Source organism: Papio anubis, chromosome 2 (genome assembly GCF_008728515.1).
Source record: "Papio anubis isolate 15944 chromosome 2, Panubis1.0, whole genome shotgun sequence".
Classification (NCBI taxonomy): domain Eukaryota; kingdom Metazoa; phylum Chordata; class Mammalia; order Primates; family Cercopithecidae; genus Papio; species Papio anubis.
Window position 1 is genome coordinate 150913082 of NC_044977.1, and position 72089 is coordinate 150985170.

The 72089-nt window shown below is 37.6% G+C and overlaps 1 protein-coding gene across 2 annotated transcripts; it reads right to left on the reverse strand.

Moving 5' to 3' along the window:
* Positions 1 to 13225: 13225 nt before the first annotated feature.
* Positions 13226 to 51708, reverse strand: SLC25A36 (solute carrier family 25 member 36). Of its 2 annotated transcripts, XR_001900070.2 has the most exons (8): positions 51448 to 51689; positions 36684 to 36848; positions 33820 to 33897; positions 30124 to 30224; positions 26029 to 26065; positions 22065 to 22131; positions 19163 to 19452; positions 16656 to 16870 (listed from the first exon to the last, which is right to left on the reverse strand). XR_001900070.2 is itself a non-coding variant. In XM_003895027.5 (7 exons), exons 1-7 carry the CDS (start codon positions 51486 to 51488, stop codon positions 16677 to 16679), a joined length of 936 nt encoding a protein of 311 aa, XP_003895076.1. In that variant the 5' UTR covers positions 51489 to 51708; the 3' UTR covers positions 13226 to 16676. The 2 variants fall into 2 exon arrangements, 1 of the variants encoding a protein (XP_003895076.1); XM_003895027.5 differs by lacking the exon at positions 26029 to 26065 and having other exon boundaries at positions 13226 to 16870; positions 51448 to 51708.
* Positions 51709 to 72089: the final 20381 nt, after the last annotated feature.

Sequence of the window (72089 nt, forward strand, 5' to 3'; positions counted from 1 at the left end):
TCATCATATGAACCACTAAGACCAGCATAAGCACGACCTGAGAGTGGGGGAAATCTAAAATAACCTGGGGAAGAGGGAAGCAATGAGTATAGTTGTAGCTTCAAGATCAGCTGCAGTTTTCCTCTTAAGTTTCCTTCAGGAAGAGTTTTCCACTGGAATACCAGTTGATAGTGTTGTTCAGATCTTCCAAAATACACTGGAGAGGTGGATCTGGACTACAGTGGACAGGGAAAGGCATCAGATCACCGTTTCAAGAAATCTGTTCTTTTCCTCTAAGTTGTTGCATGTATTGGCATAAAGATCTTCATGTTTGCTTATTATCTTATTATTTCAGTATTTGTAGCATTGGTAGTATTTGTCTCTATTTTATTTTTGATATTGTTAACTTGTGTCTTAGTCTTTTTTTTTTTTTTTTAGACAGGGTCTCAGTCTGTCTGAAATGCAGTGGTACAATGTCAGCTCACTGCAGCCTCAACTTTCTTGGACTCAAGTGATCCCTCTACCTCAGCTTCCCAAGTAGCTGGGACTACAGGCACATGCCACCATGCCCAGCTAGCTTTTAAATTTTTTGTAGAAATGAGGTTTCACTATATGCTTAGGATGGTCTCAAACTCCTGGGCTCAAGTGATCCTCCCGCCTTGGCCCCCAAAGTGTTGGCATTACAGTTGTGAGCCGCCATGCCCAGCCTGTCTTACTCTTTTTATCAGTCTAGCTAGGGTTGTATCAACTTTATTAATCTTTCAAAAAATCAGCTTTTAGTGTCATGAATGTTTTATACTTTTCATTTTATTGATTTCTTTATTATTACCTTTATTATTTCCTTTTTTGTACTTAGGGATAAATTAGCTCTTCTTTTTCTAGTGTTTTAAGGTGGGAGCTTAGATCTTTGATTTTATACTTTTCTATTTTAACCATTAAAATCATTTATTTCCCTTTAAGCACAACATTAAATACATCCCACAAATTTTGATATGATGTTTTCGTGATCATTCAGTTCAAAGTATTTTCTAAATAATCTTGTGATTTCTTCTTTGACCCATGGATTATTTAGAAGTATGCTGTTTAACTTCAGAATATTAGGAAGGATATTTCAGGTATTTTTCTGCTATTAATTTCTGATTTAATTCTACTTTAAATAATAGTCTGTATTATTTAAATCCTTTTACATTTACTGAGACTTCTTTTATGACCCAGTATATAGTCTATGTTGGTGAACGTACCATATGCATTGAAAAGAAAGCTTTTTGCTTTATTAGATGGAGTATTCTATAAATGCCAATTAGATCAAGTTGGTTGATACTATTGTTCAAATCTTCTATATCTTTACTGACTTTTTGTCTATTTGTTCTACCACTTATTAAGACAGGAGTGTTGATATTTCCAACAATAGTTACAGATTTATCTATTTTTACTTTCAGATGTAAGCTTTTGCTAGGAGTATGTCTATTTTATGTGATATTAATATAGCCACTTAGCTTCTTATGCTTAGTGTTTGCATGGTATATCTCTTTTCATCCTTTTATTTAATTCTAATCTCTCTGTGTATCTGTATTTAAAATGGGTGCTTCTGCATGTTCTCACTTATAAGTGGGAGCTGAATGATGAGAACACATGGACACATGGCAGGGAACAACACACACTGGGGCTGGTCGGAGAGGCAGGGAGACAGAGCATCAGGAAGAATAGCTAATGAATGCTGGGCTTAATAGCTTAATACTTAGGGGATGGGTTGATCTGTGCAGCAAACCACCATGGCACATATTTACCTATGTAACAAACCTGCATACCCTGCTCATGTATCCCTGAACTTAAAACAAAAGCTAGGCTGGGCGCCGTGGCTCACGCCTGTAATCCCAGCACTTTGGGAGGCAAAGGAGGGCAGATCACAAGGTCAGGAGATCGAGACCATCACAGCTCACACAGTGAAACCTGTCTCTACTAAAATTACAAAAAAATTAGCCAGGCATGGTGGCGGGTGCCTGTAGTCCCAGCTACTTGGAAGGCTGAGGCAGGAGAATGGTGTGAACCTGGGAGGCAGAGCTTGCAGTGAGCAGAGATTGTGCCACTGCACTCCAACCTGGGTGACAGAGTGAGATTCTGTCTCCATAAATAAATAAATAAATAAATGTTGAAGAAAATAAATAAATAAAATGGGTGCTCAATGTCACCAAACTGAAGAGGGCAGAGAAGAAAGAACAATTCTAAGTAACTTTGGAAAACAGTGTTTTGACTATAAAGTGTACAATATTGTACTCTACTTCGTAAATTTGTTTTTCAGAGGAGTGAAATTTACAATTTTTAAATGGCTTTCTGTGTGTTCTAGGACTCACCATGAACAATGAGAACCAGGTTTCTCACTGTCAGAGAAAGAAGTTACAAATAAAGGAAAGGAGACTGTTAGAGTGAACACTGTGGTGCTGGTTTAGAATAGAATGTATTAGTATGAACTCATGGTACTAGATATACAGCTATATACATATAGATATATGGCTATAGATATAGATATATACATGTATGTGTATATATTGGTTCTGTTGCTGAGACGGCCTAGAAGTCATGATACCCTATGAACAATGATTACACCTGGTGCTTAGATATTGTTTCTAAACAGCATCCTCCAACAAAAGCAACTAGTGATGCTTGGAGAAATGTCTGATTCCATGGCTGGAATAGGCAAGTACAAGATGAATGTGAAACATCTTGTGGTGCCAGAAAGAAAGAAAACGCACAAAAATAGTGAAGGTATGTTAAAATGAGACAGAAGAAAACTTGAAGTAGATTCCAGTGGCTAACTCTGGAACAATTTGAACAAAAGAACAAGTAATAATCAGTATATTATTACACATAGAATAAATCGAATAACCACCATAGTGGTATAAATAAATAATTGGGCTGGGTGTGGTGGTTCACGTCTGTAATCCCAGCAATTTGGGAGCCCGAGGTGAGATGGGCTCAAGTGTCACTTGAGGCCAAGACTAACCTGGGCAATATAGTGAGACTACATCTCTATAAAGAAAGTAATAAATAATTGCATAAATAAATAAATTGGGTGAAGACACCATTCTTCCTTATAATAGAATTCCAAAGAATAAACGTAGAAGGAATGTGGAAATAGAAAGTCACCATTTGGAAGACACAGCAGTAATAATTGTTTCCTTTTCTTCATGAGCCAACAGCTACTGGGTATTTGCCAGCCTTCCTTGCCAGTAGGTGTGGCCATCTGACTGGTTTCTAGCCAGTAAAATGTGAGCAGAAGTTATATGCTCCCCTACGATCATTCTCTTTTCAGCTGACTTAGAGATAGATAATCTAAAGTGTGGTCCTTAAACCAATAGCAGCAGCAGCACCCATGAACCTATTAGAAATGTAAATTCATGGGCCATACCCTTGGACCTCCTAAATCAAACTCTGGGGGTAACACCTAGCAATCAGTGTTTAAACGTCCCTCTAGGTGTTTTGGATACATGCTAAAGTTTGAGAACCACAGCCCCAGTGCAACCTTAGAAGGCACATGTGGAGAACAGCAGAGCCTCAGGCAGCCGAGTCCCTGAAAGGCTGCTGGAGAAGAACACTTGTTCCTCTGTCCAAGACTACTAAATGAGGAAGAAATAAATGTCTACCATGTTGAACCACTACGCATTTATGTCTCTAAACTACTGTACTCTAACTAGCCCTAACTAAATAATACTCAACTCATTAATTTTCAGCCTTTTTCCTTTTCTAATATGCAGACTTAAATTTTAAATTGTTTTTCTGAAGACTACTTAAGCTGCCTCTTAACCTTGACTGGGCCACAGGGTGTGCCCAGATATTTGGCCAAAAATTATTCTGGGTGTGTTTGTGGAGGTGTTTTGGATGAGATTCACATTTATGTATTTTTCAGATGGAGTCTCACTTTGTCACCCAGGCTGGAGTGCAGTGGTACAATATCGGCTCACTGCAACCTCCACCTTCTGGGTTCAAGTGATTCTCCAGCCTCAGCCTTCTGAGTAATGAGACTACAAGTGTACACCACCACGTCCAGCTAACTTTTTTATATTTTTAGTAGAAATGGGGTTTCACCGTGTTGGCCAGGCTGGTCTCAAACTCCTCCTCAAGTGATCTGCCCACCTTGGCCTCCCAAAGTGCTGGGATTACAGATATAAGCCACCATGCCTGGCTGAGATTAACATTTAGATCCGTAGACTGAGTAAAGCAAACTGGCCTTCCTAATGTGGGTGGGCCTCGTCCAATCAGTTGAAGGCCTGAATAAAAGGCAAAGTAAGAACACTCCACCTGCCTGACTGCCATCAAATTGGAATGTTGGTTTTTCCCTGCCTTCAGACTCAGGTGGAAACATGAGTTCTTGCTGGGCCTCATGCATGCCAGCCTTTGAACTAGAACTCCAGCACTGCCTCTCCTGGGTCTCCATAATCATGTGAATCAGTCAGTCTCCATAATCATGTGAACCACTTTCCTAATATATACCATTGGTCCTGTTTCTCTGGAGAACCCTAATACAAGCTGCATCTCACCAGTTTTGACATTTAGAATTTTTACTATCATTCAGTTCCAAGTCTTTGTTTCACTTGAGTTATCTGACCTATGGATCATCTAGAAGAATGTCTTAATTTCCAAACATATGTGGTTCTTCAATTTCCAAACATATGTGGTTCTTCAATTTCAAAATATGTGGTTCTTCAATTATCTCCTTGTTGATTTCCAGCTTAGTTGTATTGTGGTCAGAGAACAAACCTCTGTATGATTATAATACTTTGGAATTTGTTGAGGTTCTTTCAATTCTTGTGGTTGAGGTTCTTCTTGTGGTTCTTTCAATTCTTATGGTTCTTTTCTATCTCACTTTTGACTCTATATACTGTGGAAATTTTTTAAATATATGAAAATTTTTAATAATTATATCTTTAGTGAAATAAATCTTTTATGTATCATGAGGTAACCTTCTTGAATTTTAGTAATGCTTTCTTGCCCTAAAGTGAGTTTTATTTGAGAGTAATATGACTGTTTTCCTTTGGGTAATGTTTTCACACCTTATCCTCTTCATTCCTTTATTTTCAACTTTAGCATACCTTTAGGTTTTAGCCATGTCTCTTACAAATGGTTTGTTGGTTGTTGTAGTTTCAAAATCCTGTCTGATAATCTTTAAATCAGAACATTTGGTCCATTCCCACTTAATGTACCTATAGTTTGGCCCTTGAACAATGTTGAGGTTAGGGGCCCCGACCCCCTACACAGTTAAACATTCACGTGTAACTTTTGACTCCCCCAAACTAAAGTACTTATAATCTATTGTTGACTAGAAGACTTACCAATAACATAAACAGTTGATTAACACACATTTCATATGTTAAATATTATATACTGTATTTTTAAAATAAAGTAAGAGAAAAGAAAATCATAAGGAAGAGAAAATAAATTTACAATTAAGTGAAAGCAGATCAACATAAAGGTCTTTATCCTTGTCATTTTGATGTTGAGTATGAGGAGGAGGAGAAAGAAGAGGGGCTGGTCTTGCCCCTCTTGTCTCAGGTGTCAGAGGCACAAGAAGGGGAATGAAAGGGGAAGCAGGAGAGACTGGCACACTCAGTATAAACTCTATAGAAGTACATCGTAATTTCTGTCTGGCATATTTGCTTTTTCACTTCTCTAAAAATGTTTCTGTATGACACTTAGTCCATTTTGTGTTCCTGTAAAGGAATACCTGAGCTGTGTAATCTATAAAAAAAACAAGGTTTATATGTTTATGGTCCTGCAGACTGTACAGGAAGCATGGAACAAGCATCTGCTTCTGGTGAGGGCCTCAGGAAACTTCCAATTGTGGTCGAAGGGAAAGCGGGGACAGTGTGTCACATGGTAAGAGCGAGAGAGAGAGAGAGAGAGAGAGAGCGAGAGAGCGAGTGTGCAAGAGAAAGCAAGGTGAGGGATGCCACACTCTTTTAAACAACCAGCTCTCATGATGTAATGAAATGAGAACTCAGTCGTTGCTGTGGGGAGGGCACCAAGTCATTCATGAGGGAAGGGCCCCTATTTCCCAAACACCTCTCATTAGGCCTCACCTTCAACACTAGCGATTAAATTGTGATTTGGAGGACACAAATATCCTAACTATATCAGGTACAAATTCTCCTTTCACCTTTTGCTTTGGCTTCATTGCTGATATCATAGAATGTTCCATGTTGTAAAAGAAGTCAAAAGTAGTCTTGAATAATCAGAATCCTTCTGCCAGATTGCTTAATGTCAAGTTGTTTTCTGTCACTGCCTCCTCTACATCTTCATCCTTATCATCTGGCGCTGGTTTGGAAGCACTTATCTCTGTCAAGTCACCTTCTCTTAATTCCTCTGGCATTGTGTCTATTGGCTCTTGAATTTCTCCAAGATCTGTATCTTAAAACTCTTCAGCCCCTATCTGTTTTGCCCACAGCCACAGTGTATTTCATGATATCTGTGATTGGCTCTGTCATGAAGCCTCCGAATTCATGCACAAGATCTGGACACAGTTTTCTCCAGCAGGAATTTCCTGTTTCAAGTAATAAGACAATCTAAATGGATTGTCTTAATTAGATTGTCTTGGAAACTTGATGTCTATAAAAAAGATGTCATAGGGCCCAAATACCTGAAACAATCTAAGAATATGGCAACAGCAATGGCATTTTCAATAGTGTAATCCTTCCAGACTTTCATGATGTTCTCTCTCTCAGGGTTCTCTTCCACAGCATTGACAATCCCTTCCACAGAATACTGTGTTTAATTAACCTCAAACCTTATGACCCCCAGATCTCTGATGATCTGGTGGTCAGTGGCTGATTTAGAGACATTGTGTTTGGGGCAAGTAGACCACTTTGATACCCTTGGTATTGAACTCATGGAGTTGAACTCATGGTGCCCAGAGGCATTATCCAATATCATAAGAGCTTTAAAAGGCAGTCCCTGGGGAGTGAGGGGCAAGGGGAGGCAGAACATTAGGACAAATACCTAATGCATGTGGAGCTTAAAACCTAGATGATGGGTTGACAGATGCAGCAAACCACCATGGCACATGTATACCTATGTAACACACCTGCACGTTCTGCACATGTATCCCAGAACTTAAAATGAAAAATAAATAAATAAATAAATAAATAAATAAAACAAAAAAAGACAGTCCCTTATTGACAAGGTACTTCCTGAATTCAGGGACAGAGCACTGATGGAACCAATTCAGAAAAAGGGTTCTTCTTGTCCAGGCCTTCTTGTTGTACAGCCAAAAGACTGGCAGCTGATTTTTAACTTTTCCCTTTAAGACTTGGGGGTTAGCAGTAAGGGGGTTATAGGTAAGGACAGTCCTGATCATAAACCTGACTACATTTGCACACATCAGTAGAGTTAGCCTACCCCTTCCAGCCTTAAATTCTGGTGCTCACTTCCCTTCCTTACTAATTAATGTCTTTTGTGGAATTTCCCCCCCACAGAATAGGGCACTTTGGTCTGCATTAAAAACCTGTTCAAAGCCTGGGTTACACAGCAAGACCCTGTCTCTACAAAAAAACAAAAGAAAAAAACTTAGCCAGGCCTGGTCATGTGTGCCTATGGTCCTAATACTTGAAAGGCTGAGGTGAGAGAATTGCTTGAGCCCAGAAGTTCAAAGTTACAGTGAGCCATGATGGCACCATCGCACTCCAGCCTAAGTGACAAAGCAAGACCCACTCTCTAAAAAACAAAAATGAAAACAATACGAAACAAAAACCTGTGTAGGCAGCTATCCTTTCTCCTCAATGATTTTCCTAATGGTTTCTGGGAATGTGTGTGCTGTCTCTCGGTTGGCAGACGCTGCTTCTTCTGTTATCTTGACAGTTTTAAAGCCAAATATCTTCCAAAATTATCAAACCATCCTTTGCTGGCATTACATTCTCCAGCTTTAGACCCCTCTCTTTTCTTTTAAGTTGCCATATAATGACTTCACCTTTTCTCAAATCATATTAATCTATAGGTAATGCCTTTTTAATAGCCATCCTGCCTCACATAAAAGCTGCATTTGCAATGAGACAAAAAAGTAGTTCAGAAAAAAGTGCCAGGTTTTCACACCTGCTGAGTAGCCACAGCCATGGCTTCACAAATTTTTCTTTTTGTATAATGGTCCTTAGCTAGATTAATTTATCTTGAATGGCAGGCCAATGCAGCTGCGGACCTCAATCTATAGCACACATCAAGCAATTAAACTTTTTCTTGTAATGTCATGCATTTCTTTGCTTCTTGGGAGCACTTCCAACACTTATAGTTGTATTTTGCATGAGTCTAATGGTGTTACTCAAGGTTTATGGTATTGCACTAAACACTACAAAAAATACCTGAGAAGCAAGAGACACCACTTTTTACTGCAATGAACAATTTACTGGAGACAGGAACTGCTCATCTGAGATGATTAGCGTCATGTCACGTGGCATTTTCAATGGATACTTGCAATACTTGGGCTTACCACAATAGCAACAAGAGGTGGCTATAAAATTATTACAGTAGTAAAGTATGTACTAGTTAATTTTGTATGGTTATAATACTGCCTGTTTACATTTGCTTACATTGCTCTGGACTGCAAATGGCACCATGTATGGTTTGTTTGTGAGCATAAATTTTGATAAATTTTGACTTTTCAAAATAGATTTGTATATATTCCATGGTAGTAAATGATAAAGTAGTATCTACAATTATTTTATGCATTCATCACATACTGTGGAGACAAAAGTGACACCATCTTGGATGGTAATCCATCGTGTTGACTTATGATTGACCCCAGTCTCATGAATCCCTCCTGATTTCTACTTTATTTACTATCCTTAAAGTAAGAGCATGTACTCACTAAATCTTGCCTTTAGATCAAAGCAACCTTAATGTTATTGCACAAATTATAGGCTATGATGCACACAGGATTCTTACCTCTTCTGGAGGGTGGCCTCTAACTGTTTTGCACAGATCATGTACTCCCTTTTTCGATGGTATAAAGCCCTGGGGCTGAGGGTAACAGCAAAGCTCTACCTGTCTTGCAGCGGCCCAAGACCATGCTTCTGTTGGTAAGTTCTCTAAACCAATTGCCCTATACTGACAAACTGGACTTGTTTGCCTCATTCTTTGATTTCTAGGCTCCTTCCGTGTCTGCATATATGGCTCTGTCATGGAACACACATGAAACTTTTTCTTAATTTTTTTTGTTACCTCTAGGCTACATAGTTTGTGAGGGTTTTTTTTTTCCCCAAATTGTTACAAATCTCCAAAAAATGTTTCAATATACTTATTGAAAACAGTCTGTGTATTAGCAAACCCTTGCAGTTCAAACCTGTGATGTTCAAGAGTCAATGGTACTGATAGATTTGGATTTAAAACTGTGTAATTTCATGGTTTCTCCTTTCTGGCCTTCCTTTGAACTGATTTTTAAAAAAGAATTCTTTCATGTTTTCTCCTTCTACAAGTATACTAGTTACACTATTTATGTTCTTTTATGGTTACCCTTATTACAATATGTATACTTAACAAAAATTAAAATTAGTCTTCATCTTCTTCCTGGATAACACAATGCTTTGTAGAACACTTTAACTCCATTTCTCTCCCTCCTTACTTTCATAAAATTGTCACAGACTATATTGTGTGTATACATATATATGTGTGTGTATGTGTATATATATATGTGTGTGTGTGTGTATATGTATCTTTTTTTTTCCCGAGACAGAGTCTTGCTCTGTGGTCCAGGCTGGAGTGCAGTGGTGTGATCTTGGCTCAATGCAACCTCCATCTCCTGGGTTCAAGCAATTCTCCTGCCTCAGCCTCCTAAGTAGCTGGGATTACAGGCATGTGCCACCATGCCCGGCTAATTTTTGTATTTTTAGAAGAGACAACGTTTCACCATGTTGGCCAGGCTGATCTCGAACTCCTGACCTCAGGTGATCCTCTCGCCTCAGCCTCCCAAAGTGCTAGGATTACAGGCGTGAGCCACCGCACTCAGCCTATTGTGTATATTTTACTTATTACTTTTTATATGGTAAATCACCTTTTGCACTTGCCCACCTGTTTTGTTTGCCTTTTTTTCTTCCATCTTAGTTCTTCTGATATCACATTCCTTCTGCCTAAAGTACATCCTTTCTGGTTTCCTGACATCTTTAAAAATTTAATTTTAAAAAATATTCAAGGGCTACATAGTGATGTTTTGTTACATGCAATGTATAGTAATCAGATGAGGGTAATTAGCATATCCATAATCTCAAACACTTATCATTTGTTTTGGAAACATTTAATATTCCTCCTTCTAGCTATTTGAAACTATCTATTATTGCTAACTATAGTCATCCTACAGTGGTATAGAACAGGATTTCCTTTGGTGAGCTTGAGCTGCTGCTAGTGGCAAACTGTTTTAATTTTTCTGAAATTTATTTCACCGTCATTCCTAACCCATCATCCAGGTAGCAGAAATCAGTATCTTCACTTTGTTTTCATATTCTTCCATTTCACTACAATGTTTATAGGCATGTTTTAATCTTATTTAGAATGCATTGTGATTCATGGAGCTATGGCTTCATGTTTATCATCAATGCTGGAAGTTTTCCAATTACCTTTTTTTTTGAGACGGAGTCTCCCTTTGCTGCCTAGGCTGGAGTGCAGTGGTGCAATCTTGGCTCACTGCAACCTCTGCCTCCCGAGGTCAAGTGATCCTCCTGCCTCAGCCTCCCGAGTAGCTGGGATTACAGGGGCCTGCCACCACACCTGGCTAGTTTTTGTATTTTTAGTAGAGACCGGGTTTCACCATGTTGGCCAGGCTAGTCTCGAACTCCTGACCACAAGTGATCCGCCTGCCTCAGCCTCCCAAAGTGCTAGGATTACAGGCGCGAGCCACCGTGCCTGGCCTCCAATTACCTTTTAAAATAGTCTCTTCTCCATCCTCTCCATTTACTCTAGAACTCCGATCAGAAGTACATTAGACATGCTCATCCCATTCTCCATGATACCTAACTTTTCTTCCACATAGTTCTCTTATCTCTTTGCTGTCTTCTGGGTGAAGCACTTTAAAGAGATAAGTACCTAGTTTATGCTTTTATTTTGCATTATTGTTAAAAATGCTTAACATGAACACATCTTAAATGTACAGTGACAGTTTGGATGTGTCGCTGCCCAAATCTCATATTGAAATGTAATATCCAGTGTCGTAAGTGGGGGTTCTGGTGGGAGGGGATTGGATCAAGGGGGTGAAATAATGCTTCATTTTAATTCATATTGATGTCCAATTGCTCCAGTACAATTTTTTCAAGTTAGGAAAACAAAAAAAACCACACCCTAAGAATCAGTATCTAATTTAGGAAGGTATAGATCAAATAGTCTGGGCCTCTAAAACACCTAAGTTCATACTAAGGAGACTGATCATATTAGAGAACCTTAAAAGTCAAGATTCAGAAGTAATGGCTGAAGAATGTTAGGGCTGTTTATCCTTGACAATGAAAGACTCAAGGAAGAATTCTGTAGTGCATTGGAAGAGCAGGCAGGGGACCTGGAAACAGAGAATCAGGGGTCTAGTAGTAAATTGTTTGGTTGCATTTGATAAGCTCCTGAGTTAGATTAGGTTTGGAATCGTGGTCTACCCCTGGTTTTAAAATCTCAAGAAATTTACACCTTTTGAGTCAATTCCTAGGAGGTAAGAACAAAAGAAAATGGGTTATTTTTCCCTACTTGGGCTGAAACACTTTGACCTTTAACAAAGAATGCCCCTCCCCATATCAGCCTGTAAAATTTGTATCCGTTTCAAAGTTTAAAAATGCCATTTTCTCCATGCAACCAGATTTTGCTAAAAGAATTAATAGTTTCAGAGAACACAGATCATGCTGACACTCCTGAAGCTCATAGACAGTATGATTAAGAGCAACTTACATAAGACAAACTAGTATCTGTTAAATCTGATTTTCTAGGATGTTGCCAATCATTCTTTGGGAGAAAAAAACTTCGAGAGGTTCCCCACTGGCCTCAGGATATCATCTAAGGTCTATATACATTAGCTTCTAAGACAGTTCATACCGTTCTTATGTATTCAACTCTGTTTCTGATTACTTCCTAATGTTTCATTCAGAGCCAACTTCTATCCATCTTTCCTTTCAAATGAAGTTTCTAAAACATCATCCTAGCGTCAAGTGCTGATGAATAACCTAGTGTAGTAAATAAAAAAACACAGGACTAAGATTCAGAGCACTCAAGTTAAGAGTCCAGTTGTGACTAATATTCCTCTGTAATTGGATCTATGGGCTATTAAGAAATCACATGAAACCACTGTATAAACAACACTCTATATACATAAATCTTGAATTGATTCAATACATATTAAGGCAGTCAGCTGGTCTATACAGTGTGAAAATAAACAAAAGGGAAGTCAGGCTGAGGCAGGAGAATCGCTTGAACCTGGGAGGCAGAGGTTGCAGTGACCCGAGATCACACATAGGCGATAAGAGTGAAACTCCCTATCAAAAAAAAGGGGGGGGGGACATTTAATTACATTTTGCTTGCCTGAGTTTTATCAGTTGTATAGCTGTTACACTAGAACCTTAAGAAATCATGAACTCACAAATTACTTCCTCTATCACGGCTCCCAATGTTCAGTAATAAACACAGACACACACAACTTGCAACGCTTGTGCTCAATCTTAACCATTATTTTGCCAGTGCCTTCAGTGCAAAGTACTATTAAAGCCAACAATTTCAGATTTATGTTAATGTTGAAATACAAAATATATTTTGTCCTGGTTTCTTCACCTACAAGACTGGACAATGTTTGATGTTAACTACAATTCAGGAAAACCTAATAGACAAAATGTAAAGCAAGTGGGCACTACATAGCATTTTATCTGTGTCATCTGTATTTCGATCTAATATATGTGGATTCATTTGGTTATTCTAACAAGTTCTCACCTCTGTATTTTTCATATCAACTTTCACAAAGGCTGAAATGAAAACATGAAAAGCTTTGGATAAAAGTCAATAAACCTGTGGAAGATACGCAAGATTTCTTTCTATACTACGAGGGAGTTGGATTACTTGACCTTTTGGTTCCTTTAGACATCACTAGTCTAACAGATACAAAGTGCTCAAGATAAGGTTTGCTGACTGAATCAAACGAGCCTAATACTTAACCTGAAAATGGCAATAGATTTTTGTTCCACACATAGGATAATCCAAAAAAGTGTGACTATATTCTCAATAAAATGTTGATGTATTATAGAAAAAGTCACCATATTTTCATAAGTGTATTTTAATTTTTAAAATTTGAACAATTCAAGTAAAAGTCAGCTAGGTAACATAAATACAGAGTAAATGCACGTAATTTACAGCCATGTACATAAATGCAAGATACCAAACCTCACATGAATAGTCCAAAGTTAACACTTTTGAGGTTCACTATTTAGCTATGACTGATAGGTCCTAATTGTTCACATACACGGGGGTATACATTCCAAAAGTTTATAAACACAAAAACTGAGTCAAACTAGAATTTTGTTTCTACAAGGAGTAGCATAAAAATCAGTGTGTAGGTTAATGGGAAATGTAAGCACATGATGGAGAAGAGATCTGAGTGGGCAGAAAGTTTGTACACTGTATTTTATGTATTAAAATCCCTCAAATTTAAATCATTCAGAAATACCTATATTCTTAGGAATGTTAAAGTCATTAGATATTTGAGAAGAAAAGGCTGTACTGTATTCATCAGTTCCAAAGGGGGTCCCTAGATTACTAACAGTCTGGGCAGAAGAGCATGTAAACAACAAAAGGCAGGCATGGACAATTCTTGAAGAGCAAGAAATGGATTGATTTTTAGCACTTAAATCCTTCAAATCTGAATAAATATTTTTAGTGATTTAAAACCAATCTTAAAATGCTGAAATGTTTGTAATCCAGTAACAAACATTATTTTTACCAACCCAAATTCTGCTGGTCCTAATATAGTAATGCTATTCCACAGATAATCTAATGATATTCTATCCTGACTTCAAAGTTACAAATCCACTGTGGGGCACCAATCTAGAAAGGATGGTTCTACAAAGTTACATAATGAGAATCAAGCCAACTTTCGGTGATAGATTTTTTTCTTGGGATTAAAAGCACTGCATGGTATCCCGAAATCACAACTGCTAATTCTTCAGATTTGAATTTTGAAATTTAAAAGTACATACAATCTAAACAATGTGGACTACCTCTACACCAGAAATAAAAAAGTCATGATAAACAGATGAAAAAAAAGTCCAATGCTTTGAATGTTTTTGTTTTTAAACATGAGTCAATTTTTTAAAAACTTCAAAGAAATATTTCAGAGACAAACTTTATATACAACTTTTATATATAGTTTTCTTTTCTGAATTATCTCTGTCATACATAAACTATGGCAGATTGTGCTTAGGGAAAAATACAACTGAAATAAACCTCATTGCTCCTTTCTAGTTGTTGCACAAATAAACAATGTCCAAGACTCTAAGATTTCTTTTCTTTCCAGTACATACATAATACTTTCAAAAGCTGAATATAATGCACTAAAGGTCAACACAAGTTTTACTTGATAAATACAAATAGAATGAGAATATATGTTCATCCTTGAAGGACACTTGTTATGAATATGCTACAACTAAATAATAAGATGTTCCTTAGCTGCTGGTTTTCATATCATTCTTAATCATTTGTGGGGTACTGAGATCAGTAAGACTAGGGAGAGTCTCTACCTTACATTCAACACAATGAATGTTTATGGGTCTTCACAAGGCAAATGGCACTGTATTAGGCAGTAGAAATGGCACCTGAAAAGGCAAACACGATATTCAGACCTCTACAGATTTATTACGAACCCGTTTTTGGTATGTTCCTCATAATATGTGTCAAAGCTGAAATTTACCATGAAAGGTACGAATAATTCCAAAGGTAAGAAAGCTGATTTTGCCTTTGGTCTCCAAATAGATTGGAATATTTTTATTCCAATTGAGCACCTCAAAAACATCCAGTTACTGTTGACCACAAGGAAGTTAAAATGGGGGAATTTAACAGGGCACTATGTTTCATTGGTGACAGCAGAGAAAGCGTGCGATGACACGCTGCAGTATCTATAACGTTGGGGGCACAACAGGGTACACAGAATACCTAAAACATTTATATTAAGGATCTCCAAAACAACATACTTAAAACCCAGAAAAATGTTATGAACACTGTTTCTGCCTAATACATGATCAATTTTTTTTTTTTAAATCTTAACATGGTATTCTCTCCTACTTTCTCACCACCCCCGCCCCCAAAAGGCCACAAAGTGTCATTCTTTTAGATAAAGCCATTGCACAAAACGTACAGTTCAGGTACTGAAATGAGTACCACACACTGGCGTCCAATCGTGGCAGTTTTTATACATCAGAATAGCATAGGCGAAGTCTTTTAAAAGAATTACAGCAAACATCTTTATAAGGGCCATACATGTAACACATTTTAAGTATTAAAAGGTACAGCTGACTCAATAGCAAAATTTAAAAGCTACATCCTGTTAGCACATTTAACCCAAATGAACTTGAATCTTTCTATGATTTACCACTCAGGAAACTAGGACAGAATAAATTTCTTGTCAAAAGCAGTTTGTTTATTTACACAAAACTAGAAGTTAATTAATGTCACTACCTGCTAAAGCAGATAGCAACGAGGCCCTTGTCTGTAATATTTATACTGTCCCAAATATTAACGTCACCTTAAAATGGCAAAACTTTAAATTACTATTTTCTCTACAAAATAAATGTAATCTATCATATATAGACCTGGAAAAAACTCAAAAGTTCAAATTCTTAATGTGAAAGTAGGGAAAGATTCAAAAGTGAAAAATGTTTTATACTTTATGTAAATGATACTTAAGTATGACAAACAGGTGATAATTCAAGTTCATAACTAGTAAGTCACTGAAAGATAAATGCATTCATTCATGTACCACAAAATTAAAGAAGACATGAGGACATGCCGCAGTCAGCGAAATAGCCAAGAATCAACAATTTACTAGTTATTTTGTCCCAAACTATTACCATGTGTTTGGTATGTTAACAATTTAAATATCCACATTAGGCTAAACATCAAGCACCTGTTAGCAGTGGAAACTGAAACATTTTGATGCTAAGAAATATACAAGATATTTAGACGCTATTTCATTGGTTGTCAAAAACAGTGACTACTGCAAATAATTAAATATAAAATATTGTGCCAGGTCCTCTCAGGGAAATGTGAAAATAATACTGACGATCTCATTGTCATTGTTGTGATTTTACTGGAATTAAACAAAAGCCGGAAGTTATAGATTTATGACTGCCAATACTATCTTTGGATAGTTACAATACAGTATGTAAAATTAAAGATGGCTTTGTTTAAAAGACTGCCATAAATCAACAAAACCCAACTGTGTCTGGTGGACATGGTAGAGAGAATGGCAATTTTGAGAGAGGAGTGCTTCTAAAGGCATTTCCTTGGAGGTTCTGAGGTTTTTTTTCTTTCTCCACATTACTGAAAGGCCAAGAAATGTGGTGTGATTACTATAATTCCTACGACAAAACTTCCACTTATAATAGTTACATGTTCCCAAACTATTTTTCTTCTGTCTGCCATGCTGGCTTCCATATTCCATGGTCCACTGTCATCTTTTGGTCTTCTTTTTTTGTAGTACAGCAGCCCTCATGCTGCTATCCATTGAGTAGGTAAACCACCAATTCATAGGTGGCCATCATAATGGCTGTGTTTGGAATCTGTCTCACTAGATGAGTTGTCAGACCACGGTAAAGAGACCCATAACCTTCTTCTTGAACGAGCAAAGCTAGTGTCTGAAAAAAAGATCTGTATTTTGTTCCCTCTTCACGTAGTCTTGTTCTTACAACTTCTGTTTAGGAAAGAAATAAAATCATTTTACTTAAACATTATTGATATCTTTACACTCTTCTAATTATAACTGAGCACATCCCATTTATCAGTCTGTAAGTGTAAGCTCAGGATAAAAAAGGAGTAGCTTCTAATGTGTAGCTTATTGAAACCAGTCTCATTATAGTAACATCAAACTTCTAATATGGCCCAAATCATGCACGTTAATTATAAGACTTTACAGTCTTTGAATGTAAAAAGACACAATATAACAAAAGAGAAGTATCAGTTGTATGCTAAACAGATAAAAGGAAGGATAGATATAAGAAGGAGGAAAAGGTTCAAAGAAGCAGTAAAGAGGTGGCATCCAGGATGAATATAAAAAGGATACAGTGAGAAACAAGCAAAAAAGATTTAACATGAATACTACAAAGAAACAATAGCATTATTAATCTATTCAAAACAGTCCACACATATGAGTGTGAAACATCATGTGGACAAAGAAGCTGACAATGTTCCAAACATTAGCTGCCAGCTATAAATCCCAGCCTGGGAATCAAGTAAGCAAAAATCATAAATTTTTAAGAGCTGAATGAACCTTAAAGATTAGTCAGTCCAATTTTTCCTCATTTTAAAAGATGAGAAACCAGAGCTACTGAGAGATTCTGGCCAGCTGCACGTAGAAGCTGGGACAAGAATTCAGAGCTTCCTATGTAACTACTTTTTTCACATCCACTATTTCTCAAATTTTTTCAACAAAGTATTCCAGAAGGGCATGGGGAAATAGTCTAAAGCAACCCACAGCAATTGTTACTATTTACTTGAAATCTGTTCTGTCTTAAAGATTCGTGCCATTTATATATTTAACTCGAAAATGTCCTATTTGACCAGGTGTGGTGGCTCACGCCTGTAATCCTATAGCATTCTGGGAGGCCGAGGTGGGAGAATCGCTTGAGCCCAGGAGTTTGAGACCAGCCTGGGGAACCAGAGACTACGTCTCTACTAAAAATTAAAAAATTAGCTGGGCATAGTGGCCTGAGCCCATAGTCCCAGCTACTTAGGAGGCTGGGGCAGGAGGATTAATTGAGCCTTGGAGTTCAAGGTTGCAGTGAGCTATGATCATGTGGCTGCACTCAAACCTGGGTGACACAGTGACACTTTGTCTACCAAAAAAAAAAAAAAAAAAGAATAACGTATCTTGTTTATCAACTGTACCTCTTCCTGTAATGACATCATCTCACTTCAAGGGAAAAGTCTGCTTAAACCCCAAAACCCTATTCCTTACACCTTAGCAGGCCACCATCCTAACCCATCCCATAGGTCAGTATCTAAACAATATTGCTGATACTGTTGTATTTTGACTTCTTTTAGAAAAGTCAGGAAATTCCTTCAGGAAACTGAGATAAGTTCATAGTCCAACCTGGTTAAAGAGTTGGTTTCATAAATTACTATTAGAGCAAATGTGCATTTTCTAGGTCTGTCTCATTTTTCCTGATATGATATACAATAGACACGGTAAATATTAATCAGTGTAAGTGAACAAAAACGAAGTGCTTACACTAAAAAACAAATCTTAAACATGCAAAAATCAAAAGCTACACTTAAAATAAAACAACCAAAAAAGCTACCAAAAAACCTCAGCATGTAGCAAATAAATTCTTAAGTGATTTATATCTAGCTATCAATGAAAAAGGCTATTATAAAATTTAAATACAGAAATATTAATATACGTATTTGCCAACATGAAATAATGTAAAATAGCTTGGTCTTTGGGATTACAGACTTTAATTCAAATTTGGGCTTCAGCATTAAGTAGGTATGTGACCTTGGGCAAGTTATTTCATGCTTACATTTCTTTTCAGTATTCCATTTGAAAAGGAGAACAATTCTGGTTATGTTCTAGCAAAACAGGGAAAATAAGTACTTTAGATAATTTTTACGTAGATTAGTAATGTACGTAAACTATCTACTATAGCGCCTACCTCTATGCTCTTTTCAAAAATCAGGAACTTGCCCAAATATCTATGCTCTTTTCAAAAATCAGAAACTTGCCCAAAAGTCACCAAGCAGAAGTGAGTAAGGCTGGAATTTGATTGACTTCAGAGTTCATGCTCAATCACCACCATGCTATTTGATAGCATAATACTGACCTATTAATAGAGCCTACGTTACTTAACCAGATTTAATCTCATTATGAACTCTCAAGAATTGTATTTTGTTATACCAGAACGCAGTAAAATTATAAATGCTTTAATAAGTGAGCTGTTGGCTGGGGTGGGAAAATATTTCTGATTTAATAGATATCTCTTCTTACCATGTGGATATGCTATAGTTGTGGCACAAGTTTTTGAGGTGGCAGCAGCTAGCATCATTCCCACAAAATCTGATGCTTCTTTCACAGACTCTTCATCATTTTCCATTGTAGAAGCAGTCTTACATTCCAGTAGTTTTTGTTTTATACTTTCATAAATAACAAAATGGATAACAGTCTCTGATATACCAGCATATGAAGCAGACATGCCCCTATAAAATCCTTTTAGTCCATCTGTCTGATACACTTTACGAACACATTCAAAAGCACCCATTCGCCTTTCCCCACGGTTCCTGAAAAGCAAAAAGAAACATCTTACTGATAGGTTTTTTAAATAAAGTAAGTAAAATATAATAAAATATGTCACTCTAATAATAAAGAATGGCCTTCTTTAACTCATGAAGAATTAGAATTTAAAAAAAAATTCATATTTTAGATTTCCTATTCTTTTGTCTCAAACTTGTCGTATGAAATGAGTGATAAGTAAATAGTTTATTTTACTGAATGCAAAATGCACTACATTGAATCTTCAGTCTCGTGTCCTCATTGGGGTTCATGTGGCAGTGATAAGCAATAAAATCCTTTAGGAACTGTACACCCTGACCGCAGCTCAAGACAAAAACAAAACAAAGTAAACAAAAATCCTCACATTGTATTAATTCCAGTTCTAAGTAAACTGAATTTCCTTTGCATTTAGTAACACAAATAGAATGACTGAGACACTAATGATGATAGAATATCATAAAGCAAGCAGTATGATTAACTAAAATTCTGTGCACCTGAGGGATTCTCTTTCAACCCCACTCATATTCTACCTAAGAGGCGATGGGGTGAATGTAAGTCAAATTCCCTATGATCATTTAAAGGCAATGGCCATATCAGTCTCCCTGGTGACTAGTAAATGAGAACCTGTAGTGTCATAAAGTATTTATTCAGTACTCTGCCTAAGACAATGTCCTTAGTTCTACCTAAGGGGGCAGCACCTACTCTTACAGAATACAACATCTCCTCCTACACATGCATGTAATTTTGAGTTTTAACAATATTTGTTACCTTATACTGATTCCCCCAACAGGACCTTATCTATAAAGAGATAGGTTTATATGCTACCTATAAAAAAAGGGAAAATTTACCTATTTATAAATTATACCTAACTTGTTTCTGACATAAAATAAAACCACCACCACAACACCCACTTAATTACCTACAGATTCCACCAGTTTTATGAATGGATTGTCTTTAGATATTGAATACCTATTAGATAAATGATCCACAAACCACCTGTAACTAATTTCTGCCATTAAAGATCCTTCCTCACAAGTTAAAAGAGATACAAATCCTGAAAGGTGACATATCAGCCCTATTTTTATGTTTTTTTTATTGATTTTTCTTTTTTTTCTTTTTTAACAAATGGAGTCTCCATAGTGCAATCATGGTTCACTGCAGTCTCAAACTCCTGGGCTCAAGCAACCCTCCCATCTCAGCCTCCCAGGTAGCTAGGACTACAGGCATGCATTTTTTTTGGTAGAGATTAAGTCTTGCAGTGTTGCCCAGACTGTTCTTAAACTCCTGGCCTCAAGCAATCCTCCTGCCTTGGCCTCCCAAAGTGCTGGGATTACCAGTATGAGCCACTGCACCCAGCCCTCAGCCTTATAAACTAGAATCCTCAAGTCAACCTTTCATTATCACCCCACCCCCTATCTAACTCCCCAACCCTGCAAGCCTAAGAATTGTGCTAGCTTGTGTTACAAGTGGAAAAAAAAAGAGTTTTAAGTCATGCTTTTCCTGGATTCCTTATAGAGCAATGCTAAACACAGTGAAACCTAACCCTGGTAGTTTACAATAGAATAATGTGGACTAGCATCTTGTACTTTCTAACCTTTGGAATAAGTCTTAGCTACCATTACTTTTCAGATATGTGGCTTTAAGAAATAAACTTGGAGTTTTACTACAACACTTAAGATTTTATTAAAAGATCTATTTCAGATCAAACAGTTAGATATTTCTTTTCAAGTTTCCAAACAGTATATAGTTCAACATGACAGAAGATGGAAAACAGATATTTAAGCAGGCATAATTGTTAATGATGTGTTAGATCAGTTTGACTTAAAGCCTATAGAACATAACACTATTTCCCAAACACCAAAATATAAAACAGTAAAAACATGTTATACACAGAACCTACTCCAGACTGAAAGTCTAAAATAGTTTAAAATCATTAATATTATTATTGTAACATAAAAGATAGGACCATCTTGCTACTTGAGTCTATTCTAAAGCCAATAGGAGAGCTGAGATGGCAAGACCCTATGCAGCACTGCTTTTGGCCTACTCTCAGTTCCCGGAACACCAAAGGCCCTACACTTTAGAACCTCTGAGGTTTGCACAGATTGGTTCCTCTGCTTTAAATGGGTTCAAAAAACCTTTCCTTGATTATTCCATTTAAAATTAGTCCCCACTGTTTCCTGGTGCATCTCTAAGACATAGCAGTATCTGCTAATATAGGTTTGTTGAATGAATGAATCTATTATAAAGTGGTCAGTGGTAACAGATGATATATGAGAACTATTTTGTCAGCCTAGGGTTCTAGCCTAGGCCAATTATAAGTACCCATGTAGGGAAAGTATTACCTTTTGGGTTAGGTTAATCTATCTCTTTCTTTCCTTTCTGTTTCTCTACGGAATCTTTCTAGCCACTCTTTTTAAAACAAAACAAAACAACACATATTAATAATACACTTTTTTCACCTGGAAAAGCTCATATTGTCAACTCTTACATTATCTTTTTTCTGATGGCAGACCCAAGTTTCAAAACTACCACAACAAATTCAGCAGCAAAAGAAAGAAAAAAGAAAAAAAGTGGTTAAATCCACTTTAACCAATTTTATTTTAAGGAATTAACATACCTTGCATCAAGCTGTAACCGAGTCTTTATAAGCCAAATGGGGTTGGTTGCTGTGATTGCAGTAAAACCTAAACAAACATGTTTAAAATGAACTCTGGTAAAAATGAAGAATACACTATTAACTTTAAGGTTTTAAAAATTAGATAAATCTATATTAAAGAAAATGTATATAAACTACTAATTTATGTATATGTTACACTTTTCATTTTACAAATCCATACAATGACAAACATTTGTCTTCACTTCCAATCTATATGAATTCTCAAATTCTGTCCTAAACTAACAGATTCTTTTAAAAGCAAAATGAATATAAATTGCTTTCCCAACCTACTTAGAATATCCTTTAGGGTGCTTTCTACTATCTAAGCTGAATTCAGAAATCCATCTCTACAAACACGTAGACATTTTGTGTATTCTACGGTAAAAAGCATGCACCTGGGATCCTAAAAACCAGCTAAAAAACCAGTTACTTGGGGTTTGATTAGCATTCCAAATCACTACATTCAAAATGAATTCTACATAAATGTCAAATTTCACCAATATTTTGATCTTCAATTGATTATATAGTGGGAAAGACTGTTGTTTGGCCCCATGAATACTTTCTACATATATACTTACTAATACTGTTAAAATAACCGTATCACTGTAAAGTTTTTGTTAGGGTTACTAGGACAGGCCTATCTTCATCTACTTAAACACATACAAAAACTCAAAAGTTCAAAAAGTTACAAATTGGAAGTTCCTTCTTACTTTTATAGACATGGAAGAAACTCAGGGTAGAAGACAGCTCTAGTTTACTTTAAAACTAAAGTATTATGTACTAAGTATTGGTGCAGAATGGTGGTCACCTAAGGTGGCTCATTCCAGGTAGTAAATTAAGATCTACCTGGAACAGTATGTTTCTAGGATAGTGCATGTTTTACTTGCCACCTTCCTAGCTATGGAAAAATAGCACACAAAATACAATCTTGATGACAGAAACTTATAAAGATTGCTTCATCTACACAAAACAGGGTTTTAATTTACACAGACTTCATAGACCTACTTACGTTAAGTTACATTTATTCAATAAAAACTTATATGCAGAAATGTTTAAGGATCTTAACTGTTTTAATATTTCTATCAAATACTAGCAGGTGAGGCACATTATTTTTATAAAGGTGGCTAATGATCAGTACATTTAAGATGAGTAAAGTACTTACAGGAACAGAAATGCTACAATATACTTAAGAATAATTTGTTTTTAAATTAATATAGTACAGATCCAATCATAAACCTTTCTTGGCTTTCAAAGGTATATCTACATACGCAAAATAATTATACTAAATTGTTTACAAAGCTGAATTTGGTCTCACGGGGTTCTTTTCTATGTCAGTAACTGGCTAACTCAAATTTTACTTCCTTAAGCCACTGTTTTAACATTGTAGAAATACCCAGATATTACACAGATGGATGCTCCAATTAAATCTATTTAGCAAGCAAGATAAATGGAATAAATATTCAGTTTAAATAATTCCTTTACCACTTTTGTAAAGATTATATAGTCTACATTTCTCTTAAGTGCTTTTAATACTACATACGTAAGTATAAAACTAGAATGGGACCAGCAATTTTAGACGCATCAGCAGGTACTAAGTTGATAAAATTTAAAATGTTGAGCAGGTTGCCAGGAACATCTTTTTATATAAAAGGTTGTTTTCATGCATATATTCTTGGTAAAATAAAAGAAAAACATGAAACTATCAGACCAGTTTAAATATTTTTCTTGCATGGTTCTAGCTTAACTGAGAATAAAGTTATAGAGTATTATTTTTCTCTTCTTTTGAACCTCATTTTTCTACATGAAAAGGCTAGGATATTCAAATTATATTTTAAAGCAATCGGACATCAATATTCTGGTCAAACTCCAATTTAATGATTCTTGTTTTGTAAACTTAAATATTTGTATTAGCTAAATGTCTGCACAGCAAAATTAAGAGTTTGTAAGTAAAAAGCTGCTAGCCAGCATAAACCAACAAAATATTCTGCATTACTCACAATGATTTTTATTAATCATTTTATAGAAATCTTAAGAAAAACTATTTGCTTTTTATTGAATTTTAAAAGCTTAAAACTGGGAATCTTTACATCAAACTTTTTAAAAACAGCCGATCTAGGTAAAAATTCTCACTCATCTTATTATACTTATTTGAAAAGAAGATGAGCACCTAAGTTTTTTTTTTTTTTTAATAAAAGTTCTATTTCTAAAAACAAACTTTAAATACCCAAGCTTCTGTCCATAATACTCTTCCAAGTCACAAAAGAATTTGAGGCTGGAAAAAAACCCATATATAAAAAACTTTACAATAGTACAACAAATTTTTATAAATGTTGTTAGGAACAAAACTTTTTAAAGACCCATAAATTATAATTTTAAATTATTCTCTGTACATATTTCTATAATGTCACAAAGCAAACAACAGGTATTTCTCACTTAACTAAAATTCATTTCCAAGCACAAATTAACCTATGTAACAGGCCACATTAAAATTTAGGTAAGTGAGAGAATGTTATCTTATCCCTATGTAATTGCTATTATCAGTACGCTATGTTTACTATGGTTGCTCTGGCTCAACTCTCCCAGTGAGAGCTAGCTCTTAATAAAGACACTAACCTAAATGCCAGCAAACCATTGGGTTAGATAAAGAATCTAGGCACAATCCACAGAGTTTCAGCTATTAGCCTTTTACCGCTTAAAACTCAGGTCCTATTACTTTCTCCTAACCAAAGACACTTTAACAAACTAAATAGACATTACTAGGATAATTACATCTAATAAATATAATCTAATAATCTAAGAAATGAAGCCAATGGAAAAAAACAAAAATTTATCGTAACTTAGCATTAAATATGGTAAGGCAATTTGAGGTTAGCCCAAGCTAAACATATTTTCCCATTACTTATAAGACAAACACACACAAAGATACTGGGAATAGTGCCCCTGAAATTTAGAAATTGCCTATTACTTTTTATTTTGCATTTTAATTTTGTGACATTTTGATAATATGCTAATTTATATTAAGACTCTGAGCACCTAGTGAAACATGAAAATGAACTTAAGATGACATGAGGGATCCATTTGTAAGGTAAGAAGAACTAATATTGCTCCACAGTCAGTAAAAGCAAAGTGCCAACATATTGGCCATACTGTTAGTAGGGTGGTTAGCATGTTAGAAAGCTTAAAAAAATTTTTTAAATGCTACTTTAAAAGTTTTGCTTTATCTAAGTAAGATTCCATTTGACAGTGTCGACCAATTAAAAACCAGATTAACAGAAAAATTCTGCTTAAACTTGCTGAAAATGTTGATTTCATTAAGTGAGTGATACCTGTAGTGTTGCGTTTTCGGTACTTTTTATTTCAACTAACTTGTGTAAGAACAAAGCCCACCTAACCTCCTAAATGTATTAACACCACTTTTAAAAGTAATTAAAACTAAAACAGCTAAGATCCCATATATTCTTATCCTGCATTTATTTGCAAAGTAATATTAATTTTTTTTTTTTTTTGCAAAAGAGTTCTAAGAAAGCCAAGTATCAACAGACAAAAAAGAATGGAAAGCATTGTATCAGGCTTTTAAATATGTTATACTAAGCAAAGAGAACTGTGATTTTATCTAAAACTTTTAAGACAGTATAATACCATTTACAGCTATATATTGTTATCACATTCTTTGGAGGTCAAGGCTGTTACCGCCAAGCTGAAGACCCCAGGCCTTTATTACATGACGACTGAAAAATACCTCATTCTTCCTTCTAGAAGGAATATTATAAAGGAATCAGACTTAGCCTTTATAAAATATGCAATGCACACACAAATTCAGGAAATAAAAGTTAATTTCCCGCCTCCTAATTCCACAGCTATTATAAAATCCCAGGGTGCGTTTCTTATACTACAGGCTGCAAGAGATGCTCAGATCAGTACTCACGAGGTTTAAGTTAGTCCATATTTCTACAGGAAGTGACCTGCGGATGGGGAGCATGAGATGACACGATCTCACTCTTTTCTCGGGAGAAATGTACAGTAAATGCCTAAAATAGACACAGGCTTTTCTGTATCATAACAACAAGCAGTGACCTCATCAGAAACATGTGTACAAATTGAATCCCATTGGAAGGATTTGAGAAATATTTACTGTGAGATCTAACTTTTTTGAAAATTTTAAGTTAAAAAAAAGAAAGGAATATCAAAATGGGCCATTTAAAAAAATGTACCGAGTACTGAAAATCCTGCCATCTGCAGCAGTTTCAGAATCTAAATACTTACCTAAAAGAAGATCAATTCTGCCTTAAAGAAAAAAATGCTAACCTTGTCAAAAGGGAATATTTAGAGGGGATCATCATCTCCCATTTTCCTACCACTATTATCTATTATGATTAAGGAGGTGAAAACACAATTTCTATTCTTTAACAATCAGCCTACTTAGTAAATCTTTTAAAAAAAAAAAAAAAAACCCAACAGAATATTCAAGTAACTTCATTTTGGAGCTATTTATATAAATTTTTAATAAAATAAAGTATACATTGCTACAATAGTACCTTTCACCTTTTGCACTATGGCCAGTAATATTGCACATCCATACTTATGAAATATTTTGCATTATTTTGTATTTAATTTCTTGTGTTCTACAAAACAAAAAACAGGAAGAATGTTTACACACAAACACACAAAACATCTGTCCAACCATCCATCTGGCTGAATTAACTGCCATGGACAAATAAAATATTGTTCAAAAATATTTCATAAATGCAAGACAATACCTGTATTTAATGAGTAAAAGCCTTTATTATAATGAAGTTTAAGTCTAATAGAAAAACATAAATTGAAAAATAACAGTGTATGCTGTAAGCAAATAAAACCCACTACGTATGTAGGAAACTTTCAATGATTACATTACTAGTATTTTAAAAACTGAGAACTGTATGAATATATAATCCAATCAAAATCAGAATTCATTTCCTTTACATTTATAATGTTCTATATAAAAGTATATACATGCCAGATAAAATCTTTTAAAAATTGGGAATTACTATAAAGAAAGAAGTAATTTAATAAATTTTTTTGCATACATCTGTGCCTAGGTGTATACAGAGGAATATACAAGTTAATTTAAACAAAATATACAGGCAACAAAACAGATACCCTCAATAGCTGAGATATACTGAGTCTGTCAAAGGTCATGTGTAAAAGAAAAAAAAGGCAGGCAAAATATTAAGAGTCAACATTATTTAATTTGATTAAATATCCTCACAACTGAAAAAAATTTTTAATGCATGAAAATGTACAGCTCAATTTTAGAGGCTTACACATTCTTACAGTATGCACTACAACAAAAAGACCCACTTTAAACTGTCCTTTTAATAAAATAAATTTTTAGTATCTAAACATGAGTTCATATGGATAAAATGCAAAATGAAAATGAATTGAGAGGTCACTTGGAATAAAAATAATGTACAGTGCCTTATAAATCCTTAATGTGTGTGCTATCTGGTGTGTTAAAATCTTGCAGGCAGTATCATTAATGGTCCATTTTAGTGTGTTTTTGTGTACTAAAGTGACAAGGTTAGCATTTTTTCCCTTGAATAGACAGCTGAAAATGATTTTTCACAGAACTAGCTTTACTTCATACCCCCAAATCATTCATGTTTAGACCTATAAAAATAATCCTAAAAAAAACCCCAGAGTAATCTGGTCTAGATTATTTCAAGAACCAAGGGGGCAAAAGGCTACTTCAATGAGTCTGCACTGGACCATTCAGTTTTACCAACCATATAGTTAAGAATAAAACTGCAAAGCTAGATGTTAATGCTCATTAATAGTGCACAGAAGCTCTGAAAGCACAGTTCTCAGAACAATGTAACTGCAAACAAATTCAAGCAGTATTTTCTACACAATAAGTGTACAGTGCAGTAACCTCTGAACAAGTATGAGACTATAAGTTTACCAAAACTCGAGGAATTCAAGTTGGGAAATGGTATCAATGTATAGATAAAAACGAACTACATGTTAACATTTGTAAACATTTGAGAAAAAAGTGCAAAGTGACAATTCTACTGAAATTCTTTGCAATGTGATACAAATACAGTAATAAATTCTGATGAGATAATCTAATGAAATAAGATGTTCCTGTGGAAATATATTCTGAACCTCTACATTTGCTATATTGATATAACAAATACCAACTTAAGGCCGGGAGCGGTGGCTCAGGCCTGTAATCCCAGCACTTTGGGAGTCCGAGACGGGCGGATCATGAGGTCAGGAGATCGAGATCATCCTGGCTAACACAGTGAAACTCTGTCTCTACTAAAAAAAATGCAAAAAATTAGCCGGGCGCGGTGGCGAGTGCCTGTAGTCCCAGCTCCTCGGGAGGCTGAGGCAGGATAATGGCGGGAATCCGGAAGGCGGAGCTTGCAGTGAGCAGAGATCACGCCACTGCACTCCAGCCTGGGAGAGAGCGAGACTCCGTTTCAAAAAAAAAAGAAAAAAAAAAAATCAACTTAAAATGACCGCTCATCTAACTTTCTAGATTCCAATTCTTTCAAATAAGATTAATATTTCTTTATAATTATCTGAGGTTATAAGCCAAAATCATAATCACTGGTAATTCAGAAATGTATTTTTAAAGAACCTGATAGAGTGGTTTATATAAGGTTTGTCACTGGCCACCAACCTTTACCTTACATCCAAATTCATAGGGGAAAAATTCTATCTATTAATATTCAACATCTGTAAAAATTACATTTAAAAAATTCTAATTGTAACAAGATAATCTCTATGACACTAAATGAAAGAACTGATTCTCAAAATTCAAATCTATGTAGACCACTTGACTCATTCCATGGGTAAGCTAACAGAGGTTCACATAAATTACATAATTTGCCCAAGGTCTCCTTATTGGTAAATGATTGTATTTCACTCTTTTGACCTTTAGATTGTCCCTTCCAGTTTTAAAGCTTCAGTGAGTCAATCGACAATTACTAAATACAAAAAGTCTTAGAAACAATTTGTAATATGATAAGGGCTATTGACCTTTCAGAAATTTGTATTTCAAACTTACTTACTTCATGAAGTATATAGGTCAAATTGATTCAATTTATTTCTAAACCAAAAGTGTTTAACAGTTTAGGGCACTTATTATTAAGCACATAATTGACACTCAATTTATTGATCAATAGCTGATGAAAGCAGCTACAGTTTATAAAGTTACAGCATAATTTGAAAATCTGAGATATGAGTAAATATGCAAAAATCTCAGATATTAGGGAGAATTTTCTATGGAAAACCGAAGTTCATGGCTTTGTCCAACATGCATAGCAGCAAATGATTCCAGAACCAGATTGGTCAAACCAACTGTTTATCTTTATGGCAGTATAAAGACCTAAAACTTGTTGTTTTAATTCAGAATCATATATACTTATCAGTGATGACAGAAAGAGAGAGTTCCTGGAAACATTTCTATAGTAAGCATGTACACATAGCCAGTGTCTAAATTTCAGGAGCTATCTAGTGTGAATTATGTAGAATAAACAATTTTAAAAAATACACATGGTAACTGAATTATCATCACTCACAAAAATTTCAGCATTTGAGCACAGGACAAAATGAATACTTTACCAAGAATTGCCGACACATTTCAGACAGAAGCCAAAACATGCAGCAAAAAGGGAAAAGACACTAACAGAAATTGAGGAGAGAAGAGTAAATCACAGCTCTGTAACTTATTTACAGTGTAATTATGGTTGGATTCTTAAAACTATTAACAATGATCACTAAACATTCAGTGGACTACACAAGGCAATATAAATATATTATTTGTACCCTAGCATGGAAACTCCTAACTACAAAAACGTCAACTGATGACAGATTTTACATATACCTAATTTGGTTTATATGGATAAATGTAAAAATCATCTAATCAATGAAAAGCACATAAATCATCAACTTCTCACTACAAACTTATAATTCAATATTAAGTCTCTAGGTTTCAAGTAGTTTTTTGTTTTTTAACATTATACATTCATACCTGCCATTGCCGCTGAAATCATGTGTACTTGGGTAGAATCAGGATCAAATACATCATTCAACTTTTCCTTGCAGTTTGAATAAGCAGCAAAGTATATTGCTCTAAAATAGAGATTTAGATTTATCAATAAGCATGTTCTTAATGCATAAGACTTACATATAAATTGATCTTCATAATTTTAGAATGCAGAAATTTAAAAACCATGAACAAAGTCCTAGCCACATTCTCATGTAACATTAGATATATACACTTTTCATAAATACTATGAAGTACTTTTTGTATTGACTCATTAAAGTAAGACAGTATCAAATGTAAAGTTCCTACCATTCATCCTCAAACAGACCCCAGTCCAATACTCTGACAGCCACTTAACTCACTAAAACTTGGTATCCAAAAAGATAAAAAGAAAAAATGAAATTTTTAAAAAAGAAAATAAAAACAAAATAACAACTAATTTAAACAAAAAGTATTTAAGATTTTGATGTTTAGAAACTAAATGAATGAATAAGGCTGTAAGGCCGGTGCAGTGCTAAGGCTAAAGTAAATATAGTTATTGGAGATAAGTAGATATGGCATGAGCACTTAACATATAATTTTTTTCATGGGGAGAAGAGGGTGAAGCAGATCCAAATGATTAAAATATATGCTAAACAATTTTAAGATACTGTGGTATATTCTAATTCATAGTACACACCCTGTAATTCACATTATCCTTAAACAGACAAAACAATTCCAACAAAAGAAATCAGACCCATCAGGTTAGAATGTTTTCCAATGTTTGTAAACACTGAGTTAAATTTAGTTAGTTCCCTCATTGTTAACTTACTGACTATGACTTTATGCATCCCCACTACCTCCTCTATGTTAACTTCCCATGTTTTGAATTATTTGCTTGCTGTATGAAACATCCTGTTATTTCCCCATCTTACTGGATGATTACTCATCCAATAAGAATCAGAGTAGACAAATACAAATGAGAATTTCACTGTTGTACCTTTATTAATGTGCTTAAGAAAAAAGGAAAATTAATATAACTTAAAATGAAATATCGTACTTTATGAGAAGGAAAAACATAAGATACACTTGATGCCAAGTTGGGAAGAGGAATAAACAATGCATTTCTAGAAATCAGTAAGAAAAAAAGAAATCCTAATGAGAAAATGGCCATGAAATATATATAGGCAATTCACAGGATAGACAAATGACAAATTACAAGAAAGTATGACTATACCAAAAATTAAATAAATATGTATTAAAACAGTGAAAAATTCCTTTCAGTCCATTTGGTAAGTATTAAAAAAAGATGGACAGTAGCCAGCATTGGTAAGGCTATGGATAAGGGATAAAAATCCAGTATGCCTTTTTATACTAAGGTAATTTAGTAATATTCACTAGTCTTAAATATGCATATGCCCTTTTATTCAGAAATTCTAATTTTAGGTAACTATCCTAAAAAAAATACTTCCTAGTGTTCAAAGATAAAGGTTGAGGTATGTTTACTGAACCATTGTTTATACAGTGAAAATCTAAAAATAATCTAAATGTATAATAAGCAAATGTTTATTAATGATGGAATACTATACAATTAAAAAAAAACCCCACATACTATCCATGGAAAAACTTCAAGTTAAATTAGGTTAAACATTTAGTATGATTCAGTTTATGTAAAGCATAATAAATATTAAGTATACATGTTTTTATGTATATGATAACCCAGAAAAATTACTAGAAGAATATACAGGAACTGTCTATTAATGGTGGTTATCTACGAGAAGTGTGAGTGAGTGGGAAGGTACACAGGATGAGAGATGATGTGTTTAGGGTAGAAACTTTACGCTATACTTTTTTTGTTGTTTTTGTTTTACGAGATAGAGTCTTGCTATGTTGCCCAGGCTGGTTTTGAATTCCTGGTCTCACATGATCTTCCCACCTCAGCCTCCCAAGAAGATGGATTATAGGCATGAGCCATTGCATTTGGTGTTTTTTTCTTTTAACTTTTTTTATAATTAGGATGCAATTTTGGATATTTTCTGAAAGAGAAAAGAACCCATAAAAAGTTGAAACCTAATAAATAACAAGACATGGATCTGGTACATGGTTTGGATACAGAAAGCATTTTCACTCTAAATATGAACTTTGTACCATGTTCTGTTTAACAATCTAAGATGCAATGGTGTCAGAGAAAAATGACGAAGTGATGTTTTCATGTCCTTCTCGCTTCCTTAATAGGTAACAGAACCATTCTATCTGTTTGGTTTGTCCCATAAGCCAAAAAATGACTTAGTTTTAAGAGTTCCAGATCTTCCCCTTTCTTACTGCTAGTTCCTTTGGCTGCTCCTTTAGTTATTAGTTCCTTTGCTTGTTCTTTGTCTTTTGACTTTGCATAAAAACTGCTTCACAATGATCTTACTATGCGGTCCTTTGCACCTACACATGGTGCCATGCCCATCCTTCTGGATGGTTACTGATACCAGTTACACCATAGTTCTTTATACACATGGTGCCATGCCCATCCTTTTGGATGGTTACTGATACCAGTTACACCATAGTTCTTTATCATTATCACCCTGACATCTCTTCAGCATCTTCCTTGAATAGCTTCCTTTTTATTATGGTAAAGGCCATGTACATCACTTACTGCCCTTCAACGATACACAAATTCTCAGGTTTTTAGACTTTTTGTCCCTTTCTTCAACCCTGTGCTAAGCCCTGACATCCTTCCTAGTCCTTTGGTTCTACTTTTCTATCTTGTTTCTTTGAAGTTTGATTTCTATGTGGAAAGGGAGAAAGGAACACTAACTTCAGGTGGAGTGCAGAGCAGGATAGCTATGAAAAGCAGAAAAATTCAAGATACCCCAAATGCCTTTTCGTCCAAGGAAAATATTTGTTTAAAAGAATGCTTACCTTTCTTAGAGTCAGAATTTTTCAAGATGCAAGAGCTGGTTTAGTTAAACTCACAAATCTACCAAGCACTTATCTCAAAATATCAGGAGTATTTTACAGCCTTAGCCCTGTGTAGATTTTCAATTCTGCAGCCCCAAATTCTTCTAACTCCTATGGTCAGATGAGAGCATAAGCATCTCCCCAGAAGACTCAATATACTGCCACTAGCTATGAGGGTATTTCCAGATTTATCTTGCAAATATTACTAATTTTATATCTCCTAGTCAATGCAATATAAAGATATATAATATATTCATAATTTTCAACTTTGATTACAACAGCTCCGCCAAAAAATCTCAGGTCCGTTTATAGAATTTTAACATTTAAAACTCTTATCTATAAATACAGTGTTCCTTAAACTTCTAGCTATAATAAGCGATACTTTATTATTTTCCCCAGTATAAGACTATCAATAATTTAATGCAAATACTATACCTTCTCTCTTATATTATGAAACATAGCCATTGTATTCATATTACTACTGTTAATTTCTAATAGCACTGAAATACTGTTAGTCTTCAAAATATCCAGTACCATTTCCTACCACCAAACATTATTATATAAATTTGTTCTGGCTAGCACCTGAAATTCTTAAAAAGAAAATTAAGTATTTTAACTTCCCATAAACATTGAAAACCACATTTAGAAATTTAACCGTATCTATAAATGATTAAATCCAGGTGTGCTGAAACAAAAGAGATTGCCATAATTTGCTTAACTTTAAACAATTTTTTTTTTTTTTTTTTTTTTTACCTGGAAGGGGCTACCCCCACTAAATTGGGGCCTAATCCTCTAAACAAGGAACGTGGCCCTTCTTTTTCCAAGATCAACCTGAAAGAGAAAAAACATTCTATTAGAAATATCCTTCAAAGTCTGGTACTTTATTTACTTTGTATAAATAAAGTTAGAGTCTAAATCCAGTATATTTGTATTATGTTATGCTTGTCTGGTTTTCCTTATTTATTAAAACTTTGTGGCCAGGCACAGTGGCTTATGCCTGTAATTTCAGCACTTTGGACACTGAAGCGGGCAGATTCCTTGAGGCCAGAAGTTCAAGACCAGCCTGGCCAACATAGTGAAACCTCATTGCTAATAAAAAACACAGAAATTAGCTGGGAATGGTGGTGCATGCCTATAATCACAGCTACTCAGGAGGCTGAGGTAGGAGAATCGCTTGAACTTGGAAGGCGGAGGTTGCAGTGAGCCAAGATTGTGCCACTGTCCTCCAGCCTAGAGACAGAGTTAAACTCCGTCTCCAAAAACAACAACAACAACAAAAAAAATTAAAAGAAAAAGAGGAAACACAACAAAACACAAAACATTGTTTTTTTCATGACATAGCATAAATTGTTGAAGACTGATAATAGATTTACTAGTAGTGATTAAAAAATCTGTTCAGATTCTTTCCTGAAAGATTAAGACACAAAGATAAAGAGTTCTACATTATTTTCATATGATCATGCTACTCTTATCTTTGATTTCCTTAACTTTACTATCTTTACCAGCAAATTGAAAGCTTAATAACTACCTGCCAACTAGAAATGTAGTTCCTTCCTAATTTTCAGGTCTTTTACTCAATATTGGACAATACTTCTTAGTATTGCAGTATTATCTCATCCCCATTCCATTGATATGCTGTAGCAGAACCTATCACCCTAATGTCCTTTAAGGTACCTGAATGGTTGGCCTGTTATTTCTCCTGCTACTCAGTTAACAGTTGCTATACTGAGTATTTAACTGTATAATTAGCTGTTTATAAGTAGAAAAAGTAAGTAGATAGAAAAAAGAAGGCGAGGACCCTGACACTGTGGAATTTGCTGTTCTGTTTTGATAAAAAGAATTACAACAAAACAAATAAATTAACAGACCATATTAACAAGCAAATACTATACAACCTAGATACATATATGCCCAGCAGAGAAAGGAACAGAGCCAGGTGTAAGTCACAGAAGGCTTTTTTGGAGTAAGTTATGAAATGAAGTTTTGGCAGTGAGAAGGAACAGAAACTGAAGAGTAGGTATTTTAATTCAGAGTTAACAGACTAGGCCAAGTAGTTCTCAAGCATCTATCTGCTTAAGAGGGATCTCTTTAAAGGTAGTTGGGTCTAATGGTTAATTAAGGCCTGAATTGAGCGGCCAGACTTCTCAAGATATGAAGCTCAATGTTGGTAATGAATAACTCTAAGACCCTGAAATAACTTTTCTCTCATACTTAGTTTTATCAGCAGTAAAACAAAACAAAACAAAACAAAAACAGTACCCTTCCACTGGTTACTGTGAGGATTAAGTAAATTAATATATGAAGAGCTTAAAAGAGGGCCTGAAAAACCGAGAAACTAAAACACAGCCCAGAAGGATTACTAAAGTTCTTGTGAAGAGAAGGCAAAACCACTGAAAAGAGAATTAAAAAGTATTATCACAGAGGTCAAAAGAAGAATTTTAAGGGGAGGCAATCTGTGGTAGTAAATATCAAAATCATGGTATTAAAATACCTTTCCTATTATAAATCAGATAGAAATATTTATCTGTACCTACAGCATTTTTTTTTTCTTTTTTGAGACACAGTCTCACTGTATGCCAGGCTGGCATACAGTGGCACGATCTTGGCTCACTGCAACCCCGCCTCCCAGGTTCAAGTGATTCTCCTGCCTCAGCCTCCTGAGTAGCTGGGGATTACAGGTGCACACCACCACACCTGGCTAATTTTGTATTTTTAGTACAGACAGGGTTTCACCACGTTGGCCAGGCTGGTCTCGAACTCCTGACCTCAGATAATCCACCCACCTCGGCCTCCCAAAGTGCTGGGATTATGGGCGAGAGCCACCACGCCCGGCCCAATTACGGCATTTTAATCCAAAACTGTTATCAATTTTATTCTACCTATTCATGTACTTATGTAAACAAGTTTGAAAAAAGAAAAGGCTGATGAAACCTTTTAGTAACAAAGGTAAATACACAGAATGAGTTTATTTGCTATTACAAAATAAACACTACTGAACTAAGTTCAAACAGTGAGCTGATAAGGCAGACACAAAGGCATTCAGTTATTTACGAGTATAAACACGCAAAACCTGATTTTAATAGTTTTGAAATTTCAAATCCAATGGCAACATAATGAAGTATGGCAAAATGTAAAAACAAATCTTTTCCAAACCATCAGGAAATGTTAAACAAATCCTGAATAGCATTAGAACTCTGCTGTGTCAGTTGTACTTAGGTTACATAAAAATCACAGATTGTCGTTAATTGGATGTACTTACTTGTGAGAGTACTTGGAACATTAAAAACATACACAAAAGGAGTTAGCATTAAACATTATCACATTTCAAAAGTAAATGAATAATCCAAAATAAAATTCTTACAATAGCTTTAGAAAAAAATCCACTGGATAAATGTAGAAATATTCTAAATACACATGATTTGGAAATAAAATTACACTTTATTTTATCTAACTATTCTTCTCCATTAGAGATTATCATTCCTTATGAGTACAATTCAGAGTAACTTCTGTAAATAGGTTTATAAAGAATCATTTTAAATGTCGCAGAATATAAGTAAACAAACATCTGGAAATCACTAACGCAAACTAAAAAAGACTGCTGAATACTATGCTCTCACTTTAGGCAATGAAGAGGTCCAGGAGACACTATTCGGTTGACACTGGCTCCAGCCATGGTGTTCAGGTGAACTTCAGAAATATAAAGTGTCACAGAAGATGACTGCAGTCGTGTTTTTACAACTTCCAGTGGACATGTCAGAATAGCTCCCACTGTACCACCACATCTAAAAAAAAAAAAAAAGAACAAAGCTCATCTACTTGATTCATAAGTTAGTACATATGCCCAGAGCTGTAATCCTCATGGGTACCTGGAGCTTTGCCAACATACTAAAATTTATAATTTTTTATGTTAGATGACTAAACAAATTTTTAAGAGATTCCATTATTTGATTACATACAAACATCTTCAGTAACTAAAATGAACACAGTTTAATAACTATCTGGCAAGAATAATTGCTGATGACTTCAACTGATAGGTGCTGTTACTAAAATTGTACTGGTAAGTCACATCATGGCTTTAAATACTGTCCTAAGGTTTGCTTTAGTACTCATGTATATATAACTTGTGGCTCCGTTAAAATCTAGGCCATTCTTTGAGGTATATCCTGTCTTTCAAACTCCTGTCCTTTCAAACTGAAGAGATGGTCTTCTGAGCATTAAGAAAGAACTCACTGATAGTTAAACATATATAGTTCTCTTATGTTAGATACCCAAATATTCAAAAGTATTTCATCTACAAAAAAATACAGCATTTGAGGGCATGGCTCACACATGTAATCCCAGAGCTTTGGGAGGAGGCAGGAGGATGGTTTGAGGACAGTTTGACATCAGCCTGGGCAACATAGCCAGACCCCACCTTACAAAAAATTTGTTTAAAAAATTAGCCAGGTGTGGTGGGGTATGCATGTAGTCCTAGTTACTCGGGAGGCTGAGGTGGGAAAAGTGCTTGAGCATAGGAGTTCAGGACTACAGTGAATATGATCACGCCACTGCACTCTAGCCTGGGCAACAGAGTGAGACCCTGTCTCAAAAAAGAAAAAAATTGGCATTTGAGTCTCACAATTAATGTCTGTCAGGCCTACACATGGAAATCTGTGCAATGTAGGTAGGGTTGTTAGAATAATCCAACATAAATAAAAGGACGGATCACCAGAACCATAAGAACAAAAGCTCTTAATGACATTAAACTGTTTAAAAGGTATGTAATATATAGGCTGAGTAATTATTAGTTTATTATTTTAAAATACAAGAGTAGAAAGTAATTTCCTCTTAAAATATTAATAGCTACCAAGTGAAGCCTTTAGAACTGCTTTCTAACCAAAAGGGAAAATCGCTCAGAAAAGCTCTTAGTGCGGTCAAAGAGAAAAGCTAGTTGAGTCAGGTTAACATGGACCTTCAAAATGGGCATTAAAAGAAAAAGAAAAGCAACCCATTCAATAAAACACTAAACAATTCTACCCCCACAATTAAAAAAAACCACACACACATATATATAAAAAGGAAAGCAGGCATGGCAATGTTAGTATCACTCCAAATAGAATTTAAAAGAAATTTTAAAAGATAAAAATATGTGATATTGATTTATTAGTATATGCCACCAAGAAAATAAGATAAAACCAAACTGTATGCAACTAATGAGTGAAAAACTTATGCAACAAAACTATTAAAAGATAAAGAACATTCATACGTAAAATAAAAAACGTAACCCTTACCTCACACTACATTTTAAAATTAACTCAAAATGGATCATAGACCTAAGTTTAAAATGATGAAACTATAAAACATCTAGGAAAAAAAATCTGGAAAAAAATCTTTTAACTTTGTGTTAGGCACAGACTTCTTACATGGAGATCAACAGAAGCACAAATTAAAGGAAAAAACTGAAAAACTGGACCTTATCAAAACTAAAAACTTATACTCTGAAAGAAACTAAAACTGCTAAGATAATGAAAGAAACTGAGAAGAAAATGAAAGCCACAGACTGAGAACAAATATTTGCAAATCATTACCTGCAAAAGTGCTTATAATCAGGAACAAAACCACGTAATTCAGTAAGAGATTTAACAGATAGTGATATATAGATGCAAATAAATACACAGAATTCTCAAAATCCTTTGTCATCAGGGAAAAGCAAAGTAGATCCATTATAAGATACCACTGCCCATCTATTAATGGCTAGAATTAAAAAGACTGATCAACAGTCAACTGCTGAACAACTGGAAATCTCTTACACTACTGGTGGGAATTAAAAATGGTACAGACATTTTAGAAAGCAGTTTGTCAGTTTCTTACAGAGATAAACATAAAATTGCCACACAACCCTATCTCACTTGTGGGTACTGACCCAAGAGAAATGAACAGGTATGTCCACAAAAGACTTGTTCATGAATGTTTATAATAGCTATACTTATTAATAGCTAACAACCAGGAACAACCCAAATGTCTATCAACTAGTGGAAGCAAACTGTGATACACCTATATCATGGAATACTATTCTGCAGTAAAAAGCCACCACCTGGATAAATCTCAAAAGCATTATGCTAACTGAAAAAGCTAGGCACAAAAGGCTTTTATTTTTGACATTAAAAAATTATCCCTACTTAAGCAAACATTTTTATGATATTCTAGAAAAGGCAAAATGAGACAAACAGAAATGAGATCAGTGGTTTCCAAGGGGTAGAGGAGAGGGAAGAAAGTGCAAGGGGTATGGGGGAATTCTTGGAATAACAAAAAATGTTCAATATCCTTTTTTTTTTTTTTTTTGAGATAGGGTCTTGCTCTGTTACCAAGGCTGGAGTGCAGTGCCATGATCATAGCTCACTGTAGCCTTGAACTCCTGGGTCCAAGCAATCCTCTTGCTTCAGCCTCCCTAGCAGCTGGGACTACAGGCACATGCCACCATGCCCAGCTAAGTTTTTTAATTGTTTGTTGAGACAGGGTCTTGCTGTGTTGCACAAGCTGGTCTTGAACTCCTAGCCTCAAGCAATCCTCCCACTTCAGGCTTCCAAAGTATTGGGATTATAAGCATGAACCACTGGGCCCAGTCAATATCCTGACTATAGTAGTGCTTAAAGGACTTTATAAATCTGCCAAAAGTCAATAAACTGTATACATTTAACAAAGCGTAGATTTTACTGTACGTAAACGATACATTGACAAATCTGATTTGAAAAATATGTGAAAACTAGTAGGAATTCTTAATACATGAACTATCTGGGGCTGAATATATTTATATTATGTGAAACATTCAATCATAAATAAGCTTAATATTTCAAAAAAAATTCCACTCATAGCTTTAAATAGGCAGTTAAAAAAATTTAACCTCCCACCAAAAAATGTCGAAACCACAATTATATGGTCAGACTTCAACAAAATTAGACAAAAAGTAGTAGGATTATAGCAAATCTGAAACAAAATTAAGTAGAACTTAGAAACCTCAATACTCAATAAACAAGGAAAAGATATTTTCAAACAGCCATGAAATAGTCTTAAAACCTCATTATATGTAAGGCCACAAGGAGAATCTTAAATAGAAGCCATTAATTTACTTACGGTAAGAGTTGAGAGTTAAGTGGTAAAAGACATGAGTCATCATCACACAGTATACTTTGAGTATATGCAATGCAGAACTCAGAAGAACCTGTGGGTTGGTCCATACCATATTCACACTACAACAGTGATCTATTATGGCAAACCATAATAATTTCAATTTGTCTTTGCCTGATTTCTTTTTAGCAGTTTAGTTTATTTACTTTGTAAATTTGTTGAGCATAAAACCCACAAACAGGCCCAAAATCTATAATAAATATGTACATGTTTTGATTTTATATTCTGTAAAACCTAAGAAAGAGTATTGTTGAATATGAATAACTTCTAAAAAATGTCTCCAGTGAACATGAATTACTTCTATAATTAAAACGAAAACAAACAAAAAGCAACATGAGCACATAAAGCCATGATTCCTACCCAGTCATTCCTGATTCCAAGAAAATAAATATTAAACAGCGAAAACAAAACAACAATGGTAAAAACAACACCTATGCCTCACACGCTTGTTGTAAAGATGATATAATATAATCCATATAAAGCATTTTGTAAAGTGGCACATAAAAAGTACTCAATAAATAGTAGCTATATAGTTATGTATTTCTATTACTGATAATAGAAACTATGAAATTTTGTAATAAAAGTATTATGAATATTTTGTGGCCAGACCAACAGACAAGGTAAATACTATGATATTTAAAAAACACTTCAGAAGTAAAACACATGAGAATCTGAACTGGCCAGGCATGGTGGCTGATGCCTGTAATTCCAGCCCCTTTCAGAGGCTGAGGTGGTAGGATCACTTGAGTCCAGGAGTTTGAAACCAGCCTAAGCAACACAGTGAGACTCTGTCTCTTAAAAAAAGAAAGAAAGAGACTGGGTGTGGTGGTTCATGCCTGTAATCCTAGCACTGTGGGAGGCCGAGAAAGGTGGATCACCTGAGGTCAGGAGTTCGAGACCAGCCTGGCCAACATGGTAAAACCCTGTCTCTACCAGTAATACAAAAAATTAGCTGGGTGTGGTGATGCACACCTGTAATCCCAGCTACTCCGGAGGCTGAGGCAGTAGAATCGCTTGAACCCGGGAGGTGGAGGTTGCAGTGAGCCGAGATTGTACCATTGCACTCCAGTCTGGGCAACAAGAGTGAAACTCTATCTCAAAAAAAAAAAAAAAGAGAGAAAGAGAAAAAAAAAAACAGCCAGGTGCAGTGGCATATGCCTGTAATCCCAGCTACTTGGGAGGCCAAGGTGAGAGGATCGTTAAACATGGGAGCTCAAGACTTTAGTGAGCTGTGATTGCACTACTGCACTCCAGCCTAGGCAACAGAGTGAGACCCTGTCTCCAAATGATGACGACAACAACAACAACAAAAAACAAAATTAAAAAACAACAAAAAAATAAGGCCAGGCGTGGTGGCTCACACCTGTAATCCTAGCACTTTGGGAGGCCGAGGAAGCCGGATCACTTGAGGTCAGGAGTTCAAGACCAGCCTGTCAAACATGGTGAAACACCACCTCTACTGAAAATACACACACACACAAAATTACTCGGGCATGGTGGTGCACACCTGTAATCCTAGTTACTTGGGAGTCTGAGGTGGGAGGATTGTTTGAACCTGGGAGGTGGAAGTTGCAGTGAGCTGAGATTGCACCACTGCACACTCCAGCCTGGGTGACAGAGCGAGACTCCACCTCAAAAAAATAAGTCTAAGTAAATTGTAGAGAGGTGGGGGTGGCATAAGTGGGTAGATGCACAAGCACTAGGTTTTCCTGAAGCAGTTTTACATTATAGAATGCAATAGATGTGTAGTGTAGGGGTGACACTCTGGTATTTCTCTTGCTGCAATTAAAAAAATAATTATTATGCACACTGAAATCAGAATTGATGTAGAGAACAAAACCATTGCTTCAATAAAGTTGGGATGAACTACATTAGATTTATCTTTTCTCCATGTCAAAAATATCACTGTCTAAAGAAATATGCCAGAAGAACAGAAAGCCCCAGAGAAATCTGCAGCTGCAAGTTTTCAACCAATGAGGCAAATGGGAAAGACAACTTAGTAAAGAGGAAGAAAGGCTTGCAGAGGGAAATACCAAAAAGCAGCAGGGTTTTGCCCTGCAGAATCCCTGAGAGGCCTAATGATTAAGGGCACCAAGTATTCAAGAGGGAATTAAGGCAAAGAACTGAAAACAGAAGGACTGGCTGCTGCCACACAGGCTGTATGACAAAGGTAGGATGCCCAGTGTCTCCCTATGCCTTACACACACACACACACAGAGACACATACAAGCTATATTCCTAGGCAGAAGGCTAATTCTCTGAAGAACACAAACTCAACATTTCTGAGGTTAGGTTTAGCAGGAACAAAGGATGCAAAAACAATCCACACCAAGATGCACTACTGCAATCTTTCAAGGACTTCAACTCCAGAAAAAAAAAAGGTCACATAATAGAGGAAAAGTGACCAGATTAGCATCACGCTTCTCGACAACTGCAGATTACTTATCCTAAAATTCTATACCAAACCAAACTATACATCTGGGACAAAGAAGTATTCAAGAAATTGTCTACTGTATACCCTTTTCTTACACAGCTAACTAAAAAATGTATTCCACAAACTAAGAGAGTAAACTAAAAGAAGACGGCGATGGGGAGGGAATCAAATGCAGGAACAGAATAACCCAAGACAGAGAAAGAAGTCCCAAGATGATAGTGAAACGGCAGACCTGGGAAAAAAAACCAAGCAAGATAGGATTAGTATGACAGAATTCAGTGGGACAGAAGTCTCCAGGAAAAAAAAGACTCACAGATAAACACAGCTGACCATATGAAAAAAAAATGTTCAAGTATGAGTACTCACACAACTAAGCAAAAGTTTTTTAATGGAGGCAATTATTAACTTCAGGGGTAGTCAGGGACAGTGGCATGGGGCGGGGAGGAATGAAGTTATTCATAAGAAAGGAAAGGTCACCATAATAGACAACTCAAACTTAGCTCAGCAGTGAACAAACAATATTTGTATCGTCATAATAAGCTAAGCACTGACTATTGATTTAACAAAAACTGTATCAAATTTTATATTGAGAGGATGTAAAGAAAGGGGAAACAGAGAGTGGTAAAATATAACTAACTCCTTATCTACCACAACAGAAAGATGATGTATAATATATTAATTTGAAAACTAAGAAAAAGCAACAGAGGAAAAATGGTGGAGTAGAAGCAGGCACTCATTACTGGTCTTGTTTCCCTCTGATCCAGTGATGTGGATGACATCAGTTGCAAGGTGTGGCCAATGTAATTTGCTATTAATAACACAGTTCAAGGCTCGATGCTTTACTATTTTAAAAAAGTTACAATTCAAAGTTATTTCTATAAAGCAGTCACTGGTTTGTTCTGTGTGCTTTCTTGACTGGCAAAGAATTCCAAAGACAGAATAGCCAAGTCTGTAGCAGAAGAGCTAAGTTCATTAATCTGTAACATCAAAAATTCAGAAAGGAGAGTTTCTTTCAATGTCACTATACCCCTGGTCACTATACCCTTGGTATACCCAGATTAGAAGTAACTACATGTTCTTTATATTCGGAGCAAAATGACCTGGATCGACACTCATTTAAAGTTTTATAGGCAAATGTCTTATATCTTAAAGATATGAGAAGGCCAAGATCACTTGGTGAGTCAAATAATCACATAGCTATGTATTGATCTTATAGAATATTTAAAATTGTTTAATATGGTTATCACTGAAGAATTTTATAAGACACTTTAAACTATTTCATTTTCATGATGTTTGTCAAATTGTACAGTAAGTTTATCAAGTCATCTCAGTAATTTACTGGAATGTAGACATATCTCTAGCCTATTAGGTAATACTGCAGATGCTAGTAAAGCCAAACTTTTTAGAGTTTAACTGTCTAAGAACTTTCAAATGTTGTTTCTATTTAGTGCATATACTGAAGATAAAAATTCTAGCATGCCAGGGCATCTAGCTACCTTAAGGGCCTTTATGGACCTCTTGAGTAAAGGAGTGGCAAAAAGATACTTAGAGTGTTTTTTTTGTTTGTTTTTGAAGCTAGGCACAGTGTAACCAAAACTGCTTTAAAAAACAAAACAAAACAACCCTGTGCAAACAGGTCTTGTAAGAAAGAGCAAGGCCTCTGTTAGGGGCCTCAAAGTGCTCTCTCACACTAGTTATTGAAGCACAGGAATCAAAAGTTGAGGGTGGGGAGACGGGAGAGAAAGGAGAAAGAAATTGTTCACTGAGTGAATATGAATAGCAAGCAGATGAATTTCAGCCATCATACCCAGTCATGAATTCCTAAGACAGTACACAGACATAAAACTCCATCGACTGGATAGTCCCAAGCTGCTGAACCACTAGATCTGGCTCCCTTAGCTTTAAAAGGACTTTTACTAGCCATACTTGGAAAAAATCCAAGGCACTGTTAGATATATGTCCTCAATATTAACCTCTTGAGCATGTATGGATCAGGAAACTTGTTTTTAACAGGAAAGGTAACAGATGAACAAAATATTTTCTGATGAGGTCCACAATATTTGTATGTGCATATTATTTAAAAAGGTACTTCAGAATTCATTTTGTTAACTGTACACAGTGTTTAGCTTTATAAGGCAAGATGAATAGGATAAAATATTTTATTTTTCTGCCTGCAGTGATATTCTACTTAGGGTATTAGTTACATTAAGAAATATCACTCACTAAACATGAAGTTTCTTTAAAATGCTAGCCAAACTTAAGGAATTTTTCAATCTTAAAACATGTAGACTGCACTGGGCGTGGTAGCTCAGGCCTGTAATCCCAGCACTTTAGGAGGCCAAGGTGGGTGGATCGCCTGAGGTCAGGAGTTCAAGACCAGCCTGGCCAACATGGTGAAACCCTGTATCTACTAAAAATACAAAAAATTACCTGGGCGTGGTGGCAGGCACCTGTAATCCCAGCTACTTGGGAGGCTGAGGCAAGAGAATTGCTTGAACCCGGGAGGTGGAGGTTGCAGTGAGACAAGATGGTGCCATTGCGCTCTACCATGTGCACAGCAGCAAAACTCCATCTCAAAATAATAATAATAATAAAAAAATGTAGATTGTCCCTGGAATTCTATGCAAATCATTAAGGAAGTCTTACCAAAAATTGTTTCTCTGGTAGTACATTTGTGTAACTATTTTCTCTGAAGCTTTAATGTTCAGACAAGAAACAATACAAGTTTTTGAAACGGCGATGGTCATCTATATACCTGACAAACTAACTTATGAAAAGTCAGCAATGCGTGGTTCAGAATAAAACAGCATTTTTTAAAGTATAAGAAGTGTTTCTGATGCAGAAAAAAATTCACAGGTTATTCTTATTTTGGATGATAAAGCAAAATCAAGACTAGTAATACAGAAAATTTTAGCCAACTGAGATAAACATGGAAGCAAGCCGTATCATACAGCCCAAGATGCAATTGTACAGTCTTTACCACTATTTAGAGTGTTTTTTGGTTTTCGTAAAGGTAGGCACAGTGTAACCAAGACTGGTTTAAAAAAACAAAAACGAAAATCTCTGTGCAAATAGGTCTTTTAAGAAACAGCAATGCCTTTGTTGGGGGCCTCAAAGTGCTTACTATTTTAAGGAAAAATAGTAGGATACGAGACTGAGGAAAAAAAAAAAAATCCATTATAGGAACAAAACAGGCTGAGAGAATGTGGTAGGTTTAGTAAAAGTAAAGTTCCCCCTTTCTTTGCTACCCTTTACAGCAAACCTTAAAATTGTCTATTTGTTGTCTCTAATTTCTCTCCTACTCCAACCAGACTTTTACTTCCCTGCCCTGGAAATTACTGAAAAAGTCACCAAAGGTCCTCAATTAAATTCAGTGGTTAACAGCTTTCAGACATCTTAAATGACACCAACATTTGATAGTTGATCATTTACTCCTTTCTAGATCTTGTATATTTGCTTCATTTGGATTTCAGAATACCCTATTTTTTTGGTCACTATGAAGTCTATTTGGCTGGTTCCTCCTCTTCTCCTCATTCCTCTTCTCCTGCTCTCTTTTATTGAAGTCCCCAGAGGGTAGTTCTTGGTCCCTTCTTCTCTATATTCACTCCCTTAGTGATGTCAACTAGGCTCATGGCACCACTCATGTTCCAATGACCACTAAATGTATATCCCTAGTCCAATCCTCTTTCCTGGACTCCAGGCTAGTACATCCAATCACTTAAACAACCAGCTTCTTGACCTCTCTACTTCTCAAACTTACCATGTCTAAAATGGAACTTCTGATCTCCCCTTACGCCAACTCTGTTCCATCTGCAACCTTGCCCATCTCAGTTGACAGCAATTCCACCCTTCCAGGTGCCCAAACTAAAAACCCTGGAGTTATTCTTTGCTCTTCTTCTACACTCTGCATTCAATAGGTCTAAAATCTTATTACCTTTACCTTCCAAGTCTAGCTAGAATTCAACCACTTCTCACAAGGTCCGTTGCTTCCAACCTAGTCTGAATCACCATTATCACTCAAGTGGATTACTGAAATAGCCAAATCAACTCCCTACTTTTGCCTCTGACCCACGCATAGTCTAACAGAGACCAGTTAGCCTTTAAAAATTCTATGATGACTCCTCCCATTTCAATAGAAAAGGTCACAATCCTTTAAAGGCCTAAGAAGACGCTATCATTCTGGCCATACCTGCCTCATTATCTCACTCTTACTGGGGCTAGGGTCTTACTGGGACTAGGGTCTTACTGGGGCTAGTTCCTTTTGTATAGCTTATTCTCTCCCTTCCAAATCTTTACTCAAATGTCATCTTCTTAGTAAGATTCATCATCATTCGATTTAGTACGAGTGCACTCCCACCACAGCCCTTAAAGGTGCACCACTTTTTTCCCATAACACTTAACGCCTTCTAGCTAATGAAAACAACTACTAAACAAGACAGTCCCTTTTTAGATAATTGTCAATATTCTTCAATACTATATTAAAACCGGACAAGTGGTAGGTACTTAAAGGTTAGTTGCAATGTAGAATCTGAATCATACCAGTAAACTTTTCGTACTGTTGTATTAAAATCCACTGGTCTTTTTTAAAATCTGAATGATGCTTTTACCCATGCCTGACTCTATGACATCATATATATATCGGTCATTTGAAAAATACTGGTTCACTGGGTTTGCAGGTCTTTCAAAACATTCTAAAAGTATTTAAAAAATGTACACTTACTATCACCATCTCATCAGAAACATCCTTAGGTACTGGAAGGCTGGGGGAGAGGGGTCAATTCAAAAATTCAAATTTCTGTTTGAAAACTAGAATTTTGTCATTGGTAACAAATGCTATCAGTGGTTTTCCTTAAAAAGGCTTCCTTCAGTTTTTGGTAAAATGTCTGGTCTGAGTAGTCAGTCTATTAATCGTTAAGTGAGAATGGGTCTCCATGAAAAAAAGAAGCTAGTGTAGCCTACAATTGAAACAATGCATAACCACACTTCCGCATGCAGTTACTTTATGCCTATTTCCCATTTTGTCACACAAAATATTAAATATAGAGGTATTCAAAGGTTGCGATGTAATAAAATTAGTATTTTTACTCCCTCAAGAGCATTCTTAAGTTAAACTGGCTTTTTTTTTTTTTAATTGCAAGTACCTGGAGGTGAATATGATTACTATAGTCTGGTGCCACTGCCTTGATGCATGCTAAGGCATCAACAGTTTTACCCATCATTGCTTTTGTGCTATCAGGACAAATGTCAACACATTTGTGCCAATAATGTCTTTGTTTTTTATGAAAATAGTTTTAAACTCTCAGACCACAAGTAGGGTCTCAAGAAGGAGAATCCCTGACCCACAATGCTGTGCTACACTAATCCATTTGCAGAAAAATGGTAGCTGCTTTGCTACAGTAATCCATTTACAGAAAAGTGGTTTCTTTGAGAATATTATCCAACAGGATAAGAAACTTCCCTTAGTTTTGCAATCTATTAGTAAGAAGAACAGAATGCATTTTTAGAAGGAAAAAAAGGGGAGGAGGATGTCTGAATGTTTGTCTCCTCCAATGTTAATAAGATGAAATCCTACTCACATCCCAAGGTGATAGTATTAAGCGGTAGACACTTTCAAGGTGATTAGGTCATGAGATTGTAGCCCTGACATTTGGGATTAGTACCTTTCTAAGACACCAGAGATCCTGGCTAGCTTCTCCTACTACATGAGAATACAGCAAGAGAGTGTCTTCTATAAGGAAGTAGACCACCATCAGACAACGAACCTGTTATTGCTTTAATTTTGAACTTTCCAGCCTTCAGGACTGATAGGAATATTTGTTATTTATAAGCCACCAGTTTTTGGTATTTTGTAATAGCAGCTTAAACAGAGCAAGACAGAGGAAAAGGAGAGGTAGTAAAAATTAAGGAAATGAGACTAATAAAAATATGGTCAGAGTGAAGGGGAAATAAATCACATTAATTATACTTTTAAGTATTCTACTTCTGCCCTGATCTTCAAGAAAACCGGTGAAATAATTTAACAAATATCATTCATTATACCAAAATGGGAGTTTCAATAAATAATAATGATTGAGCAAATAAATGAGCTCCAGGATATAAAAACAGACAGTTCTTAGATCATCTTTGATTTTACTCACTACATATATTAAATTCTCTGTCATAGAAGCTACAAAGAAAAAACTTCATCTACTTAAAGTCTGAAGGTATATAGCTCCTATATGAGACAGTATCTCCCTCAAATACAAAACAATGAGCTGCCTCTGTAGATATATGCCACTGATAAAATAACTGGACAATGTATAATTCCATCAGTCTTTAAAAATACATTTCATATTGCTTTCATCTCTACATACATACAGTATTAGAGGTACAAATAAAATTAAATTATATTTACATCTTTTTTACAGGCTGCCATGATATGGTTCCTTAACTCAATTAACCTAACTACTGACCTTACAAACTCTGAATATTAACTCTGGCAAAAGCATAATGGGATCAAAGGGTGTCTTAAAGAAAGCACGAGTTATGCATGTCAGTATTTCACCCAGAACCAAGGTCCAGTGATGGTGTTTAACAATACAGTTACTAGGCTATTAGAAATCTGGCATTCTGATAAACATATCTGAATATTACAATTTTACTTATCAGAAAAACAACTCAAAGGCTCCATATTCTGAAAACCCTTGCCTAAGATTAAACACACTGTGACAGGTTACTGATGGTTCTTTTAAAATATACTGGGCTTTCTTTAAATAGATAAGGTGTGTTTTACTTAACTCACTTATGTAACCACATATAAAAATAAAATCAAGATGAAATGCAAAGGAAGATAAATTATATGACTGAGCACCTACCTTGTATCAGATTCTACATACCAGTATCTCATTTAATAGTCTAAATAAACTACATACGCTAGACTGGCGGGGACGGGATGGAGCTCCTAATCTATGTGTTTAGATGCTACAAAAACCTCTCATTCCTGTTCTTAAACCAGAAAACCTACATTTACATGTTTTTGTAATAACAAAATGATGATCCTAATCCAAAGTGGGAAATTAGTGCAATCAAGCTAACATTTATTTCAAATATAAGTATGCCCCATTTTTAACAAAACTTGATATATGAATCCTGAACGCGGAGTAATAGAAATGTTAGGAGCTAGAGAAGGGCTTTCGAGATCATATAATACAATCTCCTAATTTTATAGATGAAGCAATTGAAATGAAAGTGTCAATATTTCACCCAAATTAAAACAGTGCTAGACTACATCAGTGGTCTCCTCACTTCAGGTGTTATAGACCTAATTACACGAGGAAATTCAATTATTTGCATGAGATCTTTTCAAGAGCATCTACACAGCGACTGCATTTTAAAAAAAAGATTTAATTTGCCTGATTATTGGCAGCAAACATTTCAGAAATATGGAAAGCCAATTGCCTAAACCGGGTCTCACAGATTAATAGAAAAATATTGTTTTTATGCCAGAACAGTGGCTCGCCCATAATTGGTGTACAATAAATGTTTGTTGAATGAAAGTGTGCCAACCTAAAGTATTGCCATCATTGGCTCAATAGAGTCCATATGTCCAACTCAAAGTAAGACACCGTGAACAGAACTGCATGTATATTTCTTTCATAATCTTAAAAGTGGTGGATCTAAAAACTGTAGTATTTAAGAAGATGCCGGTAAGTCTCAGCATAATTCACCGAAACCATTTTTGATAAGAAAACTCTTTATAGTCCTCCAAATAAGTAACGCTTAAAATTGCTGATTCTCCAAATGATATAAAGGAACAAATCTAAACAGGAGGCTAAATTGGCAGCTCTAATACTCATGTTGGCAATCAGGGAACTAAGACTTTGGGCTTAGTCCTAATCTTGCACACACATAGTAACTATTAACACTATCTTCAAAAAATCTGACCTCTCTCCACTCCTACTTTCTCCTAAGCAGCAGAAAAGCAAACGGTGTACAAGAGGGGTGGTTTTCTCGAAAGGAGTCTGACCCCAAAAGTACTGCAAAGCTTTGCACCCCATTCACCACCTGGAAAAGCTCGGGCAAGAAATTTTCCAAGGCCTAGAAACACCCTACAGCAACCACGGGAGAATACCAAGGCCTTCCCCGCTGGATCCCATAGCTCCCTTACCACCCACCCTGCAAAGCCGAGCCCGGAAATGAGCTGCCCGAGGTCCGAGGTGGGGCGTGAGTGACGTGCGGAGGCCCAAGCGCGCTGCAAGGAGCGAAGGCTGAAGGAGGCTCCGGCGCCCATTTTGTCCTCAGCCTCCGCACTTTCCGCCCCGTCCCCTTGGGCCATGCAACCTACGCGAAATCCGGAGCCAGGCTACTCAAAGCGGCCCTGCATCCCCGACACCCGCTAGACTGCGGCGTGCAGCCGGGTCCAGAGGCGGTCGGGTAATCAAACGCCGACCCCAGTTCTCGCCGGCGTCTCCTAAGACGCTTGAACTCGGCCTCCGCCTCACTCCAGGCCCAGCGGGCCCAAACCTCACTCCCGGCCCGGGTTATGAAACCCTCAACCTTGTCTGCCTGGGCCTCTCTCGCTCCCGGGCCCGGGCCTCACCCCCTCGCTTCCCCGAACCGGAGCCCCCTACGCCACCCACGGGCTGGGTCTCTCCCCTCACCCGCGGGCCCGTGGCTGCTCCCCGCCCAGGCCTCACCCCCGCCCCCCCCCCCCCCGTCCCCCTTCACCCCCCCTCGCCCCTCTCGCCTGCGTCTTCGGCCCCAGCACCCTCAGCCCCAGTGCGCACGCCCCGCCAGGACCGTACCCCCCGGCAAACAGATGCACTAGCGTGTCCCTCTGGCTCATTCTCTCTCCCGCATGTCCTCCGGGCGCTGAGGCGGGACGCGGATCTGGCCGCCCGCTACGGCAGGCGGCTTCGGTCCCGGACTGGAGACGCACAGCGCCCCGGGGACGGCGAGGAGAGCTGGCCGAGACGCGGCTGCAGAAAGCAACCCGGCACAGCCCTCCCCGCGGCACTCTAGCCGCCCCGCCGCCTGCCTAAGCGCGCCGCCCTCCACCGAAGGCTGAGAGAGACCCGGCGCAGCGCGACAGAGGGTGGGCGGGGGATGGTAGGGGAAAGATGACTATTTGATGGCCCCCGACATAAACAGAGGCTCCCATTGGTCTGAGGGTCGTGACGTCACGCACTCTGCAGGGCTCTTTCACGTGATCCCTGTGGGCTCTTTCAATGAAAGGGGCCACGAGGCGTGGCCAGAGCGCGTGCCCGCGGGGTGGTAGGTCACCGCGCCTCTCGCACCTGAGGCCTAGGGCGAGAGACCTGGAATGAACGCGACAATCACGGCTGCGCTCTCCTGAACAGGGAACTGGCGGGGCGGGAAAAATCGCCTTGGTTCCGGGTTCACAAGAGGATTACTTTGAAAAAATTGGATTTATGACCCAGCAATTCCCTTGGTGTCTCAGAGTAACATTTCGCACAATGCATAAAAAGGTTTGTGCATGGATACTCCTGTGCAGGCTCACAAACAGTACAGAATTATGAACAATGCTTGTAGTAGCAGAAAATTGAAATCAGTGGGAGAATGAAGAAATAAATCACGGAACATTCCTACTATGGAATATTATGCAATCGTGACAGGGGATGAGGTGACTCCATATGGCAAAAAATCTCCCGAGGTGTGTAATAAGTAAAAAAGGCAAGTAGAATTTAAACACTCGGGGCCGGGCGCGGTGGCTCAAGCCTGTAATCCCAGCACTTTGGGAGGCCGAGACGGGCGGATCACGAGGTCAGGAGATCGAGACCATCCTGGTTAATATGGTGAAACCCCGTCTCTACTAAAAAGTACAAAAAAACTAGCCGGGCAAGGTGGCGGGCGCCTGTAGTCCCAGCTACTTGGGAGGCTGAGGCAGGAGAATGGCGTGAACCCGGGAGGCGGAGCTTGTAGTGAGCTGAGATCCGGCCACTGCACTCCAGCCTGGGCGACAGAGCGAAACTCCGTCTCAAAAAAAAAAAAAAAAAAAAAAAAAAAAGAATTTAAACACTCGGGTTTATTTTTTAAATAATAAAGTAAAAGTTCATGGAAAATGGAATTAAAAGATACAGTTTAAAAATACAAACTTTGTTTTTCAACGTAAGCTTCATCAAGTTAAAAACACTTTGGTAAGTGATGATACCAGCTGTTTAGTCCATCTGTAAAGAATTGAGGGTTATGGGAATTTAATCATGAAAATGCAGGCTTTTTTACATTATTAACTGAAGAAAAATGGGTGCCATTTACAGATTTTTCACGATTAGAAAACAAAAATATGTCAGAAGGAGCCAGGTCAGGAATGTAAGATGGATACCTAATAGTTTCCCATCGAAAATCCTGGAAAAATGCCCTTATTTAAAGAGGAATGAGCAGGGACATTGTCCTGGTGGAGAAGGACTCTCGGGTGAAGATTTCGTAAGTGTTTTTCTGCTAAAGCTTTGCTTCACTTTCTCCTGTAATAAGCAGATGTTATTGTTCTTCGGCCCTCCAGAAAGTCAACAGGCAAAATACCTTGAGCCTCCCGAAAAGCTGCTGCTCTGACTTCGGCTTTTGACCAGTACACTTTTGATTTGACTGGACCACTTGCACCTCTTGGTAACTATTGCTTTGATTGTGCTTTGGCTTCAGGATCATACTGGGAAAGCTATGTTTGATCTCCTATTACAATTCTTCAAAGAAATGTTTCAATATATTGATCCCACTTGTTTACAATTTCCATTGAAAGCTCTGCTCTTGTCTGCAGCTGATTTGGGTGCAACATTCTTGCACTCATCACGTGAAAATTTGCTCAACTTCAGTTTTTCAGTGAGAAATGTATAAGTAGAACCAGTTGAGATGTCTATGGTGTTGTCTATTATTTGTGCTGTTAATTGCGGGTCCTTTTCAATTATGGCACACCGAAGAATAATCTTTTCCTCAAAAATCGATGTGGATTGTTTGCCACCACAGGCTTCCTCTTCAACATTATCTCATCCCTTCTGCAAACAAGTTACCCATTTGTAAACTTCAGATTTCTTTGGGGGAATTTTCCCCATCAAACTTTTGTAAAGCATCCTTGATTTCCCCATCCTTCCACCCAATCTTGACCATAAATTTGATGTTTGTTCTTGCTTCAATTCATGCTGCTCTGATAGGGACTGTTTTCAAGCTGATGTCTTATCCTTTTTAGTGCCTCAAACTAGATCTTGTTCACATGCATTATAACAAGTGAGTATGAATTTTTGGTGCAAAAAAGTTTGAAATTCATACATAGTTTTTTTTTTTTTAGGGAAAATGTTTATATAAATTTAAATTTACGTATATTCCATCCTTCTCTTAACTGAAAAGAGTAAAAAACTTTCTGAGATTTTTTTTGCTACTTACCAGTTCTTTTTTTTTTTTTAAATATACTTTAAGTTCTGAGATACATGTGCAGAATGTGGAGGTTTGTTATGTAGGTATACATGTGCCATGGTGGTTTGCTGCACCCATCAACCCGTCATCTACATTAGGTACTTCTCCTAATGCTATCTATCCCCTTGCCCCCCCAACCGCCAACAGGCCCCAGAGTGTGATGTTCCCCTCCCTGTGCCCATGTGTTCTCATTTTTCAACTCCCACTTGTGAGTGAGAACATGGGGTGTTTGATTTTCTGTTCTTGTGATAGTTTGCTGAGAGTGATGGTTTGCAGCATCATCCATGTCCCTCCAAAGGACACAAACTCATCTTTTTTTTATGGCCGCACAGTATTCCATGGTCTATATGTGCCACATTTTCTTTATCCAGTCTAACATTGATGGGCATTTGGGTTGGTTCCAAGTCTTTGCTATTGTGAATAGCGCTGCAATAAACATATGTGTGCATGTGTCTTTATAGTAGAATGATTTACAGTCCTCTGGGTATATACCCAGTAATGCGATTGCTGGGTCAAATGGTATTTCTAGATCCTTGAGGAATCGCCACACCATCTTCCACAATGGTTGAACTTATTTACACTCCCACCAACAGCGTAAAAGCATTCCTATTTCCCCACATCCTCTCCAGCATCTATTGTTTCCTGACTTTTTAATGATCACCCTTCTAACTGGCATGAGATGGTGTCTCATTGTGGTTTGTATTTGCATTTCTCTAATGACTAGTGGTGATGAGCTTTTTTCATATGTTTGTTGGCCACATAAACGTCTTGTTTTGAGAAGTGTCTGTTCATATCCTTCATTCATTTTTTGATGGTTTTTTTTTGTTGTTGTTGTTGCTGTTTTGTTTTTGTTTTTGTTTTTGTTTTGAGACAGAGTCTCGCTCTTGTTACCCAGGCTGGAGTGCAATGGTGCGATCTCGGCTCACTGCAACCTCTACCTCCTGGGTTCAAGTGGTTCTCCTGCCTCAGCCTCCCTAGTAACTGGGATTACAGGTGCCCGCCACCACGCCCAGCTAATTTTTTTTTTTTTTTTTGTATTTTTAATAGAGACAGGGTTTCATTATGTTGGCAAGGCTGGTTCTTGAACTCCTGACCTCAGGCAATCCACCCACGTCAGCCTCCCAAAGTACTGGGATTACAGGCATGAGCCACTGTGCCCGGCTGGTTTTTTTTTTTTTTTTTAAATAAATTTGTTTAAATTCCTTGGAGATTCTGGATATTAGCCCTTTGTCAGATGGATAGATTGCAAAAATTTTCTCCCATTCTGTAGGTTGCCTGTTCACTCTGGATAGTTTCTTTTGCTGTGCAGAAGCTCTTCAGTTTAATGAGATCCCATTTGTCAATTTTGGCTTTTGTTGCCATTGCTTTTGGTGTTTTAGTCATGAAGTCTTTGCCCATGTCTATGCCTGAATGGTATTGCCTAAGTTTTCTTCTAGGGTTTTTATGGTTTTAGGTCTTATATTTAAATTTTTAATCCATCTTGAGTTAATTTTTGTATAAGGTATAAGGAAGGGGTACAATTCCAGTTTTCTGCATATGGCTAGCCAGTTTTCCCCAACACCATTTATTAAATAGGGACTCCTGTCCCCATTGCTTGTTTTTGTCAGGTTTGTCAAAGATCAGATGGTTGTAGATGTGTGGTGTTATTTCTGAGGCCTCTGTTCTGTTCCAATGGTCTATATATCTGTTTTGGTACCAGTACCATGCTGTTTTGGTTACTGTAGCCTTGTAGTATAGTTTGAAGTCAGGTAGCATGATGCCTCCAGCTTTGTTCTTTTTTCTTAGGATTGTCTTGGCTATATGGGCTCTTTTTTGGTTCCATATGAAATTTAAAGAAGTTTTTTCTAATTCTGTGTAGACAGTCAATGGTAGCTTGATGGGAATAGCATTGAATCTATTAATTACCTTGGGTCGTATGGCCATTTTCACTATATTGATTCTTCCTATCCATGAGCATGGAATGTTTTTCCCTTTGTGTTCTCTCTTATTTCCTTGAGCAGTGGTTTGTAGTTCTCCTTGAAGAGGTCCTTTACATCCCTTGTAAGTTATATTCCTAGGTATTTTATTCTCTTTGTAGCAGTTGTGAATTGGAATTTGCTCATGATTTGGCTGTTTGTCTATTATTGGTGTACAGGAATGCTTGTGATTTTTGCACATTGATTTTATATTCTGAGACTTTGCTGAAGTTGCTTATTAGCTTAAGGAGTTTTTGGGCTGAGATGATGGGGTTTTCTAAATATACGGTCATGTCATCTGCAAGCGGAGAAAATTTGACTTCCTCTCTTCCTATTTGAATACCCTTTATTTCTTTCTCTTGCCTGATTGCCCTGGCCAGAGCATATCCAACACGACGTTGAATAAGAGTGTTGAGAGAGGGCATCCTTGTCTTATGGTGGTTTTCAAAGGGAATGCTTCCAGCTTTTGCCCATTCAGTATGATATGGGCTATCAGTTTGTCATAAATAGCTCTTACTATTTTGAGACACGTTCCATCAATATCTAGTTTATTGAGTGTTTTTAGCATGAAGCGGTGTTGAATGTTATCAAAGGCCTTTTCTGCATCTATTGAGATAATCATGTGGTTTTTATCACTGGTTCTGTTTATGTGATGGGTTATGTTTATTTATTTGCATATGTTGAACCAGCCTTGCATCCAAAGGATGAAACCAACTTGATTGTGGTGGATAAATTTTTAATGTGCTGCTGGATTCAGTTTGCCTCTACTTTATTGAGGATTTTTCCATCGATGTTCATCAGGGACATTGGCCTGAAATTTTCTTTTTTGTGGTGTCTCTGCCAGGTTTTGGTATCAGGATGATGCTGGCCTCATTAAATGAGTTAGGGAGAAGTCTCTTTTTTTCTATTGTTTGGAATAGTTTCAGAAGGAATGATACCAGTGCCTCTTTGTACCTCTGGTGGAATTCGGCTATGAATCCGTCTGGTCCTGGGCTTTTTTTGGTTGGTAGGCTATTACTTACTGCCTCAGTTTCAGACCTTGTTATTGGTCTATTCAGGGATTTGAGTTCTTCCTGGTTTAGTCTTGGGAGGGTGTATGGTCCAGGAATTTATCCATTTCTTCTAAATTTTCTAGTTTATTTGCATAGAGATATTTATAGTATTCTCTGATGGAAATTGTATTTGTGTGGGATCGGTGGTAATATCCCCTTTATCATTTTTAATTGTGTCTGTTTGATTCTTTTCTTTTTGCTGCTTTATAAGTCTGGCTAGTGGTCTATCTATTTTGTTGATCTTTTCAAAACAGCTCCTGGATTCATGATTTTTTTCAGGGTTTTTTTTTTTTTGTTTCTATATCTCCTTCAGCTGTGCTCTGATCTTAGTTATTTCTTGTCTTCTGCTAGCTTTTGAATTTTTTTGCTCTTGCTTCTCTAGTTCTTTTAATTGTGATATTGTGATGTTAGGGTATCAGTTTTAGATCTTTCCTGCTTCCTTCTGTGAGCATTTAGTGCTATAAATTTCCCTCTGAACACTGCTTTAGCTGTGTCCCAGCGATTCTGGTACATTGTGTTTTTGTTCTCATTGGTTTCAAAGAACTTATTTATTTCTGCTTTCATCTTGTTATTTACCCAGTAGTTATTCAGGAGTAGGTTGTTCAGTTTCCATGTAGTTGTGTGGTTTTGAGTGAGTTTCTTAATCCTGAGTTCTAATTTGATTGTTCTGTGGTCTGAGAGACTGTTATTATGTCCATTCTTTTGCATGTGCTGAGGAGTGTTTTATGTGGTCGATTTTAGAATAAGTGCTATGTGGTCTTGAGAAGAATGTGTATTCTGTTGATTTGGGGTGGAGAGTTCTGTAGATGGTCCACTTGGTCCAGAACTGAGTTCAAGTCCTGAATATCCTTGTTAATTTTCTGTCTCATTGATCTGGCTAATATTGACAGTGGGGTGTTAAAGTCTCCCACTATGATTGTGTGGGAGTCTAAGTCTCTTTGTAGGTCTCTAAGAACTTGCTTTATGAATCTGGGTGCTCCTGTATTGAGTGCATATATATTTAGGATAGTTAGCTCTTTTTCTTGCAATGATCCCTTTACCATTACATAATGCCCTTCTGTGTCTTTTTTGATCTTTGTTAGTTTAAAGTCTGTGTTGTCAGAGACTAGAATTACAACCCCTGCTTTTTTTTTGCTTTCCATTTGCTTGGTAAATATTCCTTTATCCCTTTATTTTGAGCCTATGTGTGTCTTTGCATGTGAGATGGGCCTCCTGAATACAGCACACCAATGGCTCTTGACTCTTTATCCAATTTGCCAGTCTGTGCCTTTTAATTGGTACATTTAGCCTATTTACGTTTAAGGTTAATATTGTTATGTGTGAATTTGATGTTGTCACTAAGATGCTACTGTGGGGAAAAGAAAGAGATCAGCCTGTTACTGTGTCTATATAGAAAGAAGTAAACATAAGAGACTCCATTTTGTTCTGTATTTGAAATGCTGTTAATCTGTGACCCTACCCCCAACCTTGTCCTTGCAAGAGACATGTGTTGCGGTGACTCAAGGTTTAATGGATTTTGGGCTGTGCAGGATGTGTCTTTGTTAAACAAATGCCTGAAGGTAGCTTGCTGGTTAAAAGTTATCTACCCAGAGACACGTACACGGCCAAAGGTCGCAGGGACCTCTGCCTAGGAAAGCTAGGTATTGTCCAAGGTTTATCCCCATGTGATAGGATGAAACAATGTTGCTAAAAAGTTTATCTCAAGGCACAGGATTTTCCTTTGAACTTATTCATATCACAGAGGTTTTTGTTCTTATGTCTTACTGCTAATTTCCTCCCTAAAAATGATCCTATTGTCCTGCCACTCCTTTATCCTTAAGATGGTAAAGATAATTATCAATAAATACTGAGGGAACTCAGAGACCGGTGCCGGCGTGGATCCTCTGTAAGCTGAGCGCCGGTCCCCTGGGCCCCCGCTTTTCTTTCTCTATACTTTGCCTCTGTGTCTTATTTCTTTTCTCAAGTCTCTCGTTCCACCTTACGAGAAACACCCACAGGTGTGGAGGGGCAGGCCACCCCTTCATCTGGTGCCCAACGTGGAAGCTTTTCTCTAAGGTGAAGGTACGCTGGAGCGTGGTCATTGAGGACAAGTCGACGAGAGACTCCCGAGTACGTCTACAGTCAGCCTTGCGGTAAGCTTGTGCGCTCGGAAGAACCTAGGGTAACAATGGGGCAAACTAAAAGTAAATATGCCTCTTATCGCAGCTTTATTAAAATTCTCTTAAAAAGAGGGGGAGTTAAAGTCTCTACCAAAAATCTAATTACGCTATTTCAAACAATAGAGCAGTTTTGTCCATGGTTTCCGGAACAGGGAACTTTAGATCTAAAAGATTGGGAAAAAATTGGCAAAGAATTAAAACAAGCAAGCAGGGAAGGTAAAATCATTCCGCTCACAGTATGGAATGATTGGGTCATTATTAAAGTAGCTTTAGAACCGTTGCAAACAGAAGAAGATAGTGTTCCAATTTCTGATGTCCCTAAAAGCTGTGCAGTAGATTGTGAAAAAGAGGCAGGGATAGAATCCCGGAAAGGAAAGGAAAGTTCACACTGTGAATGTGTATCAGAGCCGGCTATGGCTCGGTCAACGCAAAATGTTGACAATAATCAATTACAGGAGGTAGTATATCCTGAAACGTTAAAATTAGAAAAAAAGAATCCAGAATTAGCAGAGCCATCAGAGTCTAAGCCACGATGGCCAACTGCTCTTCCAGCAGCTCAGATGCCTGTAACTTTACAACCTCAAATGCAGGTTAAACAAGTACAAACGCCAAAAGAAAATCAAATAGAAAAAGATAGAGTCTCTGTCATGGCAATGCCAATCCAAATACAGTGTCCAGAATATCAACCGGTAGAAAATAAGACCCAGCCGCCAGTAGCCTATCAATACTGGCCGCCAGCTGAACTACAGTATCAGCAGCCACCAGAAAATCCGTATGGACAGCCAGGAACATTTCCAGTGCCACAGGGCAGGGTGCCATATCCTCAGCCGCCCACCATGAGACTTAATCCTACAGCACCGCCTAGTACACAGGGTAGTGCGTTACATAAAATTATTGATGAGGCAAGAAAACAAAGAGATATTGAGGCGTGGCAATTCCCAGTAATATTAGAAGCAAGACCACCTGGAGAAGGGGCCCAAGAGGGAGAGCTTCCCGTAGCTGAAGCCAGATATAAGTCTTTTTCTATAAAAATGCTAAAAGAAATGAAAGAGGGAGTAAAACAGTATGGACCCAACTCTCCTTACATGAGAACATTATTAGACTCCATTGCTCATGGACATAGACTCATTCCTTATGATTGGGAGATTCTGGCAAAATCCTCACTCTCACCCTCTCAATTTTTACAATTTAAGACTTGGTGGATTGATGGGGCACAAGTACAGGTCCGGAAAAATAGGACTGCCAATCCTCCAATTAACATAGATGCAGATCAACTATTAGGAATAGGTCAAAATTGGAGCACTGTTGACCAACAAGTAATAATGCCAAATGAGGCCATTGAGCAAATTAGGGCTATCTGCCTTAGGGCCTGGGAGAAAATCCAAGACCCAGGAACCGCCTGCTCCTCCTTTAATACAATAAGACAAGGCTCTAAAGAGCCCTACCCTGATTTTGTAGCAAGACTTCAAGATGCTGCTCAAAAGTCAATTACCGATGAGAATGCCCGTAAGGTCATAGTGGAGTTGATGGCATACGAAAACGCCAATCCTGATTGTCAATCAGCCATTAAGCCATTAAAAGGAAGGGTTCCTGCAGGATCAGATGTAATCTCAGAGTACGTTAAAGCCTGCGATGGAATTGGAGGAGCTATGCATAAAGCTATGCTTATGGCTCAAGCAATCACAGGAGTTGCTTTAGGAGGACAAGTTAGAACATTTGGGGGAAGATGTTATAATTGTGGTCAAATTGGTCATCTAAAAAAGAATTGCCTAGTCTCAAATAAACAAAATGTAACTACTCAAGCTACTACAAGAACAGATAAAGAGCCACCTGGCCTATGTCCAAGATGTAAAAAGGGAAAACATTGGGGTGATCAATGTCGTTCTAAATTTGATAAAAATGGGCAACCACTGTCGGGAAACGAGAGGAGGGGCCAGCCTCAGGCCCCGCAACAAACTGGGGCATTCCAAATTCAGCCCTTTGTTCCTCAGGGTTTTCAGGAACAACAACCCCCACTGTCACAAGTGTCTCAGGGAATAAGCCAGTTATCACAATACAGCAATTATCCCCCACCACAAGCGGCAGTGCAGCAGCTAATTCAACATCTTACTGGTAAAAAGAACAGTCCACATGAAGGAAAACTGATTTGGTGGAAAGACAACAAAAATAAGACATGGGAAATAGGGAAGGTGATAACCTGGGGAAGAGGTTTTGCTTGTGTTTCACCAGGAGAAAATCAGCTTCCTGTTTGGATACCCACTAAACATTTGAAGTTCTACAATGAACCCATCGGAGATGCAAAGAAAAGCGCCTCCACGGAGACGGAAACACCGCAATCGAGCACCATTGACTCGCATGATGAACCAAGAGATGATATCAGAAGAACAGATGAAGTCACCACGCACCAAGAAGGCGGAGCTGCCGACCTGGGCACAGTTAAAGAAGCTGACACCGTTAGCTAGCACAAAGGTGACACAAACCCCAGAAAAAATGCTGCTTACAGCTTTAATGATTGTATCAACGGTGGTAAGTCTCCCCGTGCCTGCAGGAGCAGCAGCAGCTAATTATACCTACTGGGCCTATGTGCCTTTCCCGCCCTTAATTCGGGCAGTTACATGGATGGACAATCCTATTGAAGTATATGTTAATAATAGTGTGTGGGTACCTGGTCCCACAGATGATCGGTGCCCTGCCAAACCGGAGGAAGAAGGAATGATGATAAATATTTCCATTGGGTATCGTTATCCTCCTATTTGCCTAGGGAGAGCACCAGGATGTTTAATGCCTGCTATTCAAAATTGGTTGGTAGAAGTACCTACTGTCAGTTCCACCAGTAGATTCACTTATCACATGGTAAGCGGAATGTCACTCAAACCACAGGTAAACTATTTACAAGACTTTTCTTATCAAAGATCATTAAAATTTAGGCCAAAAGGGAAACCTTGCCCCAAGGAGATTTCCAGAGAATCAAAAGATTTAATTTGGGAAGAATGTGTGGCCGATAGTGCAGTGATACTACAAAACAATACATTTGGAACTGTTATAGATTGGGCACCTAGAGGTCAATTCTACCACAATTGCATAGGACAAACTCAATTCTGTCCCAGTGCACTAGTGAGTCCAACTGTTGATAGTGACTTAACGGAAAATTTAGACAAACAGAAGCACAAAAAATTACAGTCTTTCTACCCTTGGATATGGGGAGAAAAGGGAATCTCTACTCCAAGACCAAAAATGATAAGTCCTGTTTTTGGTCCTGAACATCCAGAATTATGGAGACTTACTGTGGCTTCATACCGCCTTAGAATTTGGTCTGGAAATCAAACTATAGAAACAAGAGATTATAAGCCATTTTACTCTATCAACCTAAATTCCAGTCTAACAGTTCCTTTACAAAGTTGTGTAAAGCCCCCTTATATGTTAGTCATAGGAAATATAGTTATTAAACCAGACTCCCAAACTATAACTTGTGAAAATTGCAGATTGTTTACTTGCATTGATTCAACTTTTGATTGGCAGCACCGTATTCTGCTGGTGAGAGCAAGAGAAGGCGTGTGGATCCCTGTGTCCATGGACCGACCATGGGAGGCCTCACCATCCATCCATATTTTGACTGAAGTATTAAAAGGCGTTTTAAATAGATCCAAAAGATTCATTTTTACTTTAATTGCAGTGATTATGGGATTAATTGCAGTCACAGCTACAGCCACTGTGGCAGGAGTTGCATTGCACTCTTCTGTTCAGACAGTAAGCTTTGTTGACAATTGGCAAAAGAATTCCACAAGGTTGTGGAATTCACAATCTGGTATCGATCAAAAATTGGCAAATCAAATTAATGATCTTAGACAAATTGTCATTTGGATGGGAGATAGACTCATGAGCTTGGAACATCGTTTCCAGTTACAGTGTGACTGGAATACATCAGATTTTTGTATTACACCCCAAGTTTATAATGAGTCTAAACATCATTGGGACATGGTTAGACGCCATCTACAGGGAAGAGAAGATAATCTCACTTTAGACATTTCTAAATTAAAAGAACAAATTTTTGAAGCCTCTCAAAGTCACTTAAATATTGTGCCTGGAGCTGAGGCATTAGATCAAGTGGCAAAAAATCTTTATGGATTAAACCCCACGACTTGGATTAAGTCTATTGGAAACTCTACTGCAGTAAATTTTGGAATTATGTGTCTCTGTTTAATCGGCTTGTTTTTAGTGTGCCGGACCAGTCGAAGAATCCTGCGTCAAAATCGAGAGAATGAACAAGCCTTCATCGCCATGGCACATTTATATAGAGGAAAAGGGAGGGAGAACGTTGCGGGAAGTCAGGGACCTTGAATGCGGGGACTGGCTGAAGCCACGGCAGAAAAACATAAAATGTGAAGATTTCATGGACATTTATTAGTTCTCCAAAATAATACTTTTGTAATTTCTTATGTCTGTCTTTACTTTAATCTCATAATTCCATCATCTTCTTTGTAAACTGAGGAGGATATATGTCACCTCAGGACCCTGTGATGATTGCCTTAAACTGCACAAATTGTTTGTGGAGCATGTGTGTTTGAACAATATGAAATCTGGGCATCTTGAAGAAAGAATAAGATAACAGCAATGTTCAGGGAACAAGGGAGGCAACCTTGAACTGGCCGCCGGTGAGCCGGACGGAACAGAGCCATATTTCTTCTCTTTTCATTATGCAAATAGGAGAAATATCGCTGAATTCTTTTTCTCAGCAAGGAACATCCCTGAGAAAGAGAATGCGCTCTGAGGGTAGGCCTATAAACGACCCCCTTGGAGGCGTGCCGCCTTTTACGGTTGAAGCCGAAGGGATGAAATAAGCCCCGGCCTCCTGTAGCGCTCCCAGGCTTATTAGGACGAGGAAATTCCCACCTAATAAATTTTGGTCAGACAGGTTGTCTGCTCTCAAACCCTGTTTTCTGATAAGATGTTATCAATGACAACGCGTGCCCGAAATTTCATTTAAAATTTTAATTTTAACGCCATCCTGTGATCTCATCCTACCTCCACTCGCTTTGTGATATTCTATTACTTTGTGAAGTATGTAATCTCGGTGTCATGATGACAATGGTGGTTTTGTTGAAAAGAAAAGGGGGAAATGTGGGGAAAAGAAAGAGATCAGCCTGTTACTGTGTCTATATAGAAAGAAGTAAACATAAGAGACTCCATTTTGTTCTGTATTTGAAATGCTGTTAATCTGTGACCCTACCCCCAACCTTGTCCTTGCAAGAGACATGTGTTGCGGTGACTCAAGGTTTAATGGATTTTGGGCTGTGCAGGATGTGTCTTTGTTAAACAAATGCCTGAAGGTAGCTTGCTGGTTAAAAGTTATCACCATTCTCTTAATCTTAACTACCCAGAGACACGTACACGGCCAAAGGTCGCAGGGACCTCTGCCTAGGAAAGCTAGGTATTGTCCAAGGTTTATCCCCATGTGATAGGATGAAACAATGTTGCTAAAAAGTTTATCTCAAGGCACAGGATTTTCCTTTGAACTTATTCATATCACAGAGGTTTTTGTTCTTATGTCTTACTGCTAATTTCCTCCCTAAAAATGATCCTATTGTCCTGCCACTCCTTTATCTTTAAGATGGTAAAGATAATTATCAATAAATACTGAGGGAACTCAGAGACCGGTGCCGGCGTGGATCCTCTGTAAGCTGAGCGCCGGTCCCCTGGGCCCCCGCTTTTCTTTCTCTATACTTTGCCTCTGTGTCTTATTTCTTTTCTCAAGTCTCTCGTTCCACCTTACGAGAAACACCCACAGGTGTGGAGGGGCAGGCCACCCCTTCATGCTACCTGGTTATTTTGCCCATTAGTTGATGCAGTTTCTTCATAGTGTTGGTTGTCTTTACATTTTGGTTTGTTTTTGCAGTGGCTGGTACCAGTTTTTCCTTTCCATATTTAGTGCTTCCTTCAGGAGCTCTTGTAAGGCAGGCCTGGTGGTGACAAAATCCCTCAGCATTTGCTAGTCTGTAAAGGATTTTATTTCTCCTTCACTTATGAAGCTTAGTTTGTCTGGATATGAAATTCTGGGGTGAAAATTCTCTTCTTTAAGAATGTTGAATATCGGCCCCCACTCTCTTCTGGCTTGTATGGTTTTGACTGAGAGATTCTCTGTTAGTCTGATGGGCTACCCTTTGTGGGTAACCCAGCCTTTCTCTCTGGCTGCCCTTAAGATTTTTTCCTTCATTTTAACCTGGGTGAATCTGACAATTTTATGTCTTGGGGTTGCTCTTCTCGAGGAGTATCTTTGTGGCGGTCTCTGTATTTCCTGAATTTGAATGTTGGCCTCTCTTTCTAGGTTGGGGAAATTCTCCTGGATAATATTCTAGAGTGTTTTCCATCTTGGTTCCATTCTGCCTGTCACTTTCAGGCACATCAATTAAATGTAGGTTTGGTCTTTTCATGTTAGTCCCGTATTTCTTGGAGGCTTTGTTTGTTCCTTTTCATTCTTTTTTCTCTCATCTTGTCTTTATGCTTTATTTCATTAAGTTGATCTTCAATCTCTGATATCCTTTCTTCCACTTGATTGATTTGGCTATTGTATGCTTCGCAAAGTTCTCATGCTGTGTTTTTCACCTCTATCAGGTCATTTATGTTCTTCTCTAAACTGGTTATTCTAGTTAGCCATTCCTCTAACCTTTTTTTAAGGTTCTTAGCTTCCTTGCATTGGGTTAGAACATGCTCCTTTAGCTCAGAAGAGTTTGTTATTACCTACCTTCTGAAGCCTACTTCTGTCAATTCGTCAAATTCATTCTCCATCCAGTTTTGTTCCCTTGCTGGCGAGGAGTTATGATCCTTTGCAGGAGAAGAGACATTCTGGTTTTTGGCATTTTCAGCCTTTTTGCACTGGTTTTTCCTCATCTTCAAGGATTTATCTACCTTTGGCCTTTGCTGTTGGTGACCTTCAGATGGAGTTTTTGCTTGGTTGTCCTTTTTTTTTGATGTTGATGCTATTGTTTTCTATTTGTTAGTTTTCCTTCTAACAGTCAGGCCCCTCTTCTGCAGGTCTGCTGGAGTTTGCTGGGGGTGCACTCCTGACCCTGTTTGCCTGGGTATCACCAGCAGAGGCTGCAGAACAGCAAAGATTGCTGCCTGCTCCTTCGTCTGGAAGGTTCATCCCAGAGGGGCACTTGACAGATACCAGCCGGAGCTCTCCTGTATGATGAGTCTGTGGACCTCTGCTGGGAATTGTCAACCTGTCAGGACGCTCAGAGGTCAGGGGCCCACTTGAGGAGCCAGTCTGTCCCTTAGCAGAGTCTGTCACTCTCTTCAGAGCTGGAAGGCAGGAATGTTTAAGTCTGCTGAAGCTGTGCCCACAGCTGCCCCTTCCCCCAGGTGCTCTGTCCCAGGGAGATGGGAGTTTTATCTATAAGCCCCTGACTGGGGCTGCTGCCTTTCTTTCAGAGATGCCCTGCCCAGAGAGGAGGAATCTAGAGACGCAGTCTGGCTACAGTGGCTTTCCAGCGCTGTGGTGGGCTCTGCCGAGTCGGAACTTCTGGCAGCTTTGTTTACACTGTGAGGGGAAAACTAACCGCCTACTCAAGCCTCAGTAATGGCAGATGCCCCTCCCCCCACCAAGCTGAAGCATCCCATGTTGACTTCTGACTGCTGCGCTGCCAGCGAGAATTTCAAGCCAGTGGATCTTAGCTTGCTGGGCTCCATGGAGGGGGAATTCGCTGAGCTAGATCACTTGGCTCCCTGGCTTCAGCTCCCTTTATAGGGGAGTGAACAGTTCTATCTTGCTGGCATTCCAGGTGCCACTGGGGTATGAAAAAAAAACAAAACTTCAGTTAGCCCGGTGTCTGCCCCAACAGCCACCCAATTTTGTGCTTGAAACCCAGGTCCTTTGTGCTGTAGGCATCCGAGGGAATCTCTGGTTTGTGGGTTGTGGAGACCGTAGGAAAAGTGTAGTATCTGGTCCAGAGTGCACCGTCCCTTACAGCAGGGTCCCTCGTGGCTTCCTTTGGCTAGGGGAGGGAGTACCCCAACCCCTTGTGCTTTCTGGGTGAGACGACGCCCCATCATGCTTTCACTCACCCTCCATGGGCTGTACTCGCTGTCTAACCAGTCCCAGTGAGACGAACCGGATACCTCAGTTGGAAATGCAGAAATCAGCAACCTTCTGCTTTGGTCTTGCTGGGAGCTGCAGACCAGAGCTGTTCCTATTTGGCCATTTTGCCTGGGAATGCATAGTTGTTTTTATAATATCCATTTTCCGTGAACCTTTTCAAGATCCTTCCAAAAATGGGCCAGGTTAAACATAGGGTTATGCTTATAATTCTAGCATTTTGGGAGGCCAAGGCAGAAGGATTGCTTGAGGCAAGGAATTGGAGACCACCCTGGGCAATACAGTGAGGCCCCTGTCTTTACAAAAAATAAAACTGGAGGCTGAGTTAGAGTCTGCAGTAAGCTATGATAGCATTAGTTCACTCCACCCTGGGCAACAGAGTGAGACCCTGTCTCATAAACAAAAATTAAAAAATGGTAGTTGATATTTATTGGGGACTTACTAATGTGCCAGGCTTTAAGCACTTTATAACATTCTCTTTGTTATTTTAGAGATGAGATCTCTTTTTGCTGCCCAGAGTTGCTACATTGCTATGTTGTCCAGGCTGGCCTCAAACTTCTGGATGCAAAAACCCTCCTGCCTCAGTCTCCTGAGTAGCTAGGACAACAGGCACACAACACCACGCCCAGCTATAACATTTTTTCATTAAACTTTCATAACTACCCTATGAGATAAGTGATTTAATCCCCTTAATTTCACATGAGAAAACTGAATTTAGAATAAGTAAGTGAATTGGTCATGATTACCCAGTTCATTGAAAGGGAGCTTGGATTTGAATCCACCAGTCTGTCTGACTCCATGGCTTCAGTTGGTAAACAAGCTGCCATTAGAAGGGGAAAACTTGACAAAATTTGTCAAAAACAGAAGTAGAAATAAAAATTGGGGCAATCCTGGCCATACTTTCCAAAAACATGCTGCATTAACATTTGAGGGCTATTTCTCTCTTATACAAGCTTTATCAAAATGCAATTCACATAACATAAAATTCACCAATTTAAAGTGTATGATTTAGTGGTTTTTAGTATATTTCAAGGTTATGCAACCATCACTACTACCTAATTCTGGAATATTTTTCTCACCCAAAAACCTACCCTGTACCTTTTAGCAGTCACTTCCATTTCCCTCTTTTATCTCCTGGCTAATCTACTTTCTAACTCTTTGGTTTTGCCTATTCTGGACATTTCATACAAATGAATCATACAATATGAGGCATTTTTGTATCTGATTTCTTTCACTAAACATAGTGTTTTTGAGGTTCATTCATGTTGTAGTGTTTTTCAGTACTTCACTCCCTTTTATGACTGAATAACATTCCATTATATGTATATATCACATTTTGTTTATCCATTCTCAATTGATGGCTCTTTGGATTGTTTCTGCTTATTTATTATCCGTTTATATGAATAATGCTGCTATGAACATTCTTGTACAAGCTTTATTATGGGCATATGCTTTCAATTCTCTTGGTCATATACCTAGGAGTGGAATTGCTGGGTCACATAACCCTATGTTTAACCTTTTGGGGTGCTGCCAAGCTTTTCCAAAGTGGCTGCACCATTTTAGGTGTATTTCATTTAAGACAATAGCTGTAGCTCATGTTTTTGACATAGTGAATGCCATAGTAATTACACTTAATGAAGTGTCTGAAACTGGTAAGGAAGGAATCAGAGTTCTTATGTGCAATAACAGTTATTTCCATGGGCAATGACAATTCCTAACGTGACGGGTTCCCTTTGAACCTCATTCAGAAGCCACCGTGGAAGTCGACTCTGCCCTCTGCGCATTCTGGCTGGTATCCCTGGGGACCGCCCACTCGGGTGTGGTTGCCTTAGTCGTCATTCTTGCTGGGATTCCAGGGTTGAGTTGCTGAGGTGCAAGCGTGATCTGCCCACTCTTTTATAACCTTCCTCCTCGTTCCTGTTGTTTAGAGTGCTTCTTCAAGCGGTTCCTTCAAGATCAGTACAAACGCGAGGTTTCTGGTGCCTGTGCCCCTTGCACAAACATGCTTCCGGGAGAAAGTCCTTAAGGCAGGGTGGGTGGGACTAAGACCACGCTTTGGTATTAGTTGCATCTTCACCTCCTCCCGCCCCCTATTCCTGCCGCGAGGACTTCTGGGAGTTGTAGTCTCTTACTGAATAAAGAAAGAGAAACGGATCTTCGCTATCAGGGTGTTCTCAACCTAGTGCCAGCCTAAAATAAGCAAACTCATTGTGAAGTAAAAGGGACTAGATTTCCAGGTTAGTACTGGTCTCAACTTTTAATTGCTAATAAGCCGAAGAAAAGTTGTTAATACCTATCTATGGTGGAGTAGAGCTTAGATGGACCACGGATGTCATCCTCCCCAACCCCTACCCGTTGGCCTCTATTGGTCATGTGGGTTCAGAAAATTCCTGTGGCTTTTCAGAAAAGCCAAAAACTGTGCTTGATATTTTTTCTCCCCTGCAGTACCTTGGTACAATGTTAACACTGGGTCAGCATCCAGGGTCAAAAAAAAAAAAAAAAAATTCCTTATTTTAAAAAATTTTTATTGATTTTATTTCTATTATTTATCCGTATTTCTATGTCTTCTTCACTATTTTCGTGGGAGATTGGAAGATATTTGTTCATATTCTCTTAGCCATATGCTATCTTATTTAATTTTTTTTTCCATTTTACTTTTGGTAAAAACTAATAAATTCAAAGAGTACAAAGGTGTAAGAGATAGAAATTAAAATCCTCCCATCAACCTCTCTTCCTAAATCCCACTCCTCAGGGGAATCCCAACAGCTGGGCGAATGTTTTTGTGGGTACTCTCCGTGCCAAGCTGGTGATTATCTCAAAGTGCTTCAGATTTATGCAGCACTTAGAGGCATTGTTGCAAGCCCTTTGCCAGTATTTAATCTTCTCTACAACCTAATGAGGTGCCCATTTTACAGATGAGGAAACTGAGAGGTCAGGGGATTTGTTAAGGTGACTTAGCTAGAAAGTCACTGAGCTGGGATGGAAACATGGGCGGTTTGGTTCCAAAGTCTGCACTCTTACTTTCTCTTCTATACCATCTCAATAGTTTTCTTCGTTGAATGAAAATATAAGCTGTAGTTCCTACAATCACCGCCACCACCACCACCAACAATGAGAAACTGGTGCGCAAGAAGAGAAAATGTTCACTTAGATCTGAGCTCCAGATGAAAGTCATGAGGGCAATTGTTCCCTAATGAGGACTTAATCTCCTTTTTGAGCTGTCACTCCCATCAGCCGCTCTGTGTATTCAAAAATTTTTCTTTTTCTTTTTCCAACAAGAATGAGGTTGAATCAATAATGTTTAATGGTTCTTAGATACAATGATGGCAAGCATACAGAAGTAGTACTGGAGCTAGATAAGAAGCTTTACTTGTAAAAATGGATTTTCCCTATAATCAATCAACATTTTCCTTGTATTTCTCAGGACAGTGTCCCAGGAGCCATGAAAAAACAAACCAACCAACCAACATGATTTTTCTTACCTTTCAGGAAAAGGGTATTAGAAGAGAGGGAAGGCCTTGCAAAGAAATACATAGATTTCATTGAGAAGAGGGTGTAACACACTTTTTTATTTTGTGTGGACATGCCTAGTTCTTCAACCCTGTGGTAATAGAGTAGTACCCTGCTTCTCATTTAGGAACCCATCTAGGGGCCTCATCAAGGGCCGCTGCTTTGAAACTCAGCTTCCCTGTTGGCATTTAGATCTTGCTTTTAACATTAACTCCTTGTTTTTATTGAAAAAATAATACAAACAACCAATCCAAAGATGGGTAAAGGACTTGAATTCACATTTATCCAAAGAAGAGATACAAATGGCAATAAGCCGATAAAAAGATACTTAACATTACTAATCATTAGGGAGACATCAAAACCACAATGAGATACTACTTCACACCCATTAGGATGGCTATAAACAAATGTGCATATTTTTAAAAACCTAGAAGATACAAGAGTATTGACCAGGATGTGGAGAAATTGGAAACTCGTGCACATTGCTGCTGGGAATGTAAAATGGTGCAGCTGTTGTGAAAAACTGTATGACATTTTCCTTAAAAAGTTAAACATAGAATTACCATATGACCCAGCAATTCTACTTCTTGGTCTACACCCAAAAGAATTGAAAGCAGAGGCTCCAACAGATACTTGCACATCAATGTTCATAGCAACATTATTTACGATAGCTCAAAGAGGAAATAACTTGTCAACATGTCCATCAGCAGGTGAATAGATAAACAATATGTTGTACATACATACAATGGAATGCTATTCAACCTTAAAAAGAAAGGAAATTCTGACACGGGCTACAACGTGTGTGAAACTAAAACATAATGCCAAGTGAAATAAATCAGACACAAAAGGACAAATATTATAATGATTCCACTTATGTGAGGTACCTAGAATAGTCAAATTCCTAGAAAGAAATAATGGTTTCTACGGGCTGTGGGGAGGAGAAAATGGAGAGCTATTGTTTAATGGGTTTGGGTTTCCATTTGGAATGATTAAAAAGTTCCAGAAATGAATAGTGATAATGGCTGTAGAACAATGTGAATATACTTAATGCTACTGAATTATATACTCAAAAATGATGAAAATTATAAGTGTTATGTTATATATATATATTTTTTACCACAATAAAAAAATTACAGGTGATGCACATGGTTATAAAAAAGTAGATGTGTAGTACTGGAGAAGTTATAAGGGAAAACATCAGACCCCCTACCCCATTTTTTTCTGTCTCCACATTTTTGTACCTAGAAGTAACCACAT

Excerpts from the sequence above, each read along its gene's own strand:
- SLC25A36 (XM_003895027.5), bottom strand. The coding sequence starts at position 51,488 with ATGAGCCAGAGGGACACGCTAGTGCATCTGTTTGCCGGGGG. Across the intron at positions 33,898-36,683 it reads GGACCTCTTCATTGCCTAAA|GTTGATCTTGGAAAAAGAAG; the intron begins GTGAGAGCATAG and ends TTTCTCTTTCAG. Across the intron at positions 30,225-33,819 it reads GTGGGGGTAGCCCCTTCCAG|AGCAATATACTTTGCTGCTT; the intron begins GTAAAAAAAAAA and ends TCTCTATTTTAG.